Source organism: Brassica napus, chromosome C3 (genome assembly GCF_020379485.1).
Source record: "Brassica napus cultivar Da-Ae chromosome C3, Da-Ae, whole genome shotgun sequence".
Taxonomy (NCBI): domain Eukaryota; kingdom Viridiplantae; phylum Streptophyta; class Magnoliopsida; order Brassicales; family Brassicaceae; genus Brassica; species Brassica napus.
The window spans coordinates 53,453,206-53,525,294 of NC_063446.1; the positions used below are offsets into that span (position 1 = coordinate 53,453,206).

General features: G+C 35.5%; 4 protein-coding genes and 2 non-coding genes across 7 annotated transcripts; 4 read left to right on the top strand and 2 right to left on the bottom strand.

Moving 5' to 3' along the window:
- Positions 1-22,038: 22,038 nt before the first annotated feature.
- LOC125584921 lies at positions 22,039-22,130 on the bottom strand. Its single transcript, XR_007321823.1, has one exon. It is a non-coding gene; the product is annotated as a small nucleolar RNA Z101 (small nucleolar RNA).
- A 168-nt stretch (positions 22,131-22,298) lies between these two features.
- Positions 22,299-29,616, top strand: LOC106355481 (subtilisin-like protease SBT4.5). Its single transcript, XM_048750766.1, has 9 exons — positions 22,299-26,073; positions 26,141-26,235; positions 26,472-26,563; positions 26,771-27,023; positions 27,116-27,626; positions 27,706-27,800; positions 27,885-28,100; positions 28,180-28,291; positions 28,381-29,616. The coding sequence occupies exons 1-9, from the start codon at positions 25,978-25,980 to the stop codon at positions 29,236-29,238; spliced, it is 2,328 nt and encodes a 775-aa protein (XP_048606723.1). The 5' UTR covers positions 22,299-25,977; the 3' UTR covers positions 29,239-29,616.
- An 18,056-nt stretch (positions 29,617-47,672) lies between these two features.
- Positions 47,673-49,415, top strand: LOC106352756 (protein THYLAKOID ASSEMBLY 8-like, chloroplastic). Of its 2 annotated transcripts, XM_013792387.3 has the most exons (3): positions 47,673-48,111; positions 48,445-48,839; positions 49,038-49,415. In XM_013792387.3, exons 1-2 carry the CDS (start codon positions 47,731-47,733, stop codon positions 48,832-48,834), a joined length of 771 nt encoding a protein of 256 aa, XP_013647841.1. In that variant the 5' UTR covers positions 47,673-47,730; the 3' UTR covers positions 48,835-48,839; positions 49,038-49,415. The 2 variants fall into 2 exon arrangements, with proteins under 2 accessions (XP_013647841.1, XP_013647840.1); XM_013792386.3 differs by lacking the exon at positions 49,038-49,415 and having other exon boundaries at positions 48,445-49,011.
- Positions 49,416-49,418: 3 nt separating this feature from the next.
- Positions 49,419-49,500, top strand: TRNAS-AGA. The gene has a single exon. It is a non-coding gene; the product is annotated as a tRNA-Ser (tRNA).
- A 645-nt stretch (positions 49,501-50,145) lies between these two features.
- LOC106356683 lies at positions 50,146-51,497 on the top strand. Its single transcript, XM_013796419.3, has 5 exons — positions 50,146-50,373; positions 50,467-50,512; positions 50,940-51,040; positions 51,157-51,238; positions 51,331-51,497. Exons 1-5 carry the CDS (start codon positions 50,254-50,256, stop codon positions 51,345-51,347), a joined length of 366 nt encoding a protein of 121 aa, XP_013651873.1. The 5' UTR covers positions 50,146-50,253; the 3' UTR covers positions 51,348-51,497.
- Positions 51,498-64,087: 12,590 nt separating this feature from the next.
- On the bottom strand, positions 64,088-64,827 carry LOC106355479. Its single transcript, XM_013795424.1, has 2 exons — positions 64,593-64,827; positions 64,088-64,449 (listed from the first exon to the last, which is right to left on the bottom strand). The coding sequence occupies exons 1-2, from the start codon at positions 64,825-64,827 to the stop codon at positions 64,088-64,090; spliced, it is 597 nt and encodes a 198-aa protein (XP_013650878.1).
- Positions 64,828-72,089: the final 7,262 nt, after the last annotated feature.

Here is a 72,089-nt window from a genome sequence, read left to right on the forward strand (position 1 = left end):
TTGGATCGATCGACCTCATTTGGATCCGAACACGAGATTGCTTACGGAAGAATACCAACGAGGTATAACTGAATTCATGGGGTTAGTTCACCGACAACCGGAAGCAAAAACAGGTATGTTAAGATGTCCTTGCTCTAATTGTAAAAATAGAAAGGTTATTAAAGAGTGGGATGTTTGGACTCATCTATATTTGAGTGGGTTTACACGAAGTTACAAAATTTGGTATCATCATGGGGAAACTGATTATGAACATGGTAGTACTAGTGAACCTCAGCCAGCGGTTAGATTAGAAGAACCAATTAGAACGGATGTAGATTATGGTGTAGGTACTGAGCAGATGGTAAATGATCATTTTAGAGGGGAAGATTTACCCAATGCAGAAGCTAGGAGATTTTATGATATGTTGGATGCTGGAAAGCAACCATTGTACGAAGGTTGCAGAGATGGTCATTCAGCTTTATCATCTGCTACAAGATTGATGGGCATTAAAACAGATTATAATTTGGCTGAAGACTGTGTGGATGCGATTGCTGATTTTGTAAAAGGTATTCTACCCGAGGATAATGTAGCTCCTGGTTCATACTACGAGGTTCAGAAACTCGTAGCTGGTCTTGGTTTATCGTATCAGGTAATAGATGTATGCAGCGACAACTGCATGATTTATTGGAGGGTGGATGAACAGCGGGTTACATGCAAATTTTGTGGAAAGCCTCGTTATAAAGATACAATTGGAAGAGTTCCAGTGCCATATAAAAGGATGTGGTATTTACCTTTGACGGAAAGGTTGCAGAGGTTGTATCTGTCTGAACGCACAGCGCAACCAATGAGATGGCATGCGGAGCACTCAACAGATGGTGAGATCAGACATCCTTCAGATGCAAAAGCGTGGAAGCATTTCCAATCAAAGTATCCCGACTTTGCGTATGAGAGAAGAAATGTCTACCTTGGATTATGTACTGATGGTTTCAGTCCGTTTGGCAAGAGTGGAAGACAGTATTCTCTATGGCCCGTCATTCTTACACCATACAACCTCCCCCCAAACTTGTGCTTGCGACGAGAGTTTTTGTTTCTCTCGATTCTCGTTCCCGGACCAGAGCATCCTAAGAGATCACTTGATGTGTTTCTTCAGCCACTAATATATGAGTTGCAACAACTATGGGCTCAAGGTGCTGAAACATACGATGTTTCGTGTAAAGAAAACTTTCAAATGCGGGCAGTACTAATGTGGACAATAAGTGATTTTCCAGCATATGGTATGTTGTCTGGATGGACAACGCATGGAAGGCTATCATGTCCATATTGTCAAGATAACACTGATGCTTTCCAACTAAAGCACGGAAGGAAAACGTGTTGGTTTGACTGTCACAGGAGATTCCTACCACCTGATCATCCATATCGTAGGAGTAGGAATTTGTTTACGAAGAACAAGAGGGTGTTTGACAGTCCACCTCCGGAAATTTGTGGGAAAGATTTGAAGATACAACTAAGAGATTTTGGTGCAGAAAGGACGCCAGAAGTCGGTGGACATGAGCGTTTTCCGGTAGATGCTGTTGGAGAACTACATAACTGGCACAAAAAAAGTATTTTCTGGGATCTGCCATACTGGGAGGATCATCTGCTAAGGCATAATTTAGATGTCATGCATATTGAGAAGAACTTTTTTGACAATCTCATGAACACGATCCTTAATGTTCAAGGTAAAACAAAGGATAATTTGAAGTCAAGACTGGATTTAGTCGATATATGTGCTCGTTCAGAACTTCATGTTGATGAGAATGGTAGGGCTCCTTTTCCCATATACCGACTTGATGCAGCGGGAAAAGATGCGTTCTTTGATTGGATTTCAAACGATGTGGAATTTCCAGACGGTTACGCATCAAATTTGCGTAACTGTATCGACAGAAAGGAAGGAAAGTTTACTGGCTTGAAAAGCCACGATTGCCATGTAATGATGCAGCGCCTCCTTCCGTTCGCCTTCAAGGAAATATTACCACGAAATGTTCATGAAGCAATTGCAGGGATAAGTGGTTTCTTCCGCGATTTATGCACGAGATCAGTGACTCTTGAAGGTATTGAAAATTTGAAGACTAACATAGCCGTGATTCAGTGCAACCTTGAGAAGATATTTCCTCCCTCATTTTTTGATGTTATGGAGCATCTTGTTATTCACCTGGCAAGAGAATTGGAACTTGGTGGTCCTGTGCAGTATAGATGGATGTATCTGTATGAGCGGTATATGTTCCATTTGAAGAAGATGGTGAAAAATTTAAGTAGGGTGGAAGGTTCTATAGTCGCACAGATGATCAATGAAGAAACTTCAAACTTTGCCGAGTACTACTTTCCAGCAGAAGTTCAGACCAAAAACAGAAGACCTGCTCGGCATGATGATAGAGGCGAACGGGCAACATATCATGTTACGGTTCCAGACATTTTCACAGACGTTGGACGACTTAGCGGAAAACCAAAGGACCGTCGACTTACTGAGCAGGAGCGCAGTCATTTGCAAACATATTTGCTCACCAACTGCGAAGACGTTCTTCAATATGAGAGGTAAATAAATGAGCTTACAAATTTTTATTTTAACAAGTTGAAATTTAAATCTTAATTAATTACATTATTGTCATCATATACAGGATTTTCATGGCAGAAAAGCGGTTCGAGTATAGATACGCCACAGAGGACGAACTAGAAGAAATGAAGCAGAGAGAATTTACTGGATGGATGTTTACTTATGTGAGTGCTTTAAACAAATTAAAATATATTTTATCACATATTTATACTAATTCACATTTATTGATATAATATATATATATGTGCTATTAATAGGTGTCTGCTGGTTTGGCCAGAGGTGAAACATTTGACGATTGGATACGTGAGATGGTCGTTGGACCAAACTTTGTTGTGAAGTCATATCCGAGATTTTGTACTCGAGGATATGCATTCACAACTCAGAAGAGGAGACGTTCGAGTACGACTTATGATGCTGGCGTTTGTTCTGCATCAGGAGATGATGTATACTACGGACACATACATGAGATTTTGGAAATCAAGTATTTGGGCATGGTTGGATTGCGCTGTACTGTTTTCTATTGTGATTGGCACGACAACACCCCAGATCGAGGTGTGAGAACAGATGCATTTGGTGTTATATCAGTAAATTCGAGGCGAAAGCTGCAATATTATGATCCTTTCATTCTTGCTTCCCAGGCCGATCAGGTAATTAAATGTTAATTATTCAGAATGATTCATCATCATGTGTATTAATTTATAATTTTTCTAAATGTTACAGGTTTGTTATATCAAGTACCCCCGGGTAAGGAACAGAGATGATCCATGGGTTACTGTTACAAGACTCAACCCGAGAGGCCGAGTTCAGGGAAGTTCTGAGCTGGAAGACCCACTACAACCAAGCACATCCGGCAACTGTAGTGCAGCAGAAGATTTAGCTGGAGTTGGCCTTGTAGTCGATTTAACCGACTTTGGAGAGGAAGCCGTCGTTCACGTAGAGGATGAACCAGTAATTGGAGAGTTTCACCAAGATCCAGATTCAGATTCATCTGGTGATGATGACTCGGAAACAGACTACCATTGAACTTATTATTTTTTTTTTTTTAAGAAATACCGAGGAAATTCCGAGGAACACTTGATATAACCTCTTTCCTTGGATAATAGTTATTTGGTTTATCTAGCAAGGCAAAGCTGAATACGAATTAAAAGCTACACAAAACACAACCAAATAAAACAAAGAAACCATGTAAAAGAAATACGAACTCATAATTAAGAAACCTAAAAAAAAACTCAGTTCAAAATTAACAGAAAATAAGACCATAAAACGTTAGAATAGAAAAGAAAATAAAATAGCCGGTGATAGCTCCTACTCCTCGTCTCCTGCTCCAGATGTTCCTGCATCGTTGGGTCTCTTGGACCTCTTTCTTACCATGTGTGTACCACTCGAACCCGAACCAGAGCTGGATGGAGAGTTGTCCCGATGAACTACATCATCCTTTTGGCAACGACACGGCCTGATACGTGAAATGGCAGCCCAGATCTTGTGTAGCATGTCGTTGTTTGTCTTTATGCTCTGATCTCTCCAATGTTGTTGCTGGCGCGAAGTGGCGTTCGGTGGAAGCTCTTGCAGCTTGTACTGGCTGGAGTCTGATGGGAGTAGCTGATGGGGTTGTGAATCATCTGGAATGGCTTGTGCAGCCTCATCTTGTCCTTCTTCATCAACCACGCCCTTGCCTTTGGTCTGATATTTTGGCGTGAAGAAGGATGGCTTGTCTACTAGTGCGGTAGCAGGGGGTAGAAACTCAACTGCAGCCTCTGAAAGTAGAGCAGTCAGGCCGATCTGAGGCAGGTGGCAGTAGAGTGTTTTCTTCGCTCGGTCCTGGAATACGTAGACGTAAGGACCATCCCGATCGATCCTCGAGTGGGGACCAGCTATGAACTCCTTACTTACTAGAGAAATGACATCCAGGTAGTTCCAAGCAATGTTGTTCGATCTGTCCAGTGCTACCTGGTGGTTCTCACAGTCTACACCCACATGTCTAAGGATCCGAGTAATCACTGCACCAAATCCACATGCATTGCTCTTGGATTTGGTTACTTTCCCCTTGTATCCTGCTAAGTTTGCGGCCAGCACCGCTCCCATGTTGAAGGCAGTAGCAGGTGGGAATGTAGAGTTTCCAAATGCCGGTAGCAAATGCCTCACACCTTGGTACAGGAGGCACAACTCCCATTGCGTGACTGATGCGGCTGTGGTTGTCCCGTATAGCAATGAGCCAATGAGGCGTGTCGCATATCTCAGTACTGGGCTCCGGATAAGTGACTCCTTTGCCTGAGAAGATCTATAAACCCCTGTGCCAATCGTTTCCCAGAAGTTCAACAGCTCTGAAGTCCAATAAAGACCATATGTCCTCTCCCCCGCACTCAATCCAAATAGTCCGCAGAGGTCTGTGAAAGATACCTCATAGTATACTTTCTGCACTACGAATGCCAGAAAACCTTCCTGATGGCTATCATCGGGACGGGTGACGTATGCGGATGCTATGAACTGGCGTACCAACTCCGGATAAGTGGGTTCCTTGAGGTTGCATAGTTGGCCTAGACCCATGTTCTGGAACAGTCCTTCAATGTCTGCTTTGATTCCCAATATTGTCATCGTCTCAGGACATGCTAGTTGTGTAGCCGGAACGGCTACCTTCTTCATGTTGTTGTAGTGGGTGGTATCAGACTTATCCCACTTCTTTGGCCTTTGCTTCTCCAGCTGTGACGAACCCGCTTCTTGTGTGTTTTTCTTTGCTGATGTTTTCGTGCGCTTCATTCTCTACAAAATAGAATCATTGCTCTCAACATGGTTATAATCAATTAAGAAGGCAAAGCTGAACATGAAAATGAAAAGCAAAATCGAGTTGTGATAAAAAAAAACGAAATTGAAAAAAATTCTCTATCCCTAAATCATCTCAAATCATGTTCCAAACTCGTTGATCACAGACAATTGTGTTCTATTCCATGTTTAAACATCTGTTTCATGCATATTTGATCAAGGAATCAACACGGAAATAAGAAATTCACAAAACCCAAAAAATTGCTCAAGAACACGATTTCAGAATGTGGAGATTCGCGGAGTATACCTGTCTTAGGGTGAAGACGAGTGTAGGAATCAGGTAGAGCTCGAAAAATCAAGTGGAATAGAGCCCAAAATTGTTCAAATCGGATGATTATAGAGAGAGAAAGGGGGGGCGAATTATAGGGGAAATCGGAGGGGATGAGAGTTCTAAGGTTTAGATCCAAAAAAGGTCGGGTTTTGCCTTATAATTCTGTTTTCCGAACACGCATCGATCGATGCGTTTTGTTTCTATAACGCATCGATCGATCACATTCTTACGGCCCGGGCCATCTTGGTAATCGATCGATGCGTTTTTGTTCTATAACGCATCGATCGATGCGTTTTTAAAAAAACATACAAGATTTTCCGAGGAAATTCCGAGGAACAATTCAGATTGTCGATCGATCGATGGGATACTCTCATCGATCGATCACAATCTTACGGCCCGGTCCATCCTAGTAATCGATCGATGCGTTTGTGTTCTATAACGCATCGATCGATGCATTTTTAAAAAAACATACAAGATTTTCCGACGAAATTCCGAGGAACAATTCAGATTGTCGATAGATCGATGGGTTACTCTCATCGATCGATCACAATCTTACGGCCCCGTAAATCCTAGTAATCGATCGATGCGTTTTTGTTCTATAACGCATCGATCGATGCATTTTTAAAAAAACATACAAGATTTTCCGATGAAATTCCGAGGAACAATTCAGATTGTCGATAGATCGATGGGTTAATCTCATCGATCGATCACAATCTTACGGCCCGGTCCATCCTAGTAATCGATCGATGCGTTTTTGTTCTATAACGCATCGATCGATGCATTTTTAAAAAAACATACAAGATTTTCCGAGGAAATTCCGAGGAACAATTCAGATTGTCGATAGATCGATGGGATACTCTCATCGATCGATCACAATCTTACGGCCCGGGCCATCTTAGTAATCGATCGATTTGTTTTTGTTCAAAAACGCATCGATCGATGCGTTTTTTTAAAAAAAATTACGTTTTGAAACCCCAAACACTAGTTCGTCGGAATTTCCTCGGAATATTCCGAGGAAATTTCGAGGAAGAAGAGGGTTTCGTCGGAGTTCCCTCGGAATAATCCGAGGAAATTCCGAGGAAATAGGGTTTTTAAACCGAAAACAACGTTTTGCCGTTTGAATAACACCTATATAACCCTTATTAAGTGTCTTACGTTCATTATGAAGTCAAAAATTTGTTCCTTACCGTATAATTAACACTTTTCCGATTGTATGAACGAAATCTCGCAACATAAGAGAAACACTTATACCTTTTAACGAACGGTAAAGGGAATACTTTCAATTAGTTTTGAAATTTGTTATTTCATGGTTTATGCTCATGTATACAAAGAATCCTCAATGGTATGCATTACAATTGTATAAGAAATGAAATACGGCAAAAAAAATTGATGTTTTGAAACCCCAAACACTAGTTCCTCGGTATTTCCTCGGAATATTCCGAGGAAATTCCGACGGATATTTTACTATCTGTCGGAATTTCCTCGGAATATTTTCATTTTACCGGGCAAATATTTCGCGAAAATTGAAATTAGAATTCCGACGGAATTCCGACGGATAATGTCCGTCGGACCCTAGGTTTTATAACCACGAGCCCCTTCTTCTTCCCCATTTCTCTCTTCTTCCTCTGCGCGACTCCTCTCTTTCTCTCCGGCGATTTCCCCCTGAAATCCGACGATATCTCCGGCGATCTCCCTCTTCTCTTACACAAATCATGTAAGGACCCTATCCCACTCTCTTAGGTTCTATTTGTTAGGTTTTTGTGTAGTTTTGATAGATTTTTGTTAGGGTGATTGGTTAGGATTGTGATTTGGTTGTATAATAGGTTTAGAATTGTGATTTGGTTGAATAATTTGTTTTGTTGAATTGATTTAGAATTTTTTTATAATTTTTTTATTTTTTGTATTTATAAAATCAATTTTTGTATATAAAATCGATTTTTGTATTTTACAAAACGATTTTTCTATATAAATTCGATTTTTTGGATTTTACAAAAAAAATTTCTATATAAATTCGATTTTTTGGATTTTACAAAACATTTTAATTATTAAACAATTTTTATTTATTAAAACTATTTTTGTTTATTAGAACTATTTTTATATATTTATTAAAAAAATTTAATATATATAAATCTTTTTCTGTGATTAAATTATTTGGGATTTTTTTTTAATAAAAAAAATTAATTTATATATTTCTGTATTTATTAAATATATATTTTTTAATTTACAGGTCTCATGATGATCAGACCCGGCCTCGACAGCGTCGTGGTCGTGGTGGTACGGGGAGCCAGTCTCGGGATTCCAGCCATTTTCAGGATTCCCCTTCGCCCCACAGCTCCAACCATACATCTCCCTCTGCTGCACCCGCTCATGCTCCTCTCGCTCCCGCTGCTGCATCCGCTCCTGTTCCTCCGGGTCCTCCGGGAGTGATGAGGGTTGCGGAGTTGGTTCAACAGCCCGGTCGTGACCATCTTCCGTATCTCACTCCGTATCCACATGGACGGGGTCAAACATGGTAATTAAACATTTTTTTTTCTTTAAATTTGGATTCATTATTAACCGTTTGTTCTTTTAATAAGGTTCAACCGATCCGGGAACGGGATCAGCGCATGGATCAACCGTATGATGTACTCGGCCCTCGACAGTGGACATCCGACTTTCACTCACTTCCCAACCGACAAGCAGGTTCTGTGGTTTCGTCAGTTTGCGGTAAGTATTCTAATTTTTTACTTATATTTTTAATCTTTAATATAAATTTTCTACTAATTGTGTTTTTTTTTCAGCAAGAGTTCAACTGGAATTCCGATGAGACGCTCTTTATCTATCACCACTTCGTCCATAAAGTAATGGACAACTATGGGAAGCAGATCCACGAGTGGAAGAAGAAGTGGGAAATCAATAAGGTTCGATTTAATTTATTAAACAATTTTTTAATTTATTAAACTATTTTTTAATTTATTAAACTTTTTCTTTTTTTTTAATTAAAAGGTCCCAAAGTCGATGAACGATACGGTCTGGAAGGAGTTGTGTGCGCATTGGGATAAGGAGGAGACGAAAGAAACTTCTTCCACCAACTCCACCAACCGCAGGAGCGACCGTAAAGGGAAGGGCATCTACAAGCATAACTTGGGTGCTCAATCTATTGCCACTCTCGGAGATCGCATGGTAAGTTCAACCGCTTTTTCTTCAATTATTTGAGTTTCAGAATTTAAATTTATTGTGCATTTCTTCTAATTTCTAATGTTTCTTTAATTTTATGTTTTTTTCAAGGCGGAAGAAAATGATGGCGAGCCGGTCGATGATCTCGCCCTAATGAGGAGGGCGTATACCAACAAGAAGACCGGCCAGATTGATGACGGTCTTGTGAGGGACGTGGTCGACCTGGTCCAAACTCAGGTGGTAGACGAAGTGTCTCAGCTTCAAACCGAGGATGACGCTTCGACGGCTTCGACCAACTTGTCCCGGTTTCGAATCAACGAAATCGTTGAATCCGTAAGTTCTTTTTTTTAAAGTTCAATTCATTTATTTCTTGGTTTAAATTTCTAAATTTGGCTTTTTTCTATTCAGTCGGTTCCAAAGAAGAAGGGACGTTTGTTCGGTTTGGGTCGTCGCACCCGGTCGGTTCCTCCTTCTTCTGCACCACCGCCCTTTGTTGATCCAGAAGTACTTACGGCTCAGTTGAAGGACAAAGATGATCGAATATCTTTGTTGGAGACCCAGATGGCGGCTCAACAGGCGGGCTATGAGGCACAGAGGAGGCTGAACCAGCAAATGATGGAGATGATGCAGAGGATGTACCCGAACGAGGTGTTCCCGGACGTGCCAGACCCGTAGTTTTTTTTTCCCCAATCTCGGAATGTTTTATTTTTATTTGTGAAACTTTGAATATTAATTAGTATGATTTCAATTTTACTTTTAATTTCATATTTTCGAATTTAAATTTCAGAAATTTTATTTTTTCAAAAAAATTAATATTTTTTACATTTCGAGGAAATTAATTATATTTTTCACTACATCGATCGATGCGTTTTTGAACAAAAACGCATCGATCGATCCGTTTTTTTTAAAAAATATAGCGAGGGACATTTCCCTCGGAATTTTCCGAGGGACAACTCCCTCGGAAAATTCCGAGGAACGGATCCCTCGGAATATACCGAGGGAACAGTTCCTCGGAATAAACCGAGGAAAAAGTCCGTCGGTAACTCCTATCGATCGATGTATATATGTCCAAACACGCATCGATCGATGAACTTCCGAGGAATTATCCCGACGAAGTTCTACCTCGGTATATTCCGAGGACTTTTCCGACAAACAAGGGATCCTCGGAATTTCCTCGGAAATTTATTTCCTCGGAAATTTATTTCCTCGGAATTCCGTCGGAAAATTCCGAGGGATTTCAGAGGAAAAAAGAAATTCCGAGGAATTATTTCCGACGACGTATTTCGTCGGAATTGCGTCGGAATAACGATATTCCGACGAAATTCCGACGATTTTTTCCCTCAGAATCCTTGATGTTTTCTTGTAGTGTTTGTAGTTAAGAAGAACAAACCAGAATCTCCTTCAGATAAACGTGATTTAAGTTAAACAACTCTACACTTAATATGTTCCTATGTTAAAAAGAAAAACAAACAATGCTAAATTTTTTATTTGCACAGACGATTATTCAATTCATATGTAGACACCCTGGAGTTTGCGACCTTAAATTGCAATCCCGGATACATTTAAATTAAAAGAACGCATGTCAACTATCTGTATAGGAAATTTACCTCTTAATCAGTTGCCTCTTATTAGTAGCACTTTTAACTCTTTTATGAAAAGCTAATTTGAGAGGAAGGTGATCAAAAGCTGCAAATTAGTTCTGATTGTGAATGTTAAACGACGGCTAAACCTATTTTATTTTTCTTACACATTAATATTTATTTTACTTTACCTTTTAAGATAAATATCAATTTAACTTATTATCACATGTATATTATTAATACAAAAAATTATCTCATGGTATATATACGTATTTTTATTAGCATCAGTTTTTATTGATGTAAATTTTGTAATATTTAATAAGTGATGGCAACAAAGAAAATAACTACATCATTTATTTAATTGATATAATTGTAGAGCATAGAATCATTTTTTTAAAAGTGATACCAATTATAAAAGAAATGTATCGCTTTAATTATATAAATTATGTCAAATAATTTAATAAGCATATCAATTTTTACAAGTGATGCTAAATTATATATATATTGGTATCAGTTACAGATAAGTAATTTAAAATAGAATCACTTAATTTTGTTATACAATTTAAGTGACCTAATCTATTTCTTTTTTGTAGTGAGATGGTAACATGCGCGTATGAGTTTTTACACTAATGTTGTTCATTAAATGGTTTTAACATTTTACAATACTATAATCTTTATCGATTGTAAAATGACCAATACAAATGTTGGTCTGTTAAATGTATCATCGTTGTTGAAGTGTTAACGTATTACAGCTCATTTTAATTATTTTTAAGACTTCATATGCACAAAAGAAAATTAAGTTTTACGGCTGACACAAATCACAAAAACCAGATAGGCAACATCGATTGTAAAATGACGAAAGGAGATTATGTTTTCTGATCTCGATTTGTTTACTATTGACTCTTCATAAGTGATTTCATTTTCTAACTCTGTAAAATTGTGTTTTCGTTCTCGTTTCTATTTCATTGATATGAGTTTTGTTTCTTTATTTAAATTCTTCTGTGAATTACATAAGTATTAATTTAAAAAGATGAACATCTGTAAAAATTAGTTCCCCTCCAGATATATATCTAAGAATCAAATTTTTGAAGAAAATCATCGGCAAACTCTATTCATAGGTTAGTGTTCAAATCTAATATATCAACATGTTATAGAATATAAGTGCTGGCTCGAAATATAAATGTATGTCTAGTATATATTCACCAGTTCGGTCTAAAAATCATCTAATTCTAGAAAAAAGAAACAAAATACTTATTTTATTAACCTACACTTTGAGGTTTAGTTACTTAAGAGTATACTGATAAAAAAAAATATATAATATTTTACCATTCTAGTATATGTAAAATATATATAAACTAACAACTGTTTGATTTATTAAATGATAAAACAGAAAAATTATAATAAATAGTTCAAATTAATCTTTCATTCTTACAATTATAATAGATAGATAGAGTATTAGGGAGAAACAAATATTAGATGAATTATCAAATCTCTCATTCTTCGAACAAACTCAAAAGGAGGTGATTAAAATATTGTCATAATATTTCATTAAAAACTTTTTAGGAATAATAATCAAGACTAAAATATTTAATCTGAATGAAATAATATATATATGTATAGTGCTCCCAATATTAAAAATCACTTCAATTTGTGTATTTTTTGGATTGTCAGGATCAAATAACATATTAGAAACCACCAATTTAAAATATAATTTGTATACACAAAAGTATACACATTAGAGTAATCACATAAATCAAAACCAATACATTTTCTTTATTTACAATCATGTTTTTTGGTAAATAAATCAAAATGTACTTTATATGGTATATATTAAATTTTAGTGACATTGACATAGATATATATAATTTATTTTAATATAAATATTTATTATTGACACTTTCTACTCATGTGATTTGATTAACATTTGTATATTTGCTGTAACAAAAATTTAAAGCGTTAATCATAAAACTTCTTTTAACGTGAGATTTATCAATACAAATTTCAAAATTAAAATATTGAGATCTCAATAATTTTTGAATGCAAATTTTGAAATTAACATATTTATATTTTTATATAGTATATAATTTAATTTAAATGATATTAATATATATATATATATATATATATATATATATATATATATATATATATATATATAATATGAATATATACTAATGAGACTTCACATTCATATAATTTATTTGTTTTTTGCTTAAAAAAAAAGTTAAATCATCGATCACACAATTTTCAATGTGGGATTTTTACCATTTTTATTAATTTATAGTCGTTTTTAAAAATTCAAAATCTAACATATAAGAAAATATGTTATTTTTTTTATTATATTCTTAATGTAATTATTTAATTTTTTTCAATAAAATAAAATTAAGCAAAAAAGAGAGAGGATACAAAAATTTATCAAAGATGTATTATTTATAACCAATAATTTTCATATATATGTTAATAATATTAGGTAATTCCATAGCTTTTATTTAAAGAAAAAAATTGAGAATATTATTTTGTACACTACTAATCAATTTGATAGTTAGTTTAATAAAAAGTATAATATATATTAATATGGACCAACTTATTTTATTTAAAGATTCTAAGATCATTCTAATGGTGACATGTGGCTATAAAAACATGTTGTAATGTTCTAGGATTAATATATAGGGGATAACAATCGGGAAAAAAAAAACAATCGCACTGCCAAAGTAAATATTAATATATATCAATTATAATGAAATAAAAGAATATTATTTGTTACTTATTGTTCTTTCCCAAATTTGATGAAAAATGCTTTTTTAATTATTATCCCTAATAAAAGAATGAGAAGGAACCATTTGTATAAAAAATCTCTATAAATGGTTTAAATATATAAAAAAATATTTATTCTCATTCATTCATTAATCACTTTTCTCTTTATAGAGATCTAAAATATGATTGTTTCAATAGTTTCTAGTTTTAGTTTTTGGTTTTTGATTTTTAGTTTTTAGTTTTTACTTCTTGGTTTTTAGATTTTGGTTTTTGATTTTCAGCTTTGGGTTTTTGATTTCTAGATTTTGATTTTGGTTTTTGGTTTGCTGTATTTTGTTTTTAATTTTTAAAAATTAATTAATATATTATTTTAAAATAATACAACAAAATAGCTATAAATATTTAGATTTACAATTAAAATTTATCAAAATATTGTTATTATTATTTAAATAAAACACAATAACATATTTTAATTATTATATAAAATTATATTATAGAAAATATAAATAATATATACATAAAATTACACAAAAATAAAAATATTTAAAAGTTTGAAACTATTTAGAAATTTTTCTAATACAAATTATTTTTAATTTTTTAAAAAGTTAAATAGCAATTGTTTTTCTTATATAAATATTATAAACTATAAAAAAATAAAAAAAACTCAAAATTTTGAAACTAATTATAAAATTTTAAATTATTGATATTTTCTTAAAGATGAATGGCTATTTTTATTTTTCAAGATTAATAAAATATATTGTATGAATAAAACTAAATTTTAGTTATTTTTAGTGTGACTAATAATTATTAAAAATATTCGATTATTTTATTTATAGAAATTAATAACTAATTTTAAAATTAATTAATATCATTCATAAAATATATAAATTATTTCACACTATTATTTAAATGATATCTAAAGTAAACAAAATTGTATGATAATTTTATCTTTATGAAAATATTATGTATTAATTATTAATTAATTAAAATGTAGTAGTTCCTCAAAACAAAATTAAAATTTTTTTTAATAATAGCTAACAAAAATTGTTTTTTAATTTTCTTCATAAATTGGTTGAACTTTTCAAAAACTAGTTTCCCTAAATTTTAGGGAATCTATTGTTAGAAAGCTTGATTTGAAAATGAAATAGTTTTTGCAAAAACAAAAACTAAAAACTAAAACTTGCTTGGAGGAAAAATGGTTTTTTTTTTTGATAATCCAGGGTTTCCCGCTTCGCGGGTCAGTCCTGGGCCCGGTCAGGCAGCGGGCCAGCTTCACCCGGGAGGTTTTTCCCTGAGCCCGAAGGCCCAGTACCCACTTTAGTGACAGGGATGAGCAGTTCGCCTCCGGCTGGCGTCGAACCCGGAAGCATGACAAATGGCCCCCAAGGCTCTAACCAGTAGAGCTTTCTACTGACTCATCCCGTCAGGAAAAATGGTTTTTGAGAAAACAAAAACCAAAAACTAGTTTAAAAACTACAAACGATCAACCTAGTTTCCTTTCTTTTTTTTTTATGAAAAGAGCCTAGTTTCCTTTTGCGTTATGATTTCGGTGAATTCAGCAACATTAACTGAAGTGAACACTTCAGGTTTTATGAAGACGAGCACTTTGGTGCTCTTAGAAATTATCCTGCTGGACATTAACTATGCTGTCTAATCTCTCTTCATGCAAGCTTTCATGGAGTTTGTAAATTATTTCGCTCTTGCATGCAATAATCTATGTAACAGTTTTTTTTTTTTTGTATCTTTTGTACATTTCAACTTAATATACAAATTTTTTTGTTCTACTCTCTCTATTCTCTACTTCTGCATATTTCAAAATGGTATCAAAGCCATAAATTCATACTTGATTTCTATTCTTCTAATTCTTTTTTCATTCTCTTTGATTCATTCTGGGAGTGGAGAACTCTAAATAAACATTCTAGTTACTCTTAAAGGAGATAACTATTTACTTCGGTCAAGAATCATTAAGGCTGCTTTGTGCAGTTGTGGTATATGGGACCATATTACTCGCATATATCTCACAATTACTCGTCTTGATTTGTGTGTTTGCTGTGAACCGGGTTAGTTAACACATGCATTCTCCAACTATCCACCACTGGAAGATAGTGGAAAGAATTCTTAAGTATCTAAAGAGAACTCCATGCAAAAGGGATTTGGATGCAGAAAAATGAGCATATAGAAACTGTTTTGCTATTGTGATGCTGACTGAGTTGGAGATATGATTGACATGAAATCTACTTATGGCTACTACACGTTTGTTGGTGGGAATCTTGTCACTTGGAAGAGCAAGAAGTAAAAGATGGTTTCAAGGTCAAGTGATGAAGCTGAGTACCTGGCCATAACAAACACTACATATGAACTCTTATGGCTTAAGGCTCTTCTTCGCAGAATCAAGGCTCCTCAACCTATCATCATGCCCTGCGACAATCAAGCAACTATTCACATTGCCTTAAAGTCAGTCTTCATGAAAAAATTAAGCACATTAAAATTGATTGTCATATCTGTGAGAAGGTGAAACTTGGAATCAAATCTCCTACTTACACTAAGAGTTTTGATCAACTTTCAGACATCTTCACCAAAAAAGCTAACACCATGGTGTGCAATCATATTCAAGGAAAGCTTGGCTTGCTTGATCTTGGCCATGATCCTCTTAGCCAGGAGTCCATACTCTTTTCTCCCTCAATATAGATTTTCGCTCAAATGATTTTTTTTTATACTAAAGTTTTTAATGAGGTGGATATTCAAAGTTTCAAGCTTAAATTTCTGTATCTCTACAGTTAAGCTTGAGGGGGAATATTGAAATGAGCAAATGTTATCTACAAGATCAAAATGGACACTTTAGAGTTTGTAAAGTGGACATTTCGGTATTCTAGAGATTTATTCTGTTGGATTTTAATTCTGCTGCCCAATCTCTCTTCATGCAAGTCTTCATGGATTTTGTCAATTATTCTCTCTTTTACATGCAATGCAAGAATCCCTGTCACAGACTCACAGCTATTTCTTTTCTTGTATATATATTTGTATCTTCTTTTACATTTCAATCTAAGTGAATATACAGATTATTTATGCTCTATTCTCTTTTACTTTCACATATTTCAACAGGTTTTTGGCTTAGTTTTATCTTTTGTTTACCTGAACTTTTCTTTCCGTTTATAAGATTTACTTTTCCGTTTTATAGTATTTTTGTTGTGTTTTCTATAGCTTTTGCATGTACTTCCAGGAAGCTCCGTCTCTTATAGGAGATTGTCAAATTATAGTGATGTTGAGTATATTTCTTTCTTCACCAAATTTTATTCGACTCTTCTTTCGTTGTAGTGTACTGTATTTGCCTTTTTTAAGATATAACAAAGCTTCTCCATGCGATTGAGGAATTGAATTGGGTGGGATATGTCCAGTCAATATGATTTAGGGCTAGTAAGTAGAATTGGAGTTTCTCTCTGAGAAATGTTCTGATGAATACTTTGAATCCATTTTTACCGTTGATTATGGAGCTGTGATGTTCTGCTGTTTGTTAAGAGAATTTATTTATCTAAGCCGGTGATTCAGCAAAAGGCTTTTTGCAATGGTTTGGGGAGCTGAAAGTTGTGGCGGCAGAGAAGATCTTTCGCAAAAACCCTAGCAAAAATACGTATCCTGTAATCGACCATCTTATACCATAATACATATATTTTATTCATTTTGTTGGGGTCTATTTTTAGTTTATCATTCTTATTTTCGGTGTTATGGAATATACTTAGGTTTATTAATTCTTATATAGAAAGGAAATTGCCACAAATACCATTTTTCTTGTAGCACATTTCATTTATACCTTAACCAACTTTGCCATTAAAAATTTAACATGTAAAGTACCATTGTAGCCCTAACTAATCAAGCATAAACCTAGTGTCTTTCTCCCACGATTTCTTCAATCTCAGATCCACTAATAACAATCTATCAAATTCTCCTCGGTGATCAAATCCAGCGAGATTCAACAATTCTGACGAGTTCTCCGGCGAGATTTGACGTCCGGTGAGATTTGACGAAGACTTAAACCTCAAACGAACAGAACAAGACGATCTCTTACCACTAACGCGTAATAAAGGTGAGAGGATAACATATGGTGATTTTCGTCACTTTCTGATTTGTCATAATCGATCAGTTTCTGGGAAAGAAGACGAAGCTTTTCTCATGAGGTTTTAAAATTTTCAAATTTATAAAACCTTATAAATATTTATCGATGATGAACATAGTGTTATGTATTATCGTTTTTTGATATATCTTGTTGATCCTTCAATCTTTAAGTATTTTTGTGTTGAATATATTTTTACTCCTACTAACTTATATTTCTTTCTTCTCCAAATCTTTGTCCCGCGATCAAATTGGGAGTTGCTCCAAACGAAATCACTGGTGAACTTCGCGATCTCTGGGAGAACTTGGCGAGATGTAGACGCGATCCGGCTTACAGAGGAAGAAGATTGTCGAAGGTGTCAAGATAATTTGAGAAGGAAGCATTAAAGAAGGTGATTTTTGTCTTCTACTTTTGTTTTTCTGAAAATGATTTGTTTAACTAATTTCATGTTGAAAATTTTCAAACATGATCTGTTTATGTGATGTTTGACGAAGGTGTCGATATTGAAATTGAAATTTTACTATGTGATATTTATAAGCCCTTATAAATTTCATATTATAGAAAAGACATACTATTTCTATAATTTTTGATGTTTGAATATATATTGGGATATAATTCATTGGGATTTCACTGTTGATAAAGAAAGAGGAGGTTCAATTAGTGTTATCCCTAAAGATATATCCTACAAAGAGTTGACTAGGGTAGTTCTAAAAGATTTTACAATAAATAACAGTATAAAGCTTAGCTACGTTTCACCATCAAAGTCTATCTTTGGTACAGAAGATGCTCTTCCAGTTTTTATTAGGAATGATTTCCGAGTATCCCTTATGAGCAAACATAAATATAGTGGAAGACTTCTTCAGCTTTGACTAACAATTTATGAGGTTAACTCTTTGGTTATGTTTTATTTACTTTGCCACAGTTACTAGTTCCATGTTTTTATGTTGCAAAAATATATGACAAACAAGGATGTCTTTAATAATGCCCTTGAGGTATTTTAAACGAATTATTGGATTCATGTTTTTATGTTGCAGATGGAAAGACATAGATCACCATTAATTTTGTCAGATATGATACATACACGAGATGAAGTTTCTAGTACTCGAGACTTCGTCATTGCTGAAAATAGCAAAATCTTTTAGGTATTTATTACAATTTTATATTTTAAGGACTTATAAAATAATGAGAAAAATTATTCATTTCATGTCCTTGAGGTTTTATTACATTTTTTACATTTACAAGGACTTATAAAATAATCATACAAGCTTATTAGCTCACTGCTTTTATGTTGCAGATAGAAAAACAAAGATCACCACTAATTGTGTCAAGTGTAATAAAAGCCCGAGATGAAGTTTCTAGTACACAAGTCTTGCTTATTCCTCAATGTAGTAATATTCTTGAGGTATATATTATAACTTTTATATTTATAAGGACTTATAAAATAATGTTATAACACTTATTCACTTCATTTTTTGTGTTTCAGAGAATAACTTTTACATTTACATTTACATTTGTGTTTCAGCTGAATTCACACTCAAAGAAGACCATGAATGATGTGGAGAATATGTGTGGTGATATGCATATCAAGTACCTCAATTTCTTGAGGTAATGCAAAGCTACTAGTTGTAGTTTAACTAACAAGGTTTAGTATGTGTAATATATGAGGTGGAAGGTTATTATTTTGGTAGTGTAACATTATGTTTTGCTACATTATGAGATTCATGTCTTTTATGTCTTATTTTGTGTATAATATCTGAAGAAGCTGTGGAGATGGAGCATGGATTTGTTGAGCTGCGGAAGCATATTTCTTCTTGTCTTACACATGTTCGTCACTGACTTTTAATGTTAAATGTGTTATAAGAGTTATATTTTGTTGTGCTTCAAAGCAATCTCACTGAAATCTCCAGGCAAAGATTCTAGCAACTATGAACCATATCTGATGTATTTGAAGAAGACCAAGAAATCAATGGGCCAAAGATAAATGGTTTATAAATCATTATAAATGTTAACTATTTTGCTAAATAATTTATAAACCGTTATAAAAAAATTTATACATCTTATCTATTTTGTAAATTCTTGTAAGCCTTGTAAAATGATTTATGAACTGTTTATAAACCAATTTTTAGTTTTATAAGTGTTATAAACTGATTTATAAACCCTTCATAAACTTTTTATAATCACTTTATAAACTCTTCAAAACTCTTTATAAACCCTTAAAAATCCATTACAAACCCTTATAATTTAGACGAATGTTTTTTTTTACAAATCCTTATATGAACAAATTAAACCATTTATGTCTTAAAATTAATTCTCAAACAGGCAAAAGACAAACTAAACACATAGATGAATATGAAGTGTATTAGGTTGGGGTTGAATGCTGTCAGATTTTGTGCAATCACTCATATGACCAAAAGGACTACATGAAGGGGAGCAAAAAATAATGTCCATGTAGATGTTCATCTCTGACTGGTTCCTTTATATATAAATTATGTTTATAAATGTTTTATAAACTCTTATAAATTATTTACATACCTTTATAAACCCTTAAAATTATCTTATTAAGTCTTATATATTGTTTAATAAGACTTTCTAAATGGTTATAGACTCATATAATTGATTTAAAGACCTCCAATTGATTTCTAAACGTGTATATACCTATATAAACCTTAAATATTATTTACATACCTTTATAAACCCTTAAATATTATTTTATTAACTCTTATAGATTGTTTAATAAGCCTTTCTAAATGGTTATAGACTCTTATAATTGATTTAAAGACTTCCAATTGATTTCTAAACATGTATATACATATATAAACCTTATAAATTATATACATACCCCTTATAAATTATTTATAAACATTTATAGTTTTTGTAATAAACATTTATCAATAGTTTATATACTTTATAAATTGCTTTATAAGCCTTTCTAAATGGTTATAGACTCTTATAATTGATTTAAAGACCTCCAATTGATTTATAAACATGTATATACCTATATAAACCTTATAAATTATATACATACCCCTTATGAATTATTTATAAACTCTTATAATTTTTGTGATAAACATTTATAAATTGTTTATATACTTTATAAATTGTTTTATCAGCCTTTATAAAAGGTTTTTAAAATTCAAAAAAAAAAAATTTTATAAATGATTTATAAACTCTTATTAATTATTTATATACTTATAAATCCTTATAAATTATTTTACAAACTCTTATAAATTATTTTATAAGTCTTTATAAATTATTGTAGACTCTTATAAATTATTTAAGAGACTTTCTAATTGATTCCTAAACCTATAAACCATATAAATTGTATACATACCCTTTATAAATTGTTTATAAAATTTCATAACGTTTTTATAAACAGTTATAAATGGTTTATAAACTTTATTAATTGTTTTATTAACCTTTATAAATGGTTTAGATACACTTACAAATAATTTATAAACCTTTATAAATAGCTTATAAACTTTACAAACCGTGTTATAATCTTTTATAAATGATTTATAAACTCTTATTTGCTTCTCAGCTTTCTTTTTTCTTCATTTTTATCTTCTTTCATGTGTTATTGCCCTATATCATATGTTGCAAAAAAGTAAATCCACAAATCCTTGTTCCCATTAGATTTTCTTCATTTTATATCCTTGTTGAACTAATTGTACAACACTGTCAAAATCCATGTCATCAAGATCAAGATGTGTTGGGGTCACCAAATGTTTGTATTCATCAGGAAATCCAAACATTGTATTAACCACAAGAAGTAACAAAGAATAAACAACGTTTTATAAGTCTCTACAAACTTCTAATTGATAAATTTATAAACCCTTATAAAACTAAATTTATAATCTTTTATAAAACGCTTCACATTATTGACCAAGACACCGATTGGATAATCACTATTAGATTGTCTAGTGGTTCTGTTCCAGCTTCATAAATCTTCGGACGCAATCTCAAAGATGTGCAAAATTCATTGCTATCTAACTGCAAGACGAAATAAAAAGATGATGTTAACTTTTAATCATGGTCTAAAGATACCTTATCCAAGCATAATGTTCATGTATTTCGGTAACAGTCTTACAAAGAATATCTATCTATCTATATATATAAAATAGTGTTTTCTCTCATGTGAGTGTGCCACGTCACTAAGTCGCTTAATATAGTGTCAACACGTGTCCCACTTAACTAAATGTTGTGTTTCAATTATGACTCTTTGTTACTTTTTTGGGCCTTTGTTGTTACTTTTTTGGACTTTGTTTTGTGGGCTTAATAATTTACACAAGTAGCTTCGTTTTTTTTCCTAAAATTCAGGATTAATGTTTGTAATCTTCGTTTTCGTTTTACGTGTCAAGTGATTGCCAATAGATAGACCCGAAGTTGCAAAACCAATTAAGATACAATATGTCTATCGGTTCTGGTTAGCCGCAAACCCAATTTACAAAATATTACAGAACATGATTTACAAAAATATTAATCTGTTTATGACCTAATCTAATAAACCTGTTATTGGCCAGACTATAAGTTTCAGAACACCAGAATTTGAACAAAGAAAATTAACCGTATTAATAAAAAGGAATTAAGGGAGATCGACATTAATCTAAACAATCAAACATAAATCAGAAATATATTCTGTATAAAAATTGAAATACGGGTATCAGATAATCATAAAGATAGCATCAATAAGATTCAAACGCAAATTATCCCTGAAATATAGTTTCATATCATATGCCCAGCCAAAAGAAAGAACTTAAAAAATCACAAAAGCTGAAAACTTGATTCTGAGTATCTGTTCTCCAAAGTGAATAAACATCAAACATAAAATCAGTCGTAAAATACCATTTGTTTTATGAGATTCATCATGTACACAGATCATATAAACACACAAATCTTTTTAAAATAAAAACTGGAAAAGGACTTTTTATGAGATTCATCATGTAGTCAGATCCATAAACCCACAGATCTTTTTAAAATAAAGACTGGAAAAAAGACTCAGTTTTCATTATAAGTCGATAGCATCTCAAGAGTTATCACAATAACATCACAATATGTCTCACGGGATTGAGAGACTTGTGGACATTCTATGTTCATCTCGACTACATAAAAGAGAGCTTAGATATAAAGCCAGAAGGAAAAAATGGAAAAGCTCAGAACTTCTTAGAGGTTGACCGTCAGCGATAAAGAACAAAGCGCTTCTCTGTCACGCAAAAATTAAAAAAAAAAGTCTTATACCAATACTGAAGAAGATGATAAGAACTATAAACAATGAGACAGCACACTATATGATTGACACGTTATATATTAGCCGAGACAAGATTAGGAGAAACCCTGATTTTATTGGGCTTTGTCGTGTACTATGTATTAATGGGCTTCTCTAAAAACTTAGACCCTATAACTAATGGATCTTTGAGATGAGGAAAGCAGAAGAGTCGGATCTTTGAGCTGAGGTAATGTTTCTCAAATTTACAGATTGAAGGCTCGGTTGATATGATTTAGAGAAAACGTTGGGTTGTGGTTTTCTTAAAAAATATTTGTTCTTTGATTTTATTTGGTTTGTAATGTGTTCTCATAAACTGATTTGAAGACCAACATTATATTTGTCTTTCTGATATTTTTTTACTTATTCATTCTTTATTATAAAATAGTTTGGATTAATTAAAAAAATAACCCGTTTAAACAATCAGTTTCAACGAAAGACCATGTTTAGCAATTTCATTTTCGTAAATTCTGTTGCAATTTGTTCGAAACAATCTTTTTTAACATTTTCCTTGGTAAAAAAAATGGTTTCTTTGGTCAGCCTGATAAAATAACTCCGGTACTCTATCAATCCAAAATTATATAGCCGTAAATTTAGTTAGTCAAAAGAATATATTATTGTTTGATATAGAAAATGTAAGGAATCGGTTTCTACGTTTTATACTGCCTTTAAGACCATCTCCAATGTATTTTGCTATTTTCACCTCTAAACTAGAAGAAATCTATAATAGAGATGAGATATGCTCCAATGTATTCCTCTAAAATAGCAGTCTCTAAATGTAGAGTAAAAATAGAGAAATGTTATTTCTTCCTCTATAAATAGAGGAAAAAATAGAGATCTCTATTACAGAGGAAGAAATAGAGGTGGGTTAGAGCAATTTCACATCTAAATGCTATTATAGAGGTAGAAATAACAATGGGTTGGAGATGCTCTAAAGACAGATTCCCAGAAATGAGAACTCAATGATTCTAAAAACATAACTAAGCTTCAAATGAGTTGTCAATTTAAACAATTGTTTATATGAAAAACTAAATAATAAGATAAAAGTATTTAAAGCATAAACAAAGTTTAATTAAATTAAATTTCACATTTCTTACCTTCTGTTAATTCCAATACTGAAAATATAACAAATGGTGAGTTTTAATCATTTCAAATTTGTTGAGCAACACATTGAATAAATAAATAAAAAATTCTGAATTGGCATATTAATTATATTTTAGTAGTCAATTCTAATGTAATATATATCTATTAAAATCTAAATTATAATTGTAATTGATTTCTCATAGTCTTATATCTAATTGTTAAATAAACAGTAGAGAAACTCTCATTTGATCAAAAACAGATTATAAAAGGCATATGCTCCTTCTTTGGCTACAGAAGAAAAATAAGAGACTAAAACTCAACTTTTCACTCCATAAGATCCAAAGATATCCCTACTATTTGTGGTTTAACAAGGTTTCTCTATTGTGTTATCTTTTGATCGATTTTGTTTGATTTAACTTATAATGCTCAAAGTTTAAATTTAGAAAAATGTTATGAGTATTATAACACTATAAAATTTTGAAACTCTGAATCAACGACAATACTAAGTATGTTCACATGTCATTTTTAGTTATATAATTGAAATTTGATGTAGATAACACTGATTGCTTAACATAATCACACTCACAACCAAATGAACATAAAAGAAAAATTAACACAAAAATTACATCATCGATAAAAACCAATACATCACATCCCGCCCGATCCTAGTAGGATAATAAAAGATAAGACTTCTCAAATTCACACATTTATATGTTTTTTATAGACATATATGATCAACTCTTGTTTACAAACTTCTTTATAAAACCTTGTAAAGCATTGAGTTGTACTATCGACAATATCTTAAAAATCAGATTTATAAGAGGTTATAATTCTTTAAAATACAATGTTCACTATCCGAAAATCTTTCTCCTAACCAGAACTATTCAAATGACAAGTCTGAATCAACCTTATTTGTTTTTTGAATAACAGAGGAACGAAAATCCTAAAATTACTTGAACCCAGTTTTATAAAGGTTTATAATTTTTTGAAAACTCAATGTTCACTATCAAAAATCTTTCTCTTAGATCGACCTGTTGTAAACCAACCTTCGTTGATTTTTTTATAACAGAAAGAACAAATCCAAAATATTACTTGAATCGAACAAAAAAAACACAAATATAAACATACGAGTATGAATCGTGGAGAGGAGCCAACATCTTTGAGGTTTTGAATCGTGATTCTCGTAATCTCTTATCGCCGGCTGCGTGAGAGAGAGTGACGATGGAACTCAACGGAGACGACGACGGATCTCGACGGAGATGACGACAGATCTCGACGGAGAGAGAAGAAGGATCTCGACGGAGAGAGAGACGATGGATCTCGGAGAGAGAGAGACGATGGATCCAACGGAGAGAGCGACGGTGGATCCAACGGAGAGAGCGACGGTGGATCCGACGGAGAGAGAGACGGTGGATCCGACAGAGAGAGACGGTGGATCCGACGGAGAGAGAGAGACGGTGGATCTGATGGAGAGAGAGAGACGGTGGATCCGATGGAGAGAGAGATGGTGGATTCGACGGAGAGAGAGACTATGGATCTGGACGGAGAGAGAAGAATGATTACGACGGTAGAGAAGAAGGAGACGATAGATTGAAGATAAGGTAAGGTTAATTTAGTCTTTCACACATTAATGAATGTGGTATTTATGAAAATGTCCTTTAAGTGGTGGTATAGTTGAATAGTGGTATCAAGAAAAGTGTATAAGTAAAATTTTCCCTACGTATAACCGGTATTTGTTTCCACTAAAGTGATTAAATAAAGGGATAACAACCCTTAAAATGTAATCTATCTCCAGAATGTTTAGATATATGCATAATTAGTCTGCCCCCTGAGTGAGGATATTTCGTTCATGTAAAGCCAAATGATTAACCTGCCTCGCAAAATTAGGCTGCCTGGTGCCTTATAAACCGAATTCAGTATATACATTTTTTTCTTAAAGTTCAGTATATACATTTCCCATATGGCTATACAATTGCCAAATAATTTTGCACAACATTAAGTTATACACGTGACAAAAAATCAATCAACTTTTCAAAAACATTCGTTTCAAATGGTTTAGTCGATTTTAGTTGTTATTAATCAGGAAGAATTTTTATTTATTTATTTATCTATATATCAAGTCAAATTATGCTTCTTTCTATTTAATACTAGTCCATATGAAGAATAGTGGACTAAGAAACGGTAACAAATAAACGTTTCAATCTAATACATTAATATGGAAAGTGCACTGCATTGCCAATTTGCCATAAATATTTCAACATTTAAAGAACATTCTAAGACTTTGTTTACGTTCTTAGACCCCGTACATAATCTCTCCCTATAAATGATCGTTACATTCTCTCTTTCTCATATATTTTTGTTTTACTAAATCAATAGAAAATGGCAAAACCTGCAGGATCCTATTGTCTCCTCTCCTGTCTCTTTGTCTTGTTTGTGAGTTGCACCTCAGCAGCCAAAAATTATCAAGATAAACAGGTAAGTGCACAAATCATCCTTGGTTTTAATTATTGACTTATATGACAAACTATGATGATCTTTGTAGGTGTATATAGTATACATGGGAGCACTTCCTGCTCGTGTTGACTACATGCCAATGTCCCATCACACTAGTATTCTTCAAGAAGTCACCGGAGAGAAGTACGATCAATTAATATTCCATAGATCAATCCTGATTAAATTCTTTCCATATTAATGTTTTTTTTTTTGCAACTTTTTTTATTCCATATTAATTCTTTCCATATTAATGTTTCATTTTGTATATATATCGATCGTAACCAAAGCTCGACTAAGTTTATATTTATGGGAGTTAAAATGGGTCAAATGATCCCTACCCACCGATATATTTTTACAACATATAATATATTTGTCTGTAGTTCAATCGAAAGTCGATTGGTTAGGAATTATAAAAGAAGTTTCAACGGATTTGCGGCCTGGCTAACTGAATCCGAAAGACAGATACTAGCAAGTAAGTGTTAAAATTAATATTTAACTGGAATTTTCAAAAATATGTATTCAGATTCAAATTACTATTTGTCTCCTCTTTTTGGTTTCACAATAACTTTTTTTTTTGGACAAAGATTTCACAATAACTATTCTAACGTTTAGTAACTAATCTTTGTGTGTATTAATTATTTTGTGAAAGTATAACGTGTCTTTGTATTCATATTCTTAGATACGGAAGACGTTGTATCCGTGTTCCCTAGCAAAACACTGAAACTTCAAACGACGGCGTCGTGGGATTTCGTGGGTCTCAAGAAAGGCAAAAGGGCAAAGCGAAACCCTAGCATCGAGAGCGATACGATCATTGGTGTCATGGACAGTGGAATCAACCCTTTATCCGACAGCTTCAGTGACAAAGGCTTTGGCCCTCCTCCTGAGAAATGGAAAGGAGTTTGCCAAGGGAGCAAACACTTCTCTTGCAACAAGTATAAAATTACTGAAATTCATCATACTATTTAAATTGTTAGATTTGTCAATATTATAGTTTGAATGTGGATGATGTGGTTGTTGTATACAGCAAGGTTATTGGTGCTAGGAACTACACACCCAGAATAAAGGGGGTTCCTCACTCAGCGATAGACAACATGGGACATGGATCACACACAGCTTCTACGGCAGCTGGAAACGCTGTTAAGGATGTGAGCTTTTACGGACTAGCCAATGGAACCGCGAGAGGTGGCGTTCCAGCCGCAAGAATAGCGGTTTACAAAGTATGTGATCCTGGTAATAAAGGGTGCACTACTGACGGAATTCTATCCGCATTTGATGATGCGATTGGGGACAACGTGGACCTCATCACCATCTCCATCGGTGACGATAAGGGTTTGCCATTCCATGAGGATACTATCGCAATTGGGGCTTTCCATGCCATGGCCAAGGGAATCCTTACAGTGAATTCCGCTGGAAACAGTGGTCCAGAACTTAGTACGGTCACAAGCGTTGCACCGTGGATATTCACCGTCGGTGCTAGTAACACGAACCGCGCTTTCGTCACTAAAGCTGTTCTTGGAGACGGCAAGACAGTTGTCGTGAGTACCAAGAAACAAACCTTTGTTGGTTTAAAACATCTCTTATCCTCTTTTAACATTGTTGCTTGTTGCAAATCAGGGAAGATCCGTAAACGCGTTTGATCTTAAGGGAACTAAGTACCCTGTAGTGTACGGTAAAACAGCTTCAAGTAACTGCGATGCTGCTTCCGCTGCGTAACTTCTTTCCCAAGAAACATTTATTCTTCATACAATTTTTGCTCTTCACATAGCGGGCTAAAATGTTAATTGTGGTTTCAGGTTCTGCTCACCAGGATGTCTAGACAGGAAACTTGTGAGCGGGAAGATTGTGCTGTGCGATTCCGGTCAAAACGTGAAAGAAGCTAAATATATGGGAGCCGTAGCATCCATTGCTAGGAGCAGAAGAGAAGACACTGCCTTGGTCTTCTCTTTCCCAGTCACTGTTCTATCCGGACCCGCCTATGACGTTGTCCTCTCGTATATTAATTCCACAAAGTAAAACTCATCTCTTTGTTTCATTATATCATAAAAACTCTCTCTCTCAAATGCTCAATTTTTTTTTTTGTTGGTTCAGAAACCCCATAGCTGCTGTTTTGAAAAGTGAGACAATCTTTAACCAGAAAGCTCCTGTCATTGCTTCCTATTCTTCTCGAGGCCCTAACCCAATCATTCCTGATATTTTGAAGGTATGTGTAGAAACTTTGATTATGTAAATAACTCATATCAGTCTTTCCCACAGTTCTGTGTCTGATTGAACCCTGAATTTGAACTGCAGCCGGATATAACATCGCCAGGATCAGAGATCATCGCTGCTTATTCCCCTTCTGTTCCACCAAGTATTGCAGACACAAGACATCTGAAGTACTCTATTCTTAGTGAAACTTCAATGTCTTGTCCACACGTTGCTGGTGTTGCCGCCTACATCAAAACATTTCACCCTCGCTGGTCTCCGTCCATGATCCAATCCGCCATAATGACTACCGGTAAGTACACTACATTCCACTCTTTTTTTGAAAATACTCTGTCGGTTTGTCTTGGAACCATACCTTCCTTGTGTCACAAGAAATATTTAGAATACTTTGTTTTGTGGTTTCTTACAGCTTGGCCAGTGAATGCATCTACTTTGATGCCTGAGTTTGCATACGGAGCAGGCCATGTCAATCCCTTAGCCGCAGTTCATCCTGGACTGGTCTATGAAGCTAATAAATCAGACTACATCGCTTTTCTCTGCGGCTTGAAATACACGGGAAAGAACTTAAGACTTATCTCCGGTGAAAGCCGCGCTTGCACTAAAGCACAATCTAAATCTTTACCTCGAAACCTAAACTATCCTTCCATGACTGCTCAAGTCCCGGCGACAAAACCATTCAAAGTGACCTTCCGTCGGACAGTCACTAACGTTGGAACGTCTAACACTACCTACAAAGCAAAAGTAGTGGGATCTAAGCTCAACGTCGAGGTCATTCCCGACGTCTTTTCTTTAAAGTCGATGCACGAGAAGAAGTCTTTCACGGTGACCGTTTCAGGCAAAGGTCTCGGAGCCGGAGAACTTGTTGCGTCTTCACAACTGATCTGGTCTGATGGATTCCACTTTGTGAGAAGCCCCATCGTTGTTTACGCCCCAAACTGGTGAGTCAGACTCAGTTTTATGTCTTCATATGTAATCGTCGATTATGAATGTTGATTCTTTACTGCTCATGCTACGTTGATTGTTTATGATGTTTCAGTTTTTTCTACCTACTCTAGTTCTTAACATTGGAATAAAATTAACTGTTAGCCTTTTCTTTCCATTAATTTTTCTTGTCATAAGTTTTACCTTATCGACGCCATATATCAAAACGGTCATAAGAAAGATAAATATGTTTTTTTTTAATATATATATATATATATATCTCATCCCATAAAAACGGGGATTTTTAAATCCGGTTTTTTAACAAAATTTCCAAAGTCAAACTTACGGCTAGGCAAAAAATCCGAATCCGAAGAACCGAACCGAATCCAATCAGAAAAAGTAGTACCGAACCCGAACCGAAATTGATTAAATATCCGAACGGGTTCAAAATTTTGGTATCTAAAGAACCGGAATCGAACCGAAGTATTTTGGGTACCCGAATGTATCCGAAATAGATTTTTATACCCCCTATATAAATATATTTTAGATTTAATGTCTATTAAAAACATCCAAAATATATAAGATATTTTTAAATTGTCCAAAATACTTCAAAATATATATAAATAGTCAAAAGTAAATGTCTAAAATATCTAAAATATACTCAAAACACAAAAACACTTGAAATATCTATTGATTATCTATTCAAATATTAAAACCAAATCAAATTATATGTTAAGTTTAGATATTTTGATACATGTTATTCAAATTTGTATGTAATATATTATTTTGTTTATAGATTTTGAAAAATTTAAAATATATAATGATTTTTAAATTTTAAAAATAATTTTAATGGGTTATCTGAACCCGAATCGAACCCGCAAAGATCCGAACCGAACCCGAACCGAAACTTAGAAGTACCCGAATGGGGCTTAAATCTTTGACCTCGAAAACCCGAAACCCGAATAGACCCGAACCGAATCCGAATGGATATCCGAACGCCCACCCCTACTCAAACTAATACAAAGCTAGCTTTGCCCGCCCACTAAACCCGACACATTCTGCTAGCTCGTCCTCAAAATTCTTTAGAATCGGTTACCGTTCTCTGCCATCAACAAGAATCGCTCGAAAGTGAGGTTCTCCTTGTTGCCTCGGATGCCGGGGATTCTCGCGTCGTCTCCGGGGCAGCTGGCTCCCGATGAACTCCACCATACTTATAACCATATCTATCCATGAAGCGCCAGACGACTAATATGGAAGAGTTTTAGATACTTACCATAAGCCTTGCAAGCGCCACCAAAAACTGTCAAGTATGCAACGCCACGCAGCGTTGGAAACCGAATCCCAACCAAGCATAAGCTTGCTACTGCCGCCATCAAACCTGTACACAAAAGAGAACGACCTGCACAAATCAGCCAGCTACACTACTAATGTTGAATCAAATGACCCTTCACAAGTACTGGGATGGAAGATGAGCACAAGAGAGACACCGCCCCAGCAAGACAAAACTAGAACGCCTCTTGCTGCCTTCGAGAACCGAAGAAACAGTGAAAGTGCCTCGCTAACTGTTCACCTGTGTCTACAATGAACCAATATAAAACCCAAGAGCCAAGTCTCCAAACGAGATGCTGCTGCAGACCAATCGGAGAGCTCGAAATGGTGATATGAAAATGATGCTGGAAAGGCAAGAGGAGACCGAAACAGAGCTTGAAACAGCCATAGACGACTATGTAGGACTCCGACCAGCACGCTTACACAAACTAGAACGGTCAGGTACCATCAACTCCGCCTGCATACCCGACCCCGAATCACCTTCGAAGTAAACCACCACCGAAGCTGACTCCGACTCCACCAAAGAGGAGGAGAACTGTAGCATCCCCGTCCCGCAGTCTGAGCTGGATCAGTCTAAGGACGAGTCAGACAGACCGATCAGATGACTTAGTCAGGATTAGACAAGTCGTCTAGGATAGTGTTGGTCAGTTAGGACAATGATGCCGAGTCCGGACATAACAGTTGAGCTTGTCGAACTGAACTGGTCGGGTTTCAGATAAGGTAGTTAGACTTGTCTTACGAGATTAGATAGTCTATATACAAACTGACTGAATTTACGTTCTGATGGGAACGGGTACTGAGCTGAACGTGTACAGGAAGCTAAGCAAACTGATGGGATCAGTTATCTGGCGGTTACCGGGAGCAGTTACTGAGCAGTTGCTAGAGCGGTTAGCAAAGCAGTTCGAAACGATTATTAGATCAGTTGCCAAGAACGGTTTCATGGTTGGTTTTCTTAACTAACACGGACAGTTATTGGATCGGGAAACCGTCAAAGGCAGTTGGCCGAGAGAAAGGAACTGCCGAGGGCAGTTATAGGCTGGATTGGGCGCGGAGATGTTAGGTTGGTGGAGAAACCGCCCATCTGTTTCCCTTAAGTCGGATTTCGCGGATCAGAGAGAGGGACACGGGTTCCTGGACAGAAAGACAAACAAAAAAACACAGAAAGAGACTGAGTGAGATCAATCCTGATCGGAAAGAAGGAGAGTGTTGGCCGGAGGGCCGATCGGAGTCTCAGTTAGAGACTGCAGGTCTGTCTGTTCACTGCGACTCTGTCTGATCAGAACGTTGATCAGATCGTACTGATGACACTGGAGGGAGAGAACAGAGGGAAAGGAACTGAGAGTGAGACAGACGGATCCGAACAGGGATATTAGACCAGACGGCCGTTTCAAGCCTCCTTTGGTGGACACGAGTCCTTCTTGTTCTGATGCGACTGGTTCTGATCCCTACACGAATGGATCGCGACTAGGATATCGAGAGATGGTACCGGAGAGCGATGGCTTGATCGTCAGATCCTGCCTGATTGCCAGCGAGTACTGACGCGACTGTTTTGGCGGGTTCTGCGGACTGCTTGATGGTTTTTGATGGAAGGCGTCTGTACTGATGATGCGGATCAGACGGCAAGAGTTATCTGAGGCGGTTAACGGATGTATAGTGCTGGAACGTGATACTGGCGGTTAGGACTTGGATTGAGTCTCAGCATTCTGTACCGACTGTATAGAGCCGAGTGTAGATGGATCGGTCATGACTGGACCGAGACTTGTACTGGATGGAGGCATGGTGTTACTGACTGGTTACGGGGCTGTGGAGCCGAGTATGTACTGACTGATCTGGGGGTGATCAGGGACTGGTTCTGGGGTTTTAAGCATTGCTAGCGTATTGTCTATTCCGGATGGCTGGTTGGAGACCAACCGTCTCTCTTTGTTTACTTGGGTCACTTGGGAATGGTTGGCTGAGTGACTAAGGAACAAGGGGATTCAGTTAAGTATCTGATCGAGCTGGCTGGATAAGACGGACGGGAAGCAGGAAGACATCAAGGAAGGAGTGTATGGATGGATTATCAGATAACAAAGCACAGAGGCAGTAAGGTACATGTTTATTATGCTGCGATTACTAGTAGATTGCTAAGTTGCTGGAATAGACTTAGGGAACCCTGTGTACTGAACTGAACCTCTTAGAGGAAAGCTGGTTAAAAATCGTAAGTAAAGGGAATATTTCGTAAAGGGCCAGTTTGGGTCGGGGCAAGCGAACTGAGGACGAACCGGCGGTAAAGGAAACCGGGTCAGGGCCTTTCAAGTGGTATCGGAGCGATTACGGTTCTAGGACAGAGTTGGAAGGATTATTCAAGATTTGTCTAGACCAAACGGACGTGGAAAATGCTAAGCGCGAGCATTGGAGAACTGACGAGAGACTTGATCTTGGGAGTGATCAAGTCGGACTTACACTTTGTATGGCCAAATGTAAGTTAAAAGTCTAACTGGAAAGAAACAGGAGATAAGATCATTGATGAATGATTGGATTGGTTGAATGAAGTCTGAGTTAAGATCATTTGGAGAATGATCGGATTGCTTAAGGTGTTCTGGATTACTCGAGAGAGTTATCGAATAAATTTTTCAAAGTGTTGGAAACAACCGAGAGGTTTATTTAAGTCAATGGATCTAGATATTGAAGTGAAGAAACGTGAAAGATTGACGAAGTGTATTCTGAAGCTTAAGGATAATAAGCTGACTGGAGTTAGGATTGAATCAAGTGGCTCAAGAAAGCCAAGGATGCTTCGGAAAAGTCTAAGTAAGACAAGGAACTGTCAAGGACAATGATGTCGGATATTGAGGCAAGGAGCTGATGAATTTAACTCTGTATGGACAAGACTTCCATAACTGAATTTGGAAAGAAGACTTCAGCGGAAAGGTTCATGGCAGAATAGCCGAGTGGATGAGCTGAAGGTTGTGAACGGAAACAGAGTTGGATAGGTGGTCCGAGGATTGAGATGAAATCTCAATGAACTGGCTAAGGCGATAGATGGATTGCTAAGAGATAACCGGAAATAGTCAGGGAATCGGAAAACTGAATTGGACAAGTTGTCCATGGAAGAGCCTAAGGACTAATGGCTAAGGCCCTGATGCTGGAATGTGAAGTGCAGAGACTTACATTCGAATGGAACGTCTGTTGAGAATGCTTAGACGGATTCTAAGATTTTCAAGGTAATGGACAAGCTGGTCCGGGAAAATGGAACTGGAAGTTTCATAAAAAGATTTTTGGAAAAATCTTTTTATGACTTACACTTAGCAAGTGGTGGGTGTAGGCAAGTCTGGATATAGGAACTGGACAAAGGAATTGTCAAGGTTGACTAAGCTTGATCGTCTTGCTAGGTTTGTGCGGTTCGAGAGTTGAGATTATCGGAACAAGAGATTGGAAGTCAGGTGTACTTGCCAAAGACTTGTTAGGTGATCAAGAAACTACTTGGAGGTACAAGATGCCATAGATGATGAGTTGTGGTCAGAGTTTCAAAAGTAGTAAATGATCGGTTCCTATCATGAGCGTCTAGATCAGACAAGGTACTTAGGGGCTGTGACACTTGCTAAGGCTTGCTGGATTTTGGATGACGGCTCGATGATTTGGGACGATCATTTGAGTTTAGATTATTTGTTCCTTTCATGTGAGAGTCTGTATCAGTCTAGGTGCTTATGGCTGAGATGCTCATTAAAACTTAACTGGATTGTAAAACAGCTGCTTGATGATTTGGAATGATAATGGTAGACCAGACTAAGTGTCTGATTAACTGGACAAGTGGGAATGCTGAAACATTAGTGTTAGTGTTGATGATATGTCCTTAGGAACTGAGTGGGTTTGCTAAGGCATAACTGTACTGATACTGTCTGTTCTGGCGTCTATGGAAACCGAGAGTTTGCAAGACGTGATTGTCTGTCATCGTGTGTTCTGTCCTGACGTCTGTGGGAACCAGAGTGTTGCCAAAATGTAAATGTTATCGCGTCGGTGGGAACCAGATTAGTTCGCCATCGCGTGTATGTACTGTAGTCTGCGGAAACCCAATCTGATGTCTGTGGGAGATGTAACTTCCAAGACATAACTGTACTGTCACTAGAACTCATGGAGTTCACTACTGTGGGTTTCCGATCGCGATGAAAGCATGGATGGGAACTAGTGAGAGTTTGCCATCACATGTCTGTAGGACGTCTGTCTGTTAGGTACGTACTGTATGAACTAATGTCGTTGGGAACTGCTGAGTTTCCAAGACATAACCGTGACTGAGTCAATGGGAACTAGATGAGTTTGCCATTTTGGAATTGTGAACCCAGAAGGACTGAGAGTCCGAAAGGAAAACTGTGCAAGGAATCAAGTGTAGGATCCGGTAAGAAATGTCTGTAAGGATCAAGAATGATCCGGAGGTGTCAATAAAGATCAGTAAAGATCTGAAAAGAACATATGTCGATCATAAGTGGTCGGGGACTGGTTAGGATCAGGGAGTGATCCGAGGAAACAACTGTAAGGATCAAGATGAGATCCATGCGTACTGAAAAGATTAAGTTCCTAGTATTCGGAGTTTGGCCATGCTAAGGAACACTGGAGTGCGAGAATCAAACAGTCAATTCAGGATTGGACTTAGACTGGTTGGAACTGAGTTCCAGAGGGACTAAAGTTGAGTCGATAAGTGACTGTGATCGGTTAAGGTTTAAGCTGGAAAAACTTAACTAAGATAGTGAGTTAACACTTCGAGAATTGAGGTAAACTGGTCAGCACTGATGGGGGTCTAGCATTCTCGCCAAAGTGTGTGTCCAAGCACCAAGAGATTGCTCGAGAGTAAGAACCACTATGCTTAGTAAATTAGTACACTGGACCAAGTCTTTTGAGACTGAAAAGATGGTAAAGAGACCGGATCGAATAATCAATATCTAAGATCAAATCCAAGTGTGATTGTGATCAAGAAATCTGATTCAAGGTTGATGAAGTCGGAAAACAGTAATGGTCGAATGACTGAAAGTCTGAGAACTGAATTAAGGCATGAGAGTTGTATGTTGGAACTGTTCTGATTGGATAGAACAAGGTTCTATTGACCACTGAACTCGAGGACGAATTCATTCCAAGTGTGGGAGACTTGTAGCATCCCCGTCCCGCAGTCTGAGCTGGATCAGTCTAAGGACGAGTCAGACAGACCGATCAGATGACTTAGTCAGGATTATCGTCTAGGACAGTGTTGGTCAGTTAGGACAATGATGCCGAGTCCGGACATAACAGTTGAGCTTGTCGGACTGAACTGGTCGGGTTTCAGTCAAGGTAGTTAGACTTATCTTCCGAGATTAGATAGTCTATATACGAACTGACTGAATATACGTTCTGATGAGAATGGGTACTGAGCTGAACGTGTATAGGAAGCTAAGCAAACTGATGGGATCAGTTATCTGGCGGTTACCGGGAGCAGTTGCTAGAGCGGTTAGCATAGCAGTTCGGAACTGTTATCAGATCAGTTGCCAAGAACGGTTTTATGGTTGGTTTTCTTAACTAACACGGACAGTTATTAGATCGGGAAACCGTCAAAGGCAGTTGGCCGAGAGAAAGGAACTGCCGAGGGCAGTTGCAGGCTGGATTGGGCGCAGAGCGGTTAGGTTGGTGAAGAAACCGCCCATCTGTTTCCCTTAAGTGGGATTTCACGGATTAGAGAAAGGGACACGGGTTCCTGGACCGAAAGACAGATAAAAAACATAGAAAGAGACCGAGTGAGATCAATCCTGATCGGAAAGAAGGAGAGCGTTGGCCGGAGGGCCGGTCGGAGTCTCAGTTAGAGACCGCATGTCTGTTTGTTCACTGCGACTCTGTCTGATCAGAACGTTGATCAGATCGTACTGATGACACTGGAGGGAGAGAACAGAGGGAAAGGAACTGAGAGTGAGACAGACGGATCCGAACAGGGATATTAGACCAGACGGCCGTTTCAAGCCTCCTTTGGTGGACACGAGTCCTTCTTGTTCTGATGCGACTGGTTCTGATTCCTACACGAATGGATCGCGACTAGGATATCGAGAGATGGTACCGGAGAGCGATGGCTTGATCGTCCGGATCCTGCCTGATGGCCGGCGAGTACTGACGCGACTGTTTCGGCGGGTTCTGCGGACTGCTTGATGGTTACTGATGGAAGGCGTCTGTACTGATGATGCAGATCAGACGGCAAGATTTATCTGAGGCGGGTAACGGATGTATAGTGCTGGAACGTGATACTGGCGGTTAGGACTCGGATTGAGTCTCAGCGTTCTGTACCGGCTACGGTATAGAGCCGAGTGTAGATGGATCGGTCATGACTGGACCGAGACTTGTACTGGATGGAGGCATGGTGTTACTAACTGCTTATGGGGCTGTGGAGCCGATTATTTACTGACTGATCCGTGGGTGATCAGGGACTGGTTTTGGGGTGCTAAGCATGGCTAGCGTACTGTCTATTTCGGATGGCTGGTTGGAGACCAAGCCGTCTCTCTTTGTTTACTTGGGTCACGTGGGGATGGTTGGCTGAGTGACTAGGGAACAAGGGGATTCGGTTAAGTATCTGATCGAGCTGGCTGGATAAGACGGACGGGAAGCAGGAAGACAGCAAGGAAGGAGTGTATGGATGGATTATCAGATAACAAAGCACAGAGGCAGTAAGGTACATGTTTATTATACTGCGATTACTAGTAGATTGCTAAGTTGCTGGATTAGACTTAGCGAACCCTGTGTACTGAACTGAACCTCTTAGAGGAAAGCTGGTAAAAAATCGTAAGTAAAGAGAATATTTCATAAAAAATTGGTAAAGGAAACCGGGTCGGGGCCTTTCAAGAATCCCGGCGACCCGTAAGGGTTCCCGATTCCTGTCGATGAAGTCACACGCCTCACCGGACATAGCTACCGAAGCTCCACAACACGAGTAGAGACTTCGCAGCACCACCAGAGAGCATACCAGCACATCACCACGAGCAAGGAGGTTGTGAGAGAGGATCTAAAAGGAAAACACAATCCTCTCTCAGCCGTAAAAAGCCGACTCCGCCTATCAGAGTCCCTACACGCCACTGTGTTACAGCTCCAAACAATTCAAGTCTTCACCATCATCAACAGCCCTCGTGCACAGTTGCTTAATGACGGAGACACGACTGACCAAAGATAGGAACAAGGCGAAAGTATAGGGGAAATGACCGGGAAGTAAAAATTAAAACAGAGGAGAGAACGAGGAGGCCTCCGGCGGCCCGACGCGCCGATCAACGCCGGAGCTACTGAGGACCTTTCGTTTGTCGACTAGAGAGGATAAGGAGATAAAGAGAGAAACTGAACTTTTTGGATCTTAACAAACGATAAATATGTTTTCATGTAAGAAACTATCAATGCATGATGATCCATTCTTATAATGCATGATGATCAGGTTGGTCTTATTTGACGCACAAGTTATCCTTATGAGATTGACGTTGAATCTCGCATATGTTTATCCTTTCTTTCTCCATTCTGAACTGGAAGTTTTGTATTTGAAAATGCATCCTCGTCCAATAATTTCGGTCAATGGTTTTAAACTAATAATTTCAGTTAGAATAGGTGTAACAGTAGAAGACAGTCAATTTCTTTAGCAAAAAAAAAAGAGGGGAGAAGATGGATTGTAATATTTACATAACCCAACGATTTTAGCTAACCGTGGGCTCATTGACGTGTGTTAATTTGCTTGGATCTTAAATCTATTGATTGATTTGGTTTAGTCTCCAAATCTCTTTTTTTTGCAAGGAACAAGGGTTGCCAGTCTCCAAATCTTTTTAGGGGAAATTGTTAAATATAACTTGATTTTAAACACAAAAATATACCCTAACTTGAATCAAATGCAAAACTAATCTAAAAGGCTACTAATATAACATAATTTTTCTGTTTTAGCGAGAAACAAAGTTTTACAATTTGGTGAGAAAACGTTTTTTGTGGTTTTGGCAAAAAAAAAATGAAATTTGTGTTGATGGTAAAAAAGAAATTTGTGGTTTTAGCTAAAAATATAATATTGTGGTTTTGATAGGAAATGTGCTTTTGCAGTTTTAATGAGAATGTTATTTTATGACTTTGACGGGCTAAATTGCCAGCTACCAAATCAAGTTCTAAACAATGTATAAGATGAATTTTTTTTATTAAATCATTAATCAGTTTTACAAACAATGTATCAATTAACAAGTCTTTTGTAACATCATACAACAATTTATCAATTCTTTGATACCAAACTCTCTATTAGCTAACAACAAATGTACGAGGTAACAAATCATTTAGCAGATAGTAAACTATTTATCAATTAACATATTAACTCACAAATCATGTATCAACTCATTTGTTAGCAATCAAACCAAGTACTAAACAATGTACAACCTGACAACCCACTTATCAAACCATTTAACAACTACACAGCCCATATATCAATTAGCAACAAGTCTTTTGTAAGATCATACAAACCATTTACCAATGATTTGTTATCAAAATATGTCTCCGCATGTACCATGTAACAAATCATTTATCATATAACAAATCCCTAGAATCGAGACAACTAAATCACAAACATATTTTGGAATTTTTAGAGACATTAATACTCATGTCAAGCCAAAACAATCAGAAACCCAAAAGAACAAATTGAATCTTGCATAAACTCATTCAAACCAAGCAACCAAACAAATAAGAACAATTTTTTAAAAAAAATTGATTAGTTTTCACCTAATAGTCATGAGATTTCTTGATCTATGGCCAAAACAATTAGCCGGTTCACTTGCCTTCTTCGAATTTTCCTCTCATAAACCAATTAAAAAATGAATAAGAGAAGAGAGAGAAAAGAAAAGAAGAGAAAATAGAAAAGCTAGAAAATGAATAAGAGAAAAGAGAAGAAGATAAAAGGGAGAAAGATATAACCTAGGATAAGAAGACATATGCAAACACTTACACAATAATAATCAAGTTGGATTGGCAGCAGACTATCTATAGGGTAAAAATCGGAATGAAAATATTAATATCAAATTGTGTGTAGAGAGCTAATTAAAGGTTCAATCATGTGTATAGAAACCAATTATCTCTTGAATCTTTATATATCTCTAAATTCTATGTCTCCTTTTTTTTTGGTATTCTCATTCTGTTCCAAACAAATTAATGCATTCCATTTGTTCCATCTCCTTTTCCTAACCAGAATTTAGCTAAAAATGTTATTTATATCATCACATACATTCTTGGGCATTTTGAAGACATTCATCAGGTACATTGTCATAGCGGCATCAATAGATTTGATTAGTATTTTTTTTACTTCTTAGTGATAGAAATTTTTGGTACCAGACCAAAAGTTTTTCCCAAATCTTATATGTTACATACTTAAACATTTCTTTTTACCAAACTGTTCTAGTATTCCTAGGTATTTTCTTCTACCTTCATTACAAATTTTTAGTATATGCCGCAGTTGTGTCTTTACATGAAAAAGTAATATAAGATTTATTGAGATTGACAACTTGTTTTGATATTGTATCATAACGCTTCATTATCTTCTTTATAGCTCAACCATTCTTTACGCAATTACACACACAAAAAAAGTTTTAAGAAATATTTTTTTGTCAACAATTATTAAAAAGAGAAATTACATTCTCTATACAAAAATAATTGCATAATTTGCACAAATGGAAAAGTCATTATTGTTTACTGTGTATTTTTAATTAATACCAATATACCCCTATTGTATTATTAGAAAACATACTCTAAATGTATATTGGCGATAGAATTAATGCTCTTTTTTCTCTCTTTTGTTTCTGTTTTTTTTTCTTCCGTAAGAACTGTAATTTTTTAATGTTAATTTCACTTAACAAACTTTAACTTTGGTTTTGATCGGTAATATCCGCTGCTAAAAATAACTACACATTTTCTTATACAAGCCAGAATCGCGGCATCCCTGCACAATCACGCCATCCCTCTCCGTGGAGTCAGACCGTCGGCGGCGAATAAAATCCTACGTCCACTGCTCCTTTCCTTCAATCCAAGGCTCCGGTCGATCTGATTCCTTATGCTTTCGTTGTTCCGCATGTTTCTCTCTTGACGGCTGTTGTAGACGAGAAATCAGAGGAATCTAATGGTCATTGCATATCGGGCAATGCAAGGAAGAAACCAGTTTGGAAAAGGAGAGAGAATTGGGCTTGTGAGCCAATCATGGGAGCTCCCTCGTGGCTTGTTCTTTCTTGGACCACCAAAGCTCATTCCAACAAGTCTTCCTCCGATTCTTTAGAAAGCCTTGGCGTACTGTCGACTATTTTCTTTATTTTTAATTAATAATGAGAATGCTTGTATGTCTTTGATATTTTTACTGCAAATGCTTCTGTTCCTCCACCGTGTTAGTGACAACTTTTCACAACGAGTCTCAGAAAGAGTAGACTGCGTGGATATCTATATTATTAGCTGTTTATGTAAAGCTGAAAACATTATTGACTATAGAATTAGCCAGTTAAAATATTTTTGTATATAGCTAAATTTGATGTTGGCTTATAGGCAATTGAATTTTGAGTGTTTATCTTATGGAAAATTTTACGAACATTTTAGAAGCCGGTGCTTAAAATGATTTGACAGATGTTAGTCTATATTTTCTACAACAAACATTGTAGAAGCCGAATAATAGTTTTGTTAGCTAAAAATATTACTATTGTCTGACTTTTTCTATATTTATCTTCATAATCTTTATTCTAATTAATATTATCTTGTCAATGTTGTTGTTTTCGATATTCACTGGGCTAACGATTATCTTTTGATAAGCACAACTCAATTGGCTAATTTATAAGTTAGCAGGGTTATATTTTGACTTATACAAATATTTTGTATGTTAGTCGGTATTTAATTTTTGTTTACTGGATATTTAAACAATTGACGATGTGATATTCCAGATGTCATCGAGACTTATGTTTACTCAAACACATAAATTTAGTATTCTTTTCATATCGAGATGACAGCATGGATATCTCTATTATTAGCCGTTTATGTAAACCTAAAAAAATTATTCACTCTGAAATTAGCCGGTTAATACAATTTTCATATAGCTAAATTTAGTGTTGGTTACATGCAATTGAGTTTTGAGTGTGTATAACGAAATTAGCCTCAAGATTTGAATCACATAAAACTCTCACAAAATTATCAATTTACAGTTTTCTCTTCTGGTTTCACTTTATCATATGTCCTCAAAATAACATAATCAACCAAAAGAGAGAAAGAACAACAAACAAAAACCCAAAATCTCGGGATTAAAATATAATGGAAGTGACACTAGGCCCACCGCACTCCCATATATCACGATTCACATCAGACGAGTCTCTACTGAAATTGTGACGGCAAAGCTCAAGGCGATAATTTGTTTGTTGCTAATCACACGGCGATCCATGCAGCACATGGTAGACACTCACGCCGTCAAAGCCATTGATCTTTATCTCGGTCCTATCTTTTTTGTTTGTGATTTATGGGTCACTGTTAAATCTGTCGCTGGGGTCTCGGTGGAGGAGAAGCAGAGGAGGAGCAAGATGAATGTGATTGGACATTAATGAATAACTATTTCAAATATAAGTAACTTTTTCGTTTATGAAAAATCTTGGGTGATTTTGTTCAATATTCATACGAGCTAAAAAAATTAAGAATATAGCCATTGAATAGTTTATGTGAAAATTAGAGCAAAACCTTGACATTTTTCTCCTTTCACTCGCGTACGCGTGAGTATATGCGCGTCACACTGTGTAGCAAAAATGAGTAAAATATACTATACTATACATCATATAATATAGTAGAAGCACTAATATAAATATACATGGTGAGAAGAGAAACATCTACAAACGTAAACAAAAACACCACATCAGCAATAATATTCTAGACTATACAATGTACAGGTGAGACAAAATAAAAGCACACCAGAGCATCTACCAAATTTCTTATGCTACCAATCATAACAGAATAAAACAAAAAAAAATGCAATTTTTTTTTCTTAGATCATTTTGTAACTGATAGCGGTAAAAGTGAAAGTATAAATAAGAACGGCGGATGAAATGATGTTGTTGTTGCAACGTAAAGTAAAAGAGTAGAATAAGTGGTTGGAGGAGGAAAAAACCTACACTGGAGCTGGAAGAGATGACAAGTGGAAGAGAAGATGGCGGCAGCGACGAAACAATCAATAGTAGTGATGGTTACAATGATAGGCTCGAGGTGAATGAAAAAGAGAAACAAGAAAAAATGTATGTGCAACATAATAAGCAAGAATGTGGTTCATTAAACGAAACATATAATGACGGAGTGGTGGTGTATGAAAAAACGTGAACAGTAGACTATATTATATTCAATGTAGTATGGTCATATTATCAAACACACAAATGGCTTCCAATTACAATATGTTTATATTTCCAAATGTGTTGTTGCATAAGTTCCAAGTGGTGTAGTGTAATTGTTGTGAGAAAGGGAAGTGGATCCAATATGGAAATGGATGGAGAAAGGTGCTTTAGTAGACCCGACAATAAACAAACGGTTGCGAAGTGCATGTGTAAACTATACTATATGGCAACATTATAGTATTGTGGTTGTTGTGACCTAAACATGTCATCCAATATTTTCCAAAGAATAATGTGTTTAGGCGTTTGCGGAAACATAAGAAACACTCAAATGTAAAACCATAATAATATAGCGGTGCGTCAAAGTAATAGAATAGACCATAGATAATTTCTGAAATAGTACACAAATTGAGTTGTCTGCTGCAGTAAAAAATGGAATATTAGTCGCAAAGCTTAGTAAAATCAATAACTAGTCAGTAACCCATCAGTAAAGAAAGTACAACATAGGAGTTCCGTCCAATAGGTCATTACGGGAAATAGCCGGTGTTGAAGGTTGAGAAGGCTGCAACTGCATCGCTGCAAGTGACTAACCTCTGAGTGAGGCACACTGATTCAGGCTTCGTGTGGCATTACATTCCAGTAGGACAGCATTGCCACACAGATACCTCTGCGAAATATAAATCATGTACGTCAACCACACAAACAGAATATATGCCCAATAACAAAACACATTAGTACCTAATCTATAATATACCAATTACATAAAACAAACTGTAGTCTTTACCATTTCAATTAGGCTTATGGTATAGACATCATTCTACTAAATAAATTGTGCAACATATCTAAGAATTTTAAAAAATACTAGTAACCTATAGTACTAATAGTTCTAATATACTATAGACAGAGCATGCACAACAAACTTCACAATGCCGCAACCAATTATTTCAACTAAAATTTCCCATTTACTATAGACACAACATGCACAATACGACATAATCACACACACAAATACATATAATAAATTATACTATTACATTGTCTCATATAGAATAGGCATATATAATTGAATAAGAAGAATATTATAGTATGCATGTCTACTATAAGCCAATATGAATAAAAAAATACAACCATAGCTATACAAGTGACAGCTAACATTTTCTATTTATTATAGGCAGAGCATTCACACTATCCAACACAATCATAGAAGCACATACGTATATAAGTCACATTATTTTAAATTCTTCTAGGTAACAATACTATGAACGTCTCTCATATAGTATAGTCATATCATCACACAACATCATTGTCTCCCCAACCCCTAACCCAGAACCTTCTGTTGGAAAAAAAATATGAAAAAACAGCGAAAACTGATCGAATCTGAAAAAGCAAAGGTGTTACCAATTTAATTTTTGTCAATACAGGACGAGATCGGTTCAAAAATAAGACTATGAAATCAAACCAAACTTACCTTGATTCATTAGCTTTGGAAAATCAATGCCGCCGTGAAATTGAAAGAACCACCGAAACCCTAACTTTCAAATATCCTACTTACATCACACGACCGAACCGTTCATTGCTAATTTCAACTTTTATGTTCTCGAACTCAGATTTCCACGCACCCTCTTCGAATCCATCTTCTTCGTCTCTAGCAAGAGTTTAGAAAATAAAACAACTTTTTTAATTTCCAAGATTAAGAGAGGAGGCACTCGTTCACGTTTACACGCGCATGGAAAAATATTTTTGGAACTTTCCATAACAATATGTAATATATCATAGCCAAAGTAATGCTATGGGTATAAGCTAAATTCCTCTTTTTCTTATGTACATGTGCCCCAATTTCTCAAAAATCTTCTCAATTTAAACACATATCACTACATGAATAAATATAATAATAATAATAAGTATATGTTGGTTCTCTATATTAAAATTTAGACTACCTAATTACAAAAGGGGCATATGGTAAAATACTCCCGGACAGTAGCTCTGACAACCATGTTTCCTTGTGTTTTTACATATTTACAAATTTTTAAGTTATTGTGTAATTTTCTCGCAAATCGCTCTTTTAAAAAAGGGTGAATTTGTGAAATGACCAAGTTTGGGAAAGAAATTAACTGCAGAGAACTGATTTTGACATAATGTATTATCTATCAATGGTGTTTCATTTCCACCGGTTTTACCCTTGATTCATACAAGTTGCGGGTGACTTAAAGATGTGGAGATGACGTTGACAAAATCCAAGTGTGGCCAATAATTAATGCAAACTATCATCAACAAAAGGAAGATAGCACAGCCACATCACATACATATAACCACAAATATTTCATTAATTCTACTTCATATCACCAAAATAATATAGAATATTAATTATAGATCAACCCTTAAATCTACATACTAAAATTTATCTCAATTTGAAACTAAACTCTAAATATTAAACCTTAAACCCTAATCACTAAACCCTAAATCCAAATATAAACCATAAACTCAAATATAAACCTAAATCTAACTCCAATTTTTAAATACTACACCCTAAATGGATCACTAAACCCAAACTCAAATATAAACTATATTATATATTTATAATTTTAAAATAAAATTAAAATCTGAAAAATATATATAATATTTTGTGATATTAAACTATACTATATAAAGATGGAAAATATCATACTAAACTCTAAACCCAATCCCTAATTACTAAACTCTAAACTCTGGCCACTAAATTCTAAACCCAAATCTAAGCTATAATATATATTTAAAAGAAAATAAAAATCTGAAATATATAATATTTTCAAACACTATACATACATAGTATGGAACATTGTATAAAATAGTATACAAATGTTTGTTCTATTTATATTAGTTGAGCAGCATATGTAAAATAGTACAAGAAGAGATAAAAATACGTGTTGATGAAAAAGACGTTCTTGAACTAGACATGACCCAAACATTGTCAAACATTTGAATAAAACTAATTTTATATTACGAGCAATCATACAAAATCGCATAGAAGAGAAATATCAAATTTGAAGACATGACATATAAACCTGAAACCCTAAACTCTAGTTTGAAAAGGAAATTACTAAACCCTAAACGCTAACCACTAAACCCTAAACCCAAATATAAACCCTAAATCCTAAACCCAAATATAAACCCTAAACACTAATCACTAAACTCTAAACCCTAATCACTAAGCCCTAAACCCAAATATAAACCCTAAACATTAATCACTAAACTCTAAACCCAAATATAAACCCTAAACCCTAATTACTAAACCCTAAACCCAGAGATAAACCCTAAACACTAATCACTAAACCCTAAACCCTAATCACTAAACCCTAAACTCAAATATAAACCCTAAACTCTAATCACTAAACCCTAAACCCAAATATAAACCCTAATCACTAAACTCTAAACCCAGATATAAACCCTAAACACTAAACTCTACTCACCCACTTAAATTCTAAAACCTTAGACAAACCCCTAGTTACTAAATCTAAACCCAAATAACTAAAGTATAAACCCAAACAAAATCAATATAATATGTTGTTAATTTTCTCAATGTACACGACATAGTATGGAACCTCTATAAATAGTATAGAAGTACTGGTCCACTCCATTTACATTTGCCAAATTACTAAATCCTAAACCAAATATAAACCCAAAACCCTAAACTATAAACCTAAATCTCAAAATCTAATGCAAACCTCAACTTCACCGCCATTCCTCTAAATAATAGAATTTAGATTTTTAAACTAGAATTGGTAATAATGAAGATTCCAAATAATCAAATTTGTTAAACATTAAAAAAAAAATTTCATATTACAATCAATCACCGAAAATGACAGTGAAAATAACTATTGAATTTGAAAACATGGCATGTTATTACATTTTAAGGAATAGTATAGCATTTCGTCTCAAATAATATGGTATCTTTACACAAATAGCTACCCTAAAGCATATATACTATACTATTCATTTCACCGATATATAGACAAAGAGTTCATCTTCTTCAATTCTTCTTTCTTAGACATGCTGATACACATTCATTTGGCTCACTCTCATTATTCTTTACCACCATATAGAGATCGCCTCCATCTCCTCCCTTTTTTCTGACACAGCGACACTTTACAGATCCGCCTTCGTTATTCTTCATCAGTGGATATCTATCATGGATCTAACTCTGATGCGATAATCCCAATCTCATTTGCAAGATTTAAAAGCGAAAACAATATGAAAACAAAAGCATGATTGTGAGAATCAGTGAGTTAAGAGAAGGAGAGAAAAAATGAAAGAGTTGGTGTGTGTTCTTACCGTCTACACCTTCATCATCACCTTTTTTTTACCACAATTGATTGTTCTTCTCGTCAGAAGAAATCAATTCAAGAAAAAATCTGGGAAAAAGAATTTCACCTACCGTAAAGTTACCAAAATAAAGCACATGTGAGAGAATGTGTGATTTTCAAGGACCACACGTTACTTTTGAGTATTATTATTATTATTAGATTTTCTTTATTTTTTCTTGCAGGTTTCAACCGGTTGCATGTGAGGGCAATATGACAATATTATGTATAAGAAGAAGAGTGTATAGGTGATGTAGGTTTTTTGGTTAGTCATTGAATTATAATTTGTTTCATGGTTATACAGCCCAATTTCCCAATAACAAATCCAACTAGCAAAAGTTATTTAAACATATTCAAAGATATATATGTTGGCCCATAAATTATTTTTAATGGCCCATAACATTTTTTGTACAACCTATGGACCAATTCACCAAACAGTACTAAAACGTCGACGTTTTGCCAGTTTCTCTACCGTTGTATGTTTATGGTATGCGATACCTCAAAGATGCACAATTTTACCACAACCTGAGAAGATGGCTGGGATTCGCGTCTTCTCGCGAAAACTCCCAACTTTCGCTTCGATTTTGTTCCAAAACCTAACTAGAAATCCTTCAAGACATCGGATCTCCTTCTTAAATCTAAAACCCAACACTCTACACATCACTCCGCCGAAACCCTCCACGGTGTTCGTCGCCCAGTTCCACGACGGGAGGCCAAGGGGTCCTCTCTGGAGAGGTAAGAAGCTGATAGGAAAAGAGGCCCTTTTCGTGATCCTGGGTCTCAAGAGGTTGAAGGAAGACGACGAGAAGCTCGAGAAGTTTATAAAGACCCATGTTTTCAGATTGTTGAAGCTTGACATGTTAGCTGTTATCGGCGAGCTTGAACGACAAGAAGAGACTGCGCTTGCTATCAAGGTCAGTTCTCTCAGGATCTTCGTTTTCAGCTTATATTTAGTTGCGCTGCTTTTAGCCTGGTTTCATGTGGGTGCTTTTTTTTTTGGTGATTTGTTGAGCACTACGATCGTATATCCCGTCTGTGTATATCCTCATTGTCGCGGTTCGAGAGAATTTTGCTTAGATGTACAGTTTTATGGAAGTGCACATGAACTGTTCGACGAAATGCCTTTGCAGAGCTGATAACTTAAATCATAAAGTTTTAGACTTTACTTCATGGGTGATATGCGCATATTCTTGTAGTTTGTGTCTTTTCCTATTATGTTGTTAATGATTGGCTTCTTGGGAATACAGATGTTCGAGGTGATCCAGAAGCAGGAATGGTACCAACCGGATGTGTTTATGTACAAGGACCTTATAGTATCTCTAGCTAAGAGTAAAAGAATGGATGAAGCCATGGGCTTATGGGAGAAAATGAAGAAAGAAAACCTCTTTCCGGATTCTCAGACTTACACTGAGGTTATCAGAGGATTTCTCAGAGATGGATGTCCCGCTGATGCCATGAATGTGTATGAAGACATGTTGAAGTCTCCAGATCCGCCCGAAGAGTTGCCTTTTAGGGTTCTGTTGAAGGGGCTTTTGCCGCATCCGCTTTTGAGAAACAAAGTGAAGAAAGATTTCGAGGAGTTGTTCCCTGAGAAACATGCTTATGATCCCCCTGAAGAGATTTTTGGTAGATGTTGAGTTGTGTATGCACAAAACACTTTTAACTCTTCCATCAGTTTTTTCACAAAATTGTTCTCTTAATTTGTGGTCTCTCCACTTATGAAATTTTAATCTTTTGGCACTTAAATCTTATCTTATTGTTGATCAGTTCGAATCTTGTAATGCATATAACATGGGAAGGGTTTGCGACAGTAATTCATGACTTTGTGTGCATTGTGCAGGCTCTGAGCAATAGTAATAGGGGAAGTATATCTTGATCAAGATCCAGAATTCTCTTGAAGAATAATAACCAGATCTGAGCAAATGGAGAGAAAAAAGAAAGTCAATAGATAACTGAAGTGTTACCTAACAACAAAAATACTCTTGGAGAGAGGACTCAGATGCTTGTTCTGATGCTTCATACTATTAGTCAAAGACCAATTTTTTTTTTGTCAAACAATCATCTTTTTCTAGATAAGATTCTATGCTGACAAGTTCTCCAAATTTCTTTTACTGGCCTCTCAGGTTGTCGAAGGGTCCTCTTTTTATTATTTCTTCATCAACAATTTGGTAGAGATTTATTATTGTTGATTAAGTAGATGAGGTTTCCTGTTCTTGTCCTCGTGGGCGTGCCGGAGTGGTTATCGGGCATGACTAGAAATCATGTGGGCTTTGCCCGCGCAGGTTCGAATCCTGCCGCTCACGTTTTTTTTTGTTTCCCATATGCCGCACATTAAGTAAGTGCCATGTTGATTGGTTCACCGCACACGACCAAATCCATTACGAGTATCTCGAATATTATGTGATATTATTCTTCTTATCCTTTACCATATTGTTAAAAAAGCAAGAAATATAAGTAAACATTATGGCATCTACTTGACGAGACAAGGAGAACATGTTTAGCATGGGATCAAAGCTATTTGACCATTCTTTATAAACGTGACATTACTGGTGAGAGATCTTTTGAAAATGACGTGAAAATCTTCCCGCCGTTTAATCTTCTTTTTACGACATCAGTGGGATGAAAGAAGCTCCAGTACAATTTTGTTTGGCTATTTGTGATCAAGAAAGGTTGGAAACATGTAGAAGTCCTAAATATTCTTTCCTTTGAGATTTTTAGTACAGATATGTCTACAAGATTTGTTAAAATTCCAAGAATATTTTGACTACAAAAAATACCACTAAATTTTTTCTAACTTGGTAAAGTCGTTAAAAGCAAACCGAATTAACTAAATCTAAAAGCGGTTAAAGTCTTAAAGATTAGTTTCTCTTTGACTTGTCATGTGATTATAGTAGCAAGCATTGTCACTGTCTACAGTCTATATATATACCCACTGATCTTGTTGTGGCTACTCACCTTATCAAACTATCTTCTTCTTGGTTCTTCATCATCTTCTCTACACATTTCTTCTCTTCAAAAACTTATTAGTCTTAACTCTTAAGAAACAGAAAGTAGAAATGGAAGGTAAAGGGAAAGTCGGATCATCTTCTTCTTCTTCCTTCACTAATCAGCTCTTTGGCCCCAAGGAACCTTCTTCCTCCTCCAACTTCAGCTCCATTTTCCCTCCTCCCTCCAAGGTTCTATTATTATTCTTATCTCTTCTTCTTTTTTATAGTTCTTCCTGTTACCTTTTCTGATTGGTTCTTGAATTTTATTCTTCGTGTTTTCAGGGAACAACAGGAAACATGATCTTAAGCTCCAAACATGGGTCCCTGGGTCAGTGGAAAAGTCTTTCTCCAACTTTTTTTGTTTTGGGAACTGTTTACTTAAACGGTTAAACCTCAGAAAACTTGTCTCCCTTCTTGAATCAATATGGTTCCTTTTGCTTTACATTAAGCCAAGCTTTGTTAGAAAACCCTCTGATTCATTTTTGAATCAAGAATTGTCCAAATTGCTTCATTTTGCGTGAAACTTAGCAAAATCCATACCGTTCTTAGCATTTATATCAGAATAAATTCAAAAATTTTACTCTGTTTTCTATCCATCGTAAACAAACCTCAATACATAGCTATATAATGCGAAGAACGGATCAAAGATTCTTCAAATTTTGTTTGTCCTCACAGTTCTTTAGTCAAGAACGTAAATCTGAATCCAGCTGGTCTACCGAATATATTATCTCCTCCGTTTTGTGGTTTCTTCACAGGCCAATGCCAAGAATCTGCAACCTGCAATCTAAGTTCGTCTCTTTACTACGGTGGTCAAGACGTTTATTCTGGATCAACAAGCAACCATACTTACCATACCGTGCGTCCTGATTATATATATTCGTATTGCTAATGATGCACATAATCACTTAATATTTGATTATTTCAGGGTAAAGATAGATACTTGACTTTGACCAGAATGTTTAATCATTTCAGGTTAACAAGGCTCATTCCAGAGGAGACAGTGAGGCTAGTGAAAACAACTCGATGGACGCATCTAGAGGAAACTGGTGGAAAGGCATATATTCTCTAACATAATGATTTCTGTTACAGTTCCATGTCTTTCTTTGTTTTCTTTCTAACATTTCCTGTGTCTCGCCATTTTTGCAGGTTCACTCTACTATTAGAATCTTCTTTACAAAGTATCAAGAACATCTACTGGAAACAAAATGATTTCGGTCGTATCTTTCTTTGTTTGACTTGTGTGAAAGAAATTGCATCAATGATGCTTTGTTAGTGTTTCTGTAAAATGTTATATCAAATATTAGATTTTGTAATTTAAAACGTTCAAATTGTCATGAAGTGGCAATAAAATATGAAAAAAATGAAGGAGAAACACAGATGATGGATTATCTCTGGCCATCTAAGTGATGGAATGTGGACCTCAAATCTTTAAAGACGAGAAGTATTGTAGAGATCCAGAAGAGTATTAATAAATAAAATCATAGTGAACAAGAAACACATAAACAACAACTAACAAGTTGAGAGGGAACATAGCTGCATGTGCATGAAAGCTTCTTTTATAGTCCTTCTCAACTTGTCAATAACACATATCCAAAAAAAAAAATGCCATGATATCCCAACTATAGGTTTGGAAGCTTGATGTGTTTCATTAACTTTGTAAAGTATATATACATGAGTCTTGAATCTCTTGATAGGATAATTAGAATAAATAATTATAAGTAAACCGAGATGCCCTGTCAACACCAATCTTGAAACAAGTATCTTGAAATAGTGTTTTTGGTAACGGTTTTGTAAGCACATCTGCTAGCTTATCTTTTGTTGGTAGATATGTTGTCCGTAGCTGGCCAGACTGGATTTTCTCTCTGATGAAATGGTAGCTCAAAGCAACATGTTTTATTAGGGAGTAAACTATCGGATTTCGCAGAGGTAGGTAGCTCCAGTGTTGTCGCAATATATCACTGAGATTTGTGGAATCTGAACCCCAAGGTCCAATAAAAGTGAGCAGATCCATCTTACTTCATATTCGTATGTTGTGTTTGAAACTGATCTATATTCTGCTTCCATAGAAGAGTGAGAGACTCTTTTTTTTTTTTTTTAAACCAAGAGATAACATGTCTTCCTCATATATTACAAACGTATATATTGAAACAAAATTGTCAGTATCACCACTACAAGAAAACAGCGACATACTGAGGGAAAAAATCGTCGGTATGTCGTCGGAATAACGTTATTCCGACGACATACCGACGAAACAAGTCTTCGGAAATAACTCCTCGGAAATTTAATTTTCCTCGGAAATCCCTCGGAATTTTCCGGCGGAATTCCGAGGAAACACTTTTCCGAGGAAACTCCGAGGACCACCAGTTCGTCGGAAAGCTCCTCGGAATATATCGAGGGAGAACTTCCTCGGGATATTTCGATGGACTTTCCGATGGTCCAATCCTCGGAAGTTTCGACGAAATGTTCCTCGGAATTTTCATCGGGAATTTCCGAGGAACGGAGCCCTCGGAAAATTCTGAGGAACGGGTCCCTCGGAATATTCCGAGGAACGGGTCCCTCGGAATATTCCGAGGAACGGGTCCCTCGGATTATTCCGAGGAACGGGTCCCTCGGAATATTCCGAGGAACGGGTCCCTCGGTATATTCCGAGGAACATGTCCCTCGGTATATTCCGAGGGTTCATTTCCTCGGAATTTAAAAAAAAATATTTTTTTTTTAAAAATAAAATTTTTGAAATTTAAATTCGAAAATATAAAATTAAAATTAAAATTGAAATCATATTAGTTAATATTCAAAGTTGTACAAATAAAAATAAAACATTCCGAGTTTTTGAAAAAAAAAAACTACGGGTCTGGCACGTCCGGGAACACCTCGTTCGGGTACATCCTCTGCATCATCTCCATCATTTGCTGGTTCAGCCTCCTCTGTGCCTCATAGCCCGCCTGTTGAGCCGCCATCTGGGTCTCCAACAAAGATATGCGATCATCCTTGTCCTTCAACTGAGCCGTAAGTACTTCTGGATCAACAAAGGGCGGTGGTGCAGAAGAAGGAGGAACCGACCGGGTGCGACGACCCAAACCGACCAAACGTCCCTTCTTCTTTGAAACCGACTGAAATAGAAAATAGTCAAATTTACAAATTTAAATCAAGAAATAAATGAATTGAACTTAAAAAAAAAAGAACTTACGGATTCAACGATTTCGTTGATTCGAAACCGGGACAAGTTGGTCGAAGCCGTCGAAGCGTCATCCTCGGTTTGAAGCTGAGACACTTCGTCTTGTACCTGAGTTTGGACCAGGCTGACCACTTTCCTCACAAGACCGTCATCAATCTGGCCGGTCTTCTTGTTGGTATACGCCATCTTCATTAGGGCGAGATCATCAACTGGCTCGCCATCATTTTCTTCCGCCTTGAAAAAAACATAAATTAAAGAAACATTAGAAATTAGAAGAAATGGACAAAAAATAAAATTTAAAAACTTAAATAATTGAAGAAAAAGCGGCTGAACTTACCATGCGATCTCCCAAATAAGCAGTAGATTGAGCACCCAAGTTATGCTTGAAGACGCCCTTCCCTTTACGGTCGCTCCTCGGTTGGTGGAGTTGGTGGAAGAAGTTTCTTTCGTCTCTTCCTTATCCCAATGCGCACACAACTCCGTCCAGACCGTGTTGTTTATCGACTTTGGGACCTTTTAATAATAAAAAAAAAAGAAAATAGTTTAATAAATTAAACAGTAGTTTAATAAATTAAAATTTTTTTTAATAAATTAAATCGAACCTTGTTGATTTTTCACTTCTTCTTCCACTCGTGGATCTGCTTCCCATAGTTGTCCATAACTTTATGGACGAAGTGGTGATAGATAAAGAGCGTCTCATCGGAATTCCAGTTGAATTCTTGCTGAAAAAAAAACACAATTAGTAGAAAATTTATATTAAAGATTAAAAATATAAGTAAAAAATTAGAATACTTACCACAAACTGACGAAACCACAGATGCTGCTTGTCGGTAGGGAAGTCAGTGAAAGTCGGATGTCCTTTGTCGAGGGCCGAGTACATCATACGGTTGATCCATGCGCTGATCCCATTCCCGGATCGGTTGAACCTAATAAAAAGAACAAACGCTTAATAATGAATCAAATTTTAATGAAAAAAAATATGTTTAATTACCATGTTTGACCCCGTCCATGTGGATACGGAGTGAGATAGGGAAGATGGTCACGACCGGGCTGTCGAACCAACTCCGCAACACTCATCACGCCCGGAGGACCCGGAGGAGCAGGAGCGGGTGCAGCAGCGGGAGCGAGAGGAGCAAGAGCGGGTGCAGCAGAGGGAGATGTATGGTAGGAGCTGTGGGGCGAAGGGGAATCCTGAAAATGGCTGAAATCCCGAGACTGGCTTCCCGTACCACCACGACCACGACGCTGTCGAGGCCGGGTCTGATCATCATGAGACCTGTAAATTAAAAAAAAAATATTTAATAAATATTGAAATATAGAAATTAAATTTTTTTTTTTAAAATCTCAAATAATAGTTTTTAATCACAAAAAAAGTTTTATAGATATTAAAAGTGTTTAATAAATATATAAAAATAGTTCTAATAAACAAAAAATAGTTTTAATAAATAAATAATAGTTTAGTAATTACAAAAAATAGTTTTAATAATGTTAAAAATGTTTAAGAAATATAGAAATTTATATAATATAAATTAAATTTTTTTTTAAATCCCAAATAATAGTTTTTAATCACAAAAAAAGTTTTTATAGATATTAAAAATGTTTAATAAATATATAAAACTAGTTCTAATAAACAAAAAAATAGTTTTAATAAATAAAAAATAGTTTAATAATTACAAAAAATAGTTTTAATAATATTAAAAATGTTTAATAAATATAGAAATTTATATTATATATATATATTTTTTTTTTTAAAAAAAAAAAAATCCCAAATAATAGTTTTTAATCACAAAAAAAGTTTTATAGATATTAAAAATGTTTTGTAAAATCCAAAAAAATCAAATTTATATACAAAAAACGTTTTGTAAAATCCAAAAAATCGAATTTATATACAAAAATCGTTTTGTAAAATACAAAAATCAAATTTATACACAAAAATCGAATTTATATACAAAAATCAATTTTATAAATACAAAAAAAATAAAAAATTTATAAAAAAAATCTAAATCAATTCAACAAAACAAATTATTCAACCAAATCATAATTCTAAACCTATTATACAACCAAATCACAATCCTAACCAATCACCCTAACAAAAATCTATCAAATCTACACAAAAACCTAACAAATAGAACCTAAGATAGTGGGATAGGGTCCTTACATGATTTGTGTAAGAGAAGGGGGAGATCGCCGGAGATATCGTCGGAGAGAAGGAGGAGATCGCCGGAGAGGAGGGAGAGGAGGCGGAGAGGAAGAAGAGAGAAATGGGGAAGAAGAAGCGGCTCGTGGTTATAAAACCTAAGGTCCGACGGATAATTTCCTCGGAATTCCAATTTCAATTTTCGAAAAATATTTGCCTGGTTAAATGAAAATATTCCGAGGAAATTCCGACGGATACTTAAATATCTTCCTCGGAATTCTGTCGGAATATTCCGAGGAAATACCGAGGAACTAGTGTTTGGGGTTTCAAAACATCGATTTTTTTTGCCGTATTTCATTTCTTATACAATTGTAATGCATACCATTGAGGATTCTTTGTATAGATGATCATAAACCATGAAATAACAAATTTCAAAACGAATTGAAAGTATTCCCTTTACCGTTCATTAAAGTGTATAAGTGTTTCTCTTATGTTGTGGGGATTTCGTTCATACAATCGGAAAAGTGTTTATTATAGGGTAAGGAACAAATTTTTGACTTCATAATCAGTCTAAGACACTTAATAAGGGTTATTTAAGTGTTATTCAAACCGCAAAACGTTGTTTTCGGTTTAAAAACCCTATTTTCTCGGAATTTCCTCGGAATATTCCGAGGGAATTCCGAGGAAACCCTTATCTTCCTCGGAATTCCGTCGGAATATTCGGAGAAAATACCGAGGAACTAGTGTTTGGGGTTTCAAAACATCGATTTTTTTGCTGTATTTCATTTCTTATACAATTGTAATGCATACCATTGAGGATTCTTTGTATAGATGATCATAAACCATGAAATAACAAATTTCAAAACGAATTGAAAGTATTCCCTTTACCGTTCATTAAAGTGTATAAGTGTTTCTCATATGTTGTGGGGATTTCGTTCATACAATCGGAAAAGTGTTTATTATAGGGTAAGGAACAAGTTTTTGACTTCATAATCAGTCTAAGACACTTAATAAGGGTTATATAAGTGTTATTCAAACCGTAAAACGTTGTTTTCGGTTTAAAAACCCTATTTCCTCGGAATATCCTCAGAATATTCCGAGGGAATTCCGAGGAAACCCTTATCTTCCTCGGAATTCCGTTGGAATATTCCGAGGAAATACCGAGGAACTAGTGTTTGGGGTTTCAAAACATCGATTTTTTTTGCCGTATTTCATTTCTTATACAATTGTAATGCATACCATTGAGGATTCTTTGTATAGATGATCATAAACCATGAAATAACAAATTTCAAAACGAATTGAAAGTATTCCCTTTACCGTTCATTAAAGTGTATAAGTGTTTCTCTTATGTTGTGGGGATTTCGTTCATACAATCGGAAAAGTGTTTATTATAGGGTAAGGAACAAATTTTTGACTTCATAATCAGTCTAAGACACTTAATAAGGGTTATATAAGTGTTATTCAAACCGCAAAACGTTGTTTTCGGTTTAAAAACCCTATTTCTTCGGAATTTCCTCGGAATATTCTGAGAGAATTCCGAGGAAACCCTTATCTTCCTCGGAATTCCGTCGGTATTTCTATTAAAAAAAAAAAAGTCGATGCTAGTCTGTTTCCGAGTCATCATCACCAGATGAATCTGAATCTGGATCTTGGTGAAACTCTCCAATCACTGGTTCATCCTCTACGTGAACGACGGCTTCCTCTCCGAAGTCGGTTAAATCGACAACAAGGCCAACTCCAGCTAAATCTTCTGCTGCACTTAAGTTGTCGGATGTGCTTGGTTGTAGTGGGTCTTCCAGCTCAGAACTTCCCTGAACTCGGCCTCTCGGGTTGAGTCTTGTAACAGTAACCCATGGATCATCTCTGTTCCTTACCCGGGGGTACTTGATATAACAAACCTGTAACATTTAAAAAATTATTAGTAAAATTATAAATTAATACACATGATGATGAATCATTCTAAATAATTAACATTTAATTACCTGATCGGCCTGAGAAACAAGAATGAAAGGATCATAATATTGCAGCTTTCGCCTCGAATTTACTGATGTAACAACAAATGCATCTGTTCTCACACCTCGATCTAGAGTGTTGTTGTGCCAATCACAATAGAAAACAGTACAGCGCAATCCAACCATGCCCAAATACTTGATTTCCAAAATCTCACGTATGTGTCCGTAGTATACATCATCTCCTGATGGAGAACAAACGCCAGCATCATAAGTCGTACTCGAACGTCTCCTCTTCTGAGTTGTGAATGCATATCCTCGAGTACAAAATCTCGGATATGACTTCACAACAAATTTTGGTCCAACGACCATCTCGCGTATCCAATCGTCAAATGTTTCACCTCTGGCCAAACCAGCAGACACCTATATTAATAGCACATATATATGTTATATCAATAAATGTGAATTAGTATAAATATGTGATAAATGATATTTTAATTTGTTTAAAGCACTCACATAAGTAAACATCCATCTAGAAAATTCTCTCTGCTTCATTTCTTCTGGCTCGTCCTCTGTGGCGTATCTATATTCGAACCGCTTTTCTGCCATGAAAATCTTGTACATACGATGACAATAATGTAATTAATTAGGATTTAAATTTCAACTTGTTAAAATAAAAATTTGTAAGCTAATTTATTTACCTCTCATATTGAAGAACATCTTCGCAGTTGGTGACCAAATATGTTTGCAAATTACTGCGCTCCTGCTCAGTAAGTCGACGGTCCTTTGGTTTTCCGCTAAGTCGTCCAACGTCTGTGAAAATGTCTGGAACCGTAACATGATATGTTGCCCGTTCGCCTCTATCATCATGCCGAGCAGGTCTTCTGTTTTTGGTCTGAACTTCTGCTGGAAAGTAGTACTAGGCAAAGTTTGAAGTTTCTTCATTGATCATCTGTGCGGCTATAGAACCTTCCACCCTACTTAAATTTTTCACCATCTTCTTCAAATGGAACATATACCGCTCATACAGATACATCCATCTATACTGCACAGGACCACCAAGTTCCAATTCTCTTGCCAGGTGAATAACAAGATGCTCCATAACATCAAAAATGAGGGAGGAAATATCTTCTCAAGGTTGCACTGAATCACGGCTATGTTAGTCTTCAAATTTTCAATATCTTCAAGAGTCACTGATCTCGTGCATAAATCGCAGAAGAAACCACTTATCCCTGCAATTGCTTCATGAACATTTCGTGGTAATAGTTCCTTTAAGGCAAACGGAAGGAGGCGCTGCATCATTACATGGCAATCGTGGCTTTTCAAGCCAGCAAAATTTCCTTCCTTTCTGTCGATACAGTTACGCAAATTAGATGGGTAACCGTCTGGAAATTCCACATCGTTTGAAATTCAATCAAAGAACGCATCTTTTCCCTCTGCATCAAGTCGGTATATGGGAAAAGGAGCCCTACCATTCTCATCAACATGAAGTTCTGAACGAGCACATATATCGACTAAATCCAGTCTTGACTTCAAATTATCCTTTGTTTTACCTTGAACATTAAGGATCGTGTTCATGAGATTGTCAAAAAAGTTCTTCTCAATATGCATGACATCTAAATCATGCCTTAGCAGATAATCCTCCCAGTATGGCAGATCCCAGAAAATACTTTTTTTGTGCCAGTTATGCAGGTCTCCAACATCATCTACCGGAAAACGCTCATGTCCACCGACGTCTGGCGTCCTTTCTGCACCAAAATCTCTTAGTTGTGTCTTCAAATCTTTCCCACAAATTTCCGGAGGTGGACTGTCAAACACCCTCTTGTTCTTCGTAAACAAATTCCTACTCCTACGATATGGATGATCAGGTGGTAGGAATCTCCTGTGACAGTCAAACCAACACGTTTTCCTTCCGTGTTTTAGTTGGAAAGCATCAGTGTTATCTTGACAATATGGACATGATAGCCTTCTATGCGTTGTCTATCCAAATAACATACCATATGCTGGAAAATCACTTATTGTCCACATTAGTACTGTCCGCATTTGAAAGTTTTCTTTACACGAAACATAGTATGTTTCAGCACCTTGAGCCCATAGTTGTTGGAACTCATATATTAGTGGCTGAAGAAACACATCAAGTGATCTCTTAGGATGCTCTGGTCCGGGAACGAGAATCGAGAGAAACAAAAACTCTGGTCGCAAGCATAAGTTTGGGGGTAGGTTGTATGGTGTAAGAATGACGGGCCATAGAGAATACTGTCTTCCACTCTTGCCAAACGGGCTGAAACCATCAGTACATAATCCAAGGTAGACATTTCTTCTCTCATACGCAAAGTCGGGATACTTTGATTGGAAATGCTTCCACGCTTTTGCATCTGAAGGATGTCTGATCTCACCATCTGTTGAGTGCTCCGCATGCCATCTCATTGGTTGCACTGTGCGTTCAGGCATATACAACCTCTGCAACCTTTCCGTCAAAAGTAAATACCACATCCTTTTATATGGCACTGGAACTCTTCCACTCGTATCTTTATAACGAGGCTTTCCACAAAATTTGCATGTAACCCGCTGTTAATCCGCCCTCCAATAAATCATGCAGTTGTCGCTGCATACATCTATTACCTGATACGATAAACCAAGACCAGCTACGAGTTTCTGAACCTCGTAGTATGAACCAGGAGCTACATTATCCTCGGGTAGAATACTTTTTACAAAATCAGCAATCGCATCAACACAGTCTTCAGCCAAATTATAATTTGTTTTAATCCCCATCAATCTTGTAGCAGATGATAAAGCTGAATGACCATCTCTGCAACCTTCGTACAATGGTTGCTTTCCAGTATCCAACATATCATAAAATCTCCTAGCTTGTGCATTGGGTAAATCTTCCCCTCTAAAATGATCATTTACCATCTGCTCAGTACCTACACCATAATCTACATCCGTTCTAATTGGTTCTTCTAATCTAACCGCTGGCTGAGGTTCGCTAGTACTACCATGTTCATAATCAGTTTCCCCATGATGATACGAAATTTTGTAACTTCGTGTAAACCCACTCAAATATAGATGAGTCCAAACATCCCACTCTTTAATAACCTTTCTATTTTTACAATTAGAGCAAGGACATCTTAACATACCTGTTTTTGCTTCCGGTTGTCGGTGAACTAACCCCATGAATTCGGTTATACCTCGTTGGTATTCTTCCGTAAGCAATCTCGTGTTCGGATCCAAATGAGGTCGATCGATCCAAGAACGAAAATAATTTGAAGAAGACATGTGTTTTATGAATCAAATTCGTGTGTAAAGAGAGTAAGAGGGAGGATGAAGATATGGAGTGAATGAAGAGGAAGAGGGGTGCTTGTATTTATAGTTGAAATCCTACCGACAGCCCGAGGAAATTCCGACGGAATTCCAACGCCAACGGCTAGTTCGTCGGAATTTCCTCGGAATTTTTAAAATCCCCCAACGACTCTCTAACGGCTATAATATATCATCGGAATTCATCGGTTTTTTCCGAGGAATACATTTTCCTCGGTATTCCATAAGAATATTCCGACGGATTAATATTTCCTCGGAATTCCATCGGTATATTCCGAGGAAATTCCGAGGAAACCAAATTTTGTGTTTCCTCGGAATTTCTTCGGAAATTCCTCGGGATATTCCGAGGATTTCATTTTTCGTCGGAATGTCCGTCAGAATACCGTTGTTTTCTTGTAGTGCACCGACCCAATCCGCGTCGGAATATGCATATAGAGAAAATATATTTGCCGTCTTAGGAGAAATGTCATGTGTTGTTGTTCATGCTAAGTGCCAAAGAACACATTTTGCTGATGTCTAGTGATCCGCCGTCGGTTTATACATAAACTGGGACAGACGGTCCACAACATATGATATATCCGAGTGTGTGCATGCAGTATATTGAAGGCTGCCGATGACAGCCATATACATTGTTGCATCATGTAATAGCTCACTGGTGAAAGACTGAGCGTTGGAGTGGTTGCCAGCGATGTCGTGACTGGTTTTGCATCAATCATATTTGTTCTTGTGAACAGATCAATAATGTATTTCCTTGTATTAGGTGAAGTCCTTTGTTTGTTCATGCATTTTCTTTTCCAAAATATTAATGCAAATCACCAAGATCGTTTATAGAGAATTTGTCACTGAGGGAGGTGATGATGTTGTAGATCAACTCGATGTTACTAATAGTGGCTATTATGTCGTTGATATAGACAAGGAGGTAGACGATGTCAGAGTTGTGCGAGAGAAAGAATAATGATGCACTTGCCTTGTAGTTCTGAAATCCAGCAGAGAACAAGTATTGCTTTGACTCTTGGTACCAGGCTTGCGGCGACTGTTTCAAGCCGTAGATCGCTTTGGTCAGACGACAAACATAGTGTTAATGGTTCTTGTCAACAAAACCTAGAGGTTAAGACATGTAGACCTCCCCCGTGAGTTTTGCTTGTAAGAAAATATGATTTAAATCAAGTTATCTGAGTGGCAAACCCTTGCTTTCTGCAACTATGGGTACGGTTCTTATTTTGGTTGCTTTTATAACATGACTGAAAGTCTCATAAAAATCAACCTCGTATTGTTAATTTTCACCACATGCCACAAGTCTTGTTTTGTAAATGTCAAGTGTACCATCAAATAACAATTCCGTAGTTAATATTAATAACAGCCCACCACATTTTGATTTGGTGAAGGATGAACCAAATCTCATGTTTTGTTTTGTATTTTAGCTTTAAATTCCTCCGAACATGCATTTTTCCATCTCGGAAGGCTTGATTTATGGTCGTTAGTTCTGGTTTATGGATATTGTGCGGTTATGGGTTTTATTGTTGTTATGTTTCTTTTGAGAGGTTGATGATGATGAAATTGTTTGTTGGGCTGGATTGGTATTTTTTTGGAATTTGTTTTGGGTCGTTGGTATAATTGAAACGGCTTGACTGGATCAGTATTAGATAATTAATAAAGAAATAGGGTTTGGAGGAATAGCACATGGGTTATTGTTTGTCAGTAGTAGTGGTGGTCATATCTTTTAACTCCTTCCCATTATTTGTCTTTTTGTCGTCACCGGATGTGTCAACATGTGAAGAATTTATCTCAGGGGCACCATGGATTGAGGTGCTAACGGAGACTGAACTTTATGAGGATGAGGTGAGATAGTCAGATTCCATGATGCTTCTTTCTCAGAGTTTAAAATCCGTGAGGATTAAGTTGTATTTTTCCAAAAAAGGAGTCTGGTTTCGTCAAACTAAACATGTCGTAAGACATATAGTCGGTTTGCAAAATTATTCATGGATAGGTAGGCATTTTGAATAAGTAAATATCCAAGAAACACACATGGTTTTGATTTGTTTTCTAGCTTATGTTAGTTGTAGGGACGAAGACATGGGAAGTATATACATCTTAATATCTTGAGATTATGATAGTTAGGCGGTTGTTGAACAGATTTTGGTACGGAGTCTCCATTAATAGCATCGGCATTGGTAATCTATTGATGAGATTGATTGTTGTGGCCAAATCATAAGTCTAGAAACTGATTGGTACAGACGCTTGTGATAGCAGTGTCATACCAGTTTCAACAACATGTATGTGTTTACTCTTTGCAAGACCATTGTGCTCGGGAGTGTGTGGAGGTGTTGCAAGATGAGCAATGCCTTGTTCTGTTAGGAAGGACCAGAGCTCAATAATATCGCCACCATTATCGGAGTATATCGTTATTTGTGTCTGAAACTGCTTCTCAACCCGTGATGGATGTCTCACGAACCTGTGATTTTTTGAAGTGGATACAGCCAAAAATAGCGGGTGTAATATTCGTGGTTTTCTTGAGATGGGATTGGGGAACTCCAAACATCGGAGTATATGATTTTCAAGGTTTTGAGCGTAGAGTTAATTATGAGAAAGGCAATTTGTGGGTTTTATTAATCAAACAATGAGTGCAAGACAACAATTTTTGTGAGTAGCAGAAACAGACAAATGAAACTTCGAAACAACATAATTTAATACAAAAGTGTTTAGGTTCCCCAACCGGCATGCCAGAAAATGGAACTGGTTTAAGGAGATGAAGCAAAAATAGTTGGGATAGTGTTTAGGTGAACTGGTCATTCGTAAAGCACGTCTTTAGTCCATCATTGGACTAACGAGGCCTTCATGCTAAGATCCTTCCCCAATGTGCGGGAAGAATTCAATAATCTCTTGGTTAGAATTTCAACGGAGATAACAAGGTTTGATTGCTGAGGGTGATTTGTTCATTGGTTGAAGTAGGGGAAGTGTTTGATGAAGCCGTTTCGAAATGTAGATGGCAGCTAAAACTATGGCTTTGATATCATATAGGTTTGGAAGCCTGATGTGCTTCATTAATCTTGTAAAAATAATTTTTTTTGGTCGACGCCACGCCCATCTTCTAAAATCAAGTGGTAGGCGAGTTTGAGTCGTTCCGAAGAGACGCTCTATCCGGATGGATCTGATCTATATGGGAAAAGAGAACACTGCTACTTCTCGCCTCCTTGGCGAGAGAATCTGCATGCAAATTCATTTTCCTAGGTATACGGGCAATGTTGAACTATGAAAATCCGGCTCGTATATGTCGTAGTTAGACTAGCCCGGAGGAAAACGCCAGTCAGTCGGCAGGTTTTGCAATCATGCCACCAGGTCGGAACAAACCGTCTCCATATGAATCGTGGTGCAAAGTACCTCTCGTAAACATGACATTGCCCATATGAATCCTTCCAACTCAGCGTGGAGGGCTGATAGGCTTTTCCGGCACCCTTGAAGTACAAATCTGTTGACTCCCATTTGATCGTTGTAGAACCACCCTAGACCACTGACCGTGCCATTATCAAACCATGACGCATCGATTTGATAAGTCGGGCATTGGGGGTGCGCAGAGAGAGTCGAGTTAGCGGAAGGAGCAATATGTGCCCCGTTTTTCTCTCCGTCCTCAGGTAAGTTAGCTTTTCTCCAGCATTCGGCTTCAATGGAAGCTAGCTGAAGGGTGTCAACTAGTGATACATCATTTCTATTGAAAACTTTATCATTACATGCCTTCCAAAAGTATTATAAGATCCATGGAAAGGTTTAAATAAGTGGTTCCATATAGGCCACGTTTTTCTTCCTCCAAATAAGGAAGTTCATGTTGATAAACAGAGATACTCGGGAAGTAACTCAGAAGGGACAGATAGTCCGATAAAGCATACACCTGTAGGGCGGGGGCATTCAAAAAGAAAATGGTTAATGTTTTCCTCAGGGTCATCGCATCTAGGACAGCTCCTATCAGTGTCCAAGTTTCTATAAGCAAGTCTTTTTGTCGTCGCAATACATCCTGTCAAAACTTGCCACATCAAATGTCTCATCTTCCCAAGAGCAAGGGTTCCACACATGGCTCTATAAGCCGGTGATACTTGGCTGCACAACCTGAACTTCTGCGTCACACACTTTAGTCTCGTGTAAACGGTTATATCCTGATTTTACATAGTAAGTACCCGAATTCGTATAGGTCCATGCATACCCGTCCATGGACCAAGTGTTCCTCGGTCGCAGTTTGAGGATAAGCGGGATATTCTCGGGGTGGAAGTACTCTAATAAAATGTAAGTATTTCAATCCCTTGTATCACGCCTAATGAAGGAATTAACAAGGAGTTTTTGGATGTCTGAAAGTAAGATCCGACGGTCTCGGAGGCCGAGCGTCAATATATGGGATCCAAGGTTCGGCCCAAACACATGTGTTGAGGCCTGCTCTGATAGTTTTTTGTAAGCCTGATTTTAGAAGTGGTTTTGCTGCCATAGTACTACGTCAACCATAGGAAGGTGAGTAAACCTTGCGATCCTTCAAACGGCTTGATTGATTATAGTATCGTCCTCTCAATAATCGGGCGAAAAGGGAGTTAGGGAACTAGATCAATCTCCAAAGTTATTTTCCTAATAAAGCAACACTAAAATCATGTAAGTCTAAGAAGCCGAGTCCATCCTGATCATGCGGAACACAAATTTTGTCCCATTCAATCTAATATAAACCTCGGTTATTTTGACTCGAGCTCCACCAAAAGTTTGAGATTGCGCTTTTTAGTTTCTCCACTATGTCTTGAGGAAGCAAGTAGCACGACATACTAAATGTCGGCACAACTTACGCCACTGATTTATTTGAACCTCTTTACCCCTTTCGAGAGTAATCTAGCCGACTAGGAAGAAATGCATTCATCGAGGCGATCTTGTAAAATCAGAGGCGCAAGCTGTGCCAATGATGATGGAGGATTTAGCCGCATTAAGTCTGTCCCGAAGCCTTTCCAAAGGAGTCCAAAATGTCTAAAATTTCATTGCACTGTCTCACTTATGCCTTGCAGAAGAAAGGCTTTCATCCGCAAAGAGGAGGTGTGAAATCCGGAGGCTGGCTCGGGCAACTCGTAATCCCAAAATGCGCTTCTCTTCCTCCGCTCATTTAAAGAGGGAGATCAGAGCTTTGGTGCATAATATGAAGAGGAAAGGGGATAATGGATCACCCTGCCTCAACCCTCTCGTGGGTAGAGCTGTCAAATGGTCCGTCCAGGGCCCAATTGGGCATGACCATTTGGACCATTTCAGTTTTAGGTAGTAATGGGTGGTCCATATTGGACAATGGTCCAAACAAATGTCCAAGACCAATAGAGACCATGTCCAAATGGGCATGCCCATGGACACCCAATAATATTTATAATTATTTTTCAATTATTAGTTTAGATTTTATTTCTAAAATTTTGAAATTATGTTTATTTTCCAAAATTATAAAAGTATTTTTTTTCTTGTCAAAACTATAAAACTATGTTTTCCTGTCAAAATCGAGAAATTTCATTTTTCCGTCAAAACCGAGAAATTGTTTTTTCTCGCCAAACACGAGAAATTGCGTTTTCCCGCCAAACACGAGAAATTGCGTTTTGCCGCCAAAACTGAAAATTGCGTTTTCCCTCCAAAACTGAGAAATTGCGTTTTCCCGTCAAAACCAAAAATTGCGTTTCTCCACCAAAATCCGAGAAATTATGTTTTGCTGCCAAAATCGAGAAATTGTGTTTTCCCGCTAAAACCGAGAAATTGTGTTTTGCCGCTAAAACGAGAAATTGTGTTTTCCCGCCAAAACCAAGAAATTGTGTTTTCCCGCCAAAACCGAGAAATTACGTTTTTCCGCCAAAACCGTAAAATTGTGTTTTCCCGCCAAAACCAAAAAATTGTGTCTTCCCGCTAAATCCGAGAAATTATGTTTTCCGCCAAAATTAAGAAATTGCGTTTTTCTGCCAAAACCGAAAAATTAGGTTTCCTGCCGAAACCAAGAAATTATGTTTTCCGCCAAAATCGAGAAATTACATTTTCCCGCCAAATTTATGAAATATATTTTTTCGTCATAATTGTGAAATTACGTTTTCTGTCAAAATCGTTAATTTTTTATTTTAACGATAAAACCGTTTTTTGGGTTAAATTGTAAAGCTATGCTTTCTTTTGTTAAACTCATTAAAATATGTTTTAGGAATCTCATGGACTCTCATTGTCCATTTGGTCTTCTCCCAATTGGACCATGTATAAATTGGTCTTTTGTTCAGTTGGACCATTTATTAATTAGGCACGTCTATAGCCCGCCCAAAATGAATTGGACTGGGCTAGCCTATGGCCAGCCTGCCCAGTTGACACCTCTACTCGTGGGGGTAATTTTACCCACGGGTTCTCCATTAATGATCACCTGAGAAGAAACCGATGTAATGCAAAACATCAAAAGATCAACCAAATTTTCCGCAAACCCCAAACGTAGCATTAAGGCCCGAGTAAGCTCCATTCGACATGTCATACGCTTTACTCATATCGATCTTGATGGATATGAAGCTTCTCTAGCTCGGGTGTTTGTCCAGAAAGCATTAAAACTCTCATGCGCTAGTAGGATATTGTCTGTTAACAACTGTCAAGCCACAAAAGCAAATTGGATCTCTGAAATCAGGTCAGGCAGAAACCTCTTGAGTGGTTTAGATAACAGTTTTGAGATGATCTTGTAACTGACCTTACATAGGCTAATAGGTCTAAACTTAGCCATCTCTCTTGGTTTTCTTTCTTTGGGATCAAGCAAATGTTGGTTTGGTTAAGTCTCGGTCAAAGCTCCCATCAATAAAGAATTCTTTCACTGGTTGGATGATATCCGGGCCTGAGGCTTTATCCGGATTAATATCAAACCGAGCTTTCTTGATTTCCTGTTCCGATAGTTCAGCTGTAAGAATGCCGTTTTTGGGCGCTGAAACTTTATTTTTTATGTAGCGAAGAGTGGCGTTCATATCTGTGGGCAGAGAGGTAGAGAAGAATTCTAGGAAATAGTCAATACCCACCATTTCTATTCATAATCTTGTAAAATATGTATAGAGTGAAAATTCTATAAATTAATAATGTTACAATTTTTATATTTAATTAATTTATACAGATTTTTTTTCTTTTTAATTTATATATTTATTAAATTATGTATTATGTAAAAATTAGAATAATACTTAGTTTTACGATATATGAATTGATTAAATTTTATAGATAAAAATTTTATATTGTTCTCATTCAAATATTTGGTATATACCATAAATGTAAATGCATTTTAAATGTAAAATGACAAAATAACATTGATATGTCTTGGAATTTTAAAAATTTAAAGATATCACTGTGAATAAAAACAAACTATATTATATAATATTTATATTTATATAATATATACAATTATTATTATTTATATTTATACTTGAACCATATATTTATTTTATATATTTATAAATTAATTTCTTATTATATTATTGAATTATGTCATATTTTACACTAACAAAATCTTGGACATATACAATTTATTAATTTATTGTGTTTATTAGTTTATTAAATATTAATTTATAGAATACGTGAGTCTAGGTAGAATAATAAACAAAATTATTACAAATAAAACCTTATTAACATATCTTATATATTAAAAGGGAAGTACACAACAGAAATTACTTTGATTTCATATAGAATATTACAAAATTGCCACTCAAATCTAAACCAATCCTAGAGTACTCATCAATGAAATAAATGTCTTTTTTGTATATTTACTAATCATAAAAATTTTAAGCAACATAATGCAGCGCGGTCACACATAATTCACTTTACATTTGTCATACGATTCTCATATTTTATCTATTAAAAGGGAAGTACACTACATAAATGACTTTGATTTCATATAAAATATTACAAAATTGCCACTCAAATCTAAACAAATCCTAGAGTCCTCATCAGTGAAATAAATTTCTTTTTGCATATTTACTAATTATAAAAAATTTAAGCAACATAATCCAGCGCGGTCGCACATAACACACTTTACATTTGTCATACGATTTTCATATTTTGATTATCAATTAACCCGGTCAAATTCTGGACCAAGACAATTAATAAAACCGGTTCTACCCTATCTAATTCATTTCGAAGAAAATATTCTTTTTAGGGGCTGTTATTAAATCAGTGATCTAAAATCACTTTATTAATTTTTTGCAATCCATCAAATTTTAAAATTTTAAAATAGTTTAAGTTGATGGGTTTTAAAATCTCTGCAGTATGTCTTTGATTTTGAGTTCAGTCATTTACCATTGAGACTCCATAAGAAATGATTGAAACGAATCTAAAATACAAAGAATTTTAAAATCTTTGAAAGTTGAATAATATTAGATTTTAAAACTGGATTTAAATCATTCATTAAATAGCAATAGATTTTAAAATAGAATTTAAAATCATCATTCGAATAACAGTGAATTGTATTTAGATTTAAAATCTATAAAAATACATGATTGAATAATACCCTCCTCAATTTAATAACTTTACAATTTTATAATATTACAATATTCAATAACTACATAATTTTCTAAAATCAAAACTTTATAGCTAGATGAATTTAACGTCTGCCTGATTTTATTAATACATATATTCCAATCCATATTTAATAGTCCTAATTATTCCTCTTATACTAGCCATAATTCTCGTATCAAAAATAAAATTTCAATAACAAATTCCAATTATATAAAACTATCAAATTGTTGTGTTTTAAGAATTGATAAAACGTTTAAATATATGACAAATGTTAAAAATGTATTCTACTGATTATAGAAAACAAATATATATATATATATATATATATATATATATATATATATATATATATATATATATATATATATCTAAAAAGCAAAAACAAACATCCGCACAGTCATGCGGGTCAAAACTCTAGTATATCTCTATACCAACTCTTAAAGCCACAATCTAATTATAGAAAAATTATGATGAAAACTATACAACTAAATTAGCCATAATTTAATTTTATTTTAGTTGATTTGAATGAGTTTTACCAATTTAAATCGATTTTACCAATTTAAATCGATTTATACCAATTTGGATCGGTTTAGGACAACTTAAAGTTTGAACAGATTAATTAATAAGATTTTAAGAAAATTGTTTTGGATATAACCAATCGATTTTCCGCCTAGAATGATTTTTAAAACCTTGTTAACAACTATGGAAGGCATTTTCATCAGTTCTATGCCAACAATTGGTCATTGACCTAATTTATGGAGTTAGTAATTGTTTCATAAATTGTATTTGCTTCAATTTTGGTTACGACACCAAATTTATTAATTTGGGGTTCAAGTTACTAAATGTTATATTAATATTTTATATCCAAGTTTTATTAAATACAAGATATGAGCCCGTTGTGTTGTAACGGGTTTTTGTTTGATGTTTTAATTTAATAAAAACCATAAAATAATAAATCATTTTTTATAATATTATGATTGTTTTTTGCATATATTGTTTGAGATTTATTTTATAATTTAAACTCATTTTCACGCATAATTTCAAGTTAATAATTTTTATTTTATAATCATGGTGCATAGATGAGTTGTTATAAACTTTATACTCAGGATTAGAGAAAATAATATACATAAACATTTAAACTGAACACAATCCGAAATAAAAAATGAAAAGTAAAAAGAAATAAAAGTTAAAAACACCAATCGAATCAATGACGACATTATACATGTTATTATGTTCTCATTTAATGTTTTTTTTATTAAATAAGTATCTAAAATGTTATTTTGCCAGGATTTTTTAAAAAAGGAAAACATTCTATTTTATAAATCTCCTTTTTACTTACAATAAAAAAATAAAAAAAATATTAAATACTCTATTTAAAATTTTGTTTAAGATTTTAGAAAAGATAAATTATTGTCATATTACCTATTACAATTATCTTCTCTTTAGAATTTCAGAAAAAAATATATTTCTGTCAAATAATTATTTTTAGTTATTAATATATATTTTTAAACTTGTATTTTTACAATTCGTATCAATACTAATTTTACACTTCTTTTGTTAATTAAATAATTTTTAGTATCATGTTCATCATCAAACACTCTCTAAAAAATAATATCAAATAAAATTTTACAATTCTCATATGGTTAGGACTTAAAAATATTACACAAATTTCTTTTGTTTAGGATTTTTTTATAAAAAAAATGAAAACAACTATCAAATATTTTTTTACAATTTTGTAGGATTTTAGAAAAAGAAATTAATATTACATAATCTTTTACTATTATATTTTGCTAGGATTTAAAAAATAAATTTCAAAAAAATAACTATTTCCAGTTAATATTAACTATTTTAAAAAGTTGCAATTTTCAAATCATTTTTTTCAATATCATTAATATTTTTACAATTTTTCTTGTTAATTGAATAATTGTTACTATCATGTTTATCATTAAATTTTTGAAGTAAAAATTACTATTAAATAAAATTTTACAATTCTCTCTATTCACGATTTAAAAAAAAAAGAAAAAATTCTTAATTGGTTAAGAATATAAAAGAATTTTGGTAATGGAAGTTTTCATTGACACTAATTTTTCACGTAATGGAAGTTTTCATTGACACTAACTTTTTAATTGACACATATCACAATCATACATATCAGGTGAAATATTTAAAGTTAATTTTGGTTTTTTTAACACAAAATTATTAAAAAGTAAAGTTAGTTAATTATAAGAAAATATAAGATTTATTTTACGTTTTTATTTTATTTACACTTTTAAAAAGAAAATTAATTATTTTATTTCTTTTAGATTTTTATACAACTATTTTATTTTTAATTGGAAAAATATGTTTAATTATTTATATATTTTGTCTTATACATACAAATACATATTTATCGTATTTACACATAGTCATGTACGACAATAACATCAAAATTAAAAGTTATGCTAGCATAATAAGTTGTAATAAAGATAATAAAAGGTTGAGTTGTATCAGGAAATTAAAAGAAAATACTCGAAAATACTGGCAAAGTGGATCGCAGGGAAGTTTTTATTTTGGGCTTTGGGTCTGCTTTAGTTTTTATTTTCGGTTTGGGACGCGTTCATTTTCGACCCTATACAACTCATCCAGCAAAGACGCATCACACCCTCATTTGTCTCATAAATTGCGACCTTGCCACCGAAGCCTTCTCACGTGAGAGAGACTGTCGCAATTCCCAAGACAGACGCGTCGAGTTACTTTTCACCCGCAAACCACCGCAATAATTAAACAGCTTTCTTCTCCTCTCCCATTCTCTCTCTCTCCATCGAATTATTCTGCTAAACCTAAAAGT

What these genes read in the sequence shown, in the direction of transcription:
- LOC106352756 (XM_013792387.3), top strand. Translation starts at nt 47,731, where the DNA reads ATGGCTGGGATTCGCGTCTTCTCGCGAAAACTCCCAACTTTCGCTTCG. An exon ending in AGACTGCGCTTGCTATCAAG is followed by an intron (nt 48,112 to 48,444) that starts GTCAGTTCTCTC and finishes TTGGGAATACAG; the next exon opens with ATGTTCGAGGTGATCCAGAA.
- LOC106355479 (XM_013795424.1), bottom strand. Translation starts at nt 64,827, where the DNA reads ATGTGTGGAACCCTTGCTCTTGGGAAGATGAGACATTTGATGTGGCAA. An exon ending in GTTACTTCCCGAGTATCTCT is followed by an intron (nt 64,450 to 64,592) that starts GTTTATCAACAT and finishes ATGTATCACTAG; the next exon opens with TTGACACCCTTCAGCTAGCT.
- LOC106356683 (XM_013796419.3), top strand. Translation starts at nt 50,254, where the DNA reads ATGGAAGGTAAAGGGAAAGTCGGATCATCTTCTTCTTCTTCCTTCACT. An exon ending in TTTTCCCTCCTCCCTCCAAG is followed by an intron (nt 50,374 to 50,466) that starts GTTCTATTATTA and finishes TCGTGTTTTCAG; the next exon opens with GGAACAACAGGAAACATGAT. An exon ending in GCAACCATACTTACCATACC is followed by an intron (nt 51,041 to 51,156) that starts GTGCGTCCTGAT and finishes TAATCATTTCAG; the next exon opens with GTTAACAAGGCTCATTCCAG.
- LOC106355481 (XM_048750766.1), top strand. Translation starts at nt 25,978, where the DNA reads ATGGCAAAACCTGCAGGATCCTATTGTCTCCTCTCCTGTCTCTTTGTC. An exon ending in CGAAAGACAGATACTAGCAA is followed by an intron (nt 26,564 to 26,770) that starts GTAAGTGTTAAA and finishes TCATATTCTTAG; the next exon opens with ATACGGAAGACGTTGTATCC. An exon ending in GAGACGGCAAGACAGTTGTC is followed by an intron (nt 27,627 to 27,705) that starts GTGAGTACCAAG and finishes GTTGCAAATCAG; the next exon opens with GGAAGATCCGTAAACGCGTT.